Source organism: Accipiter gentilis, chromosome 2 (genome assembly GCF_929443795.1).
Source record: "Accipiter gentilis chromosome 2, bAccGen1.1, whole genome shotgun sequence".
In the NCBI taxonomy this organism is placed as follows: domain Eukaryota; kingdom Metazoa; phylum Chordata; class Aves; order Accipitriformes; family Accipitridae; genus Astur; species Astur gentilis.
Window position 1 is genome coordinate 51,068,957 of NC_064881.1, and position 70,536 is coordinate 51,139,492.

At 51.6% G+C, this 70,536-nt stretch overlaps 1 protein-coding gene across 3 annotated transcripts; it reads right to left on the reverse strand.

The window, feature by feature from the left end:
- Positions 1-2,172: 2,172 nt before the first annotated feature.
- PTP4A3 (protein tyrosine phosphatase 4A3) lies at positions 2,173-48,379 on the reverse strand. 3 transcript variants are annotated; one of them, XM_049819854.1, is made up of 6 exons: positions 48,300-48,379; positions 14,091-14,883; positions 12,288-12,380; positions 8,203-8,333; positions 7,465-7,539; positions 2,173-7,061 (listed from the first exon to the last, which is right to left on the reverse strand). In XM_049819854.1, exons 2-6 carry the CDS (start codon positions 14,193-14,195, stop codon positions 6,944-6,946), a joined length of 522 nt encoding a protein of 173 aa, XP_049675811.1. In that variant the 5' UTR covers positions 14,196-14,883; positions 48,300-48,379; the 3' UTR covers positions 2,173-6,943. The 3 variants fall into 3 exon arrangements, with proteins under 3 accessions (XP_049675811.1, XP_049675801.1, XP_049675791.1); XM_049819844.1 differs by lacking the exon at positions 48,300-48,379 and adding an exon at positions 17,568-19,646; XM_049819834.1 differs by lacking the exon at positions 48,300-48,379 and adding an exon at positions 15,226-16,657.
- Between the last annotated feature and the right edge of the window lie 22,157 nt (positions 48,380-70,536).

Consider the following 70,536-nt stretch of genomic DNA (forward strand, 5'->3'; position numbering starts at 1 on the left):
GTCAGTGCCCACCTTGCAGCAGCCTTGAAGCAGCTTCTCATGCAGTGACCCGCTGGCCCATGCCCCCCTGCCCTAACCCAGGGCTGAGCTGGTTGAATGTTTTCCCCTGGAAGAGCTTTGATATGGACAACACTCACTGGAGAGGATCAAAAGCTCCCCGGGATCTGCTGGATTTGTTGAGCAGTGGTGATTCCCAAGAGCCCACCTCCTCAGCAGCCTGGCTGGTGCATTACAGTGCCTGGTTCCTCCAGGAATCCCAGCTATGGGGCAGGGCTGGGGCATCTGGAGTTGGAACTGGATGGTGAGAATGGGTAAGTAAAACCCATCTCACGTCTTCCAAATCAGACCTTTTCTCCTAGCAGGCCCTTCCTGCAGAAAACATTGAGTCTGGGTCATTTCAGCCTTCCCCCTCTCCCAGGGAAGGGAAGATATTTTCCACAGGTGATATGTGTCAGTTCCTGCAGGAATACTGAGATACCTGCCACGTCTCTGAGTGTCCCATGTCCTGCCTAGGTCAGTTGCCTCCACAATTTTAACTTGCTCAGTTGGTTCTGAGCCTGAAGAAGAGCTAGGCTGGACCACGGCTGACCACAAAGCATTAGTGGGGTTAGGGATAAAAATCACATTACAGAGGTCATTCTCCCATCCTGACCTTGGATGGGACAAAACGTGTGTCCTGTTCTTAGAAGTCCTCCAAGGGCTTGAACACCATGTCCTCCCTCCCAAAGCCCATTTCACCAGCAGAAAGTCCACCCTAATATTCAACTCAGCTCCTCCTTGCTGGTGTGCTGACCAGTCCACCCAGTCTACCTTCCTGGGTGGACTGGGGGCAACATGTCTTGTGTTGCTCAACTGGGAGATGCTGCCCCAAGACCTCAGACACTGAGCAGCTGCTCTCCACCCAGTAGATTTAGCTGTTAAACTGGTCTATAATAGGAAAAGCAGCAAGGGAGGAAGAAGCAGCCATCAGATCTCCAGCTACAAGATCTTCCTAACCCAGGTGACCCTGGCAGGTGTGTTTATACTGGCAGACAATGCATATTTCTGAGCTGGTTCCTCCCATTGCTGCTTCATTGCAGAGCCCAGAGAGGCTGGTCACAGTCAATCCAGGTATTTGGGGTGTTTCTGGTACAAGGGCAGCCCACTGCACAAGTGACCTCAAGTGGTCAGGCTCTTGCATGCTATGATTTATTAGCCACGACCCCTTGGGGGCCCAACAGGGGCCCTCAGTTGGGTAGCTTGTCCAACAGCACCCTACAACCTTGCTATGGGGTCAGCTCTTTCCATGCGGGATAAAAGGCGTCTCTGAGCCTTACAACATCTTTTGTCCAACTACAACAGTTGAGACACGCTAGACACAGGATCGGGGGGTGGGGGGAGTGGGCTCTGCTTATGCCAATTATTTGATGATGAGGTGGGTACTTAAACACCATGACACACTTTGGTAAGTGAGCAACGCAATTAACTCGCTCAGCCAAGTCCGCTGCTGCAGACCAGCTCCGGGGTCTCCCCACTGCCAGATCCTCCTCTGGAGAAGACCTTGCTTGGACTGGAAGTCAAGGCCGTGATGGCTGGTCTCTCTCTGACAAGGTGCTGGCTCCTGACCCTGCTGTGATCATGGTGGTGATGTTGGGGTCCTGCTGGAAGTGGGGGCTGCCTGGCCTGGCAGTCGCTGCTGAAGACCTGCGTGACGTTTTGCTAAGGAAGGGCTGGAGAATGACTATGCAGTGACTATGGTGGGTGGGACAGAGAGCAGCCCATGAAGAAAAGGGCTTTACATGAACACCTGGAGCCCTGGGTGCACCCCTAAGCACCTGCCTTGGCACTGGGCAAATCACTTCTCTGTCCTGGGCTCAACTTTATCGAATCTGGCTGAAGCCCGTCATCTAATTGCAGTAGGTCCAATCCTTTCCCAGCCACTTCCATTGCGTGTCCCAGGAGCTCCCAGGAAAGGGGAATGGGATGAGAGGAGGAAAATAACCCAGGGAATGTCTGGGACACATTTGGGATGGGATGGGAGTGGGCTGAGGTCTCCAGCCAAGGACCCTGACACCCCCCCCCCCCCCAACCCCACCATGCACCACTCCACCATCCCTTGGCCAGAGTTTGGCTCTGCCTTTGCCTCCCCCATCTTAATAACTCCCCCATTAGCAGCACCGCAGCACACAGGGATGTACAAAACAGTGAACGCTTTTTATTTTGCTGCTGGAGTGTAACCACTGTAATTTCATAAAACTCAAAAAAAAAAAAAAAGAAAAAAGTGATTACTAAAAGGCATACATTTTTTTTTTTTTTTCCTTTTTACACAGGACATAAGTAAACAGACAAGTTTCTTTTTAAAAAGGTTATAAAGTGTCAAGATCCTATACCTCATCTGCATATTCAAAGTGATGCCATCTGATACAAAAAGCATTGGGTATAATAATTTAGCTATGGCTCAGACCAAAAAAAAAGTCATCTGGGCTTAATCTACATACTACTACGATTGCCCATGGAGTTAAAAAGGAAAATATGCAGTTCTTTGTTGCACAGAAAGAAACAGCAGGGAAGTCGAGAGTTCATTGGGAGATCATCGTCTAAAGGAAAGCCGAGCGTGGTGAAACACCCCCCCTCCCCGGGAATGTCTGCTAGAGCCTGCGAGCGGGACCACAGCTGGCCCGTGACCCCCCTGCTGCGTAAAGAAACCAGCCACATTTTTCTCCCACCAGACAGTATCCCATCCAAATCCACCCGCCAAACTGCACCTACCCAGCCCACTGGAAGCAAGATGTAAGACCCTGGAAACTGCATGGAAGTCATGAATCTCCCTGTGCGCTTTCCCACTGGGACTAATAAAAAACCAAACAAACCCAATGAAAAAAAACAAAAACAAACCCCGACTCATTCTACTGTAGATAGAGCAAGACTCTGCTTCCTCGGGAAATCTGTTATTCATAAACCTGCTCATCCAAAGCTCTCAGCCCAAGCGCCACAGTGTCAGCCTTATTGCAAGACTCGTAATACACATTTACAAATGCAAAGTCTTTAAATATGCATCTCCAGACCTTTCTTAAACAAAGAGCTCGCCATTTGCAGCAGCTGCATTGCCTTCCTTCCCACCCCTGCCCCCACCATGTGCTTCATCCCACTGGAAACTATGGAGAACAGAAGGGGCACATGAACTTCTTAACTGAAACGCAGGTGAGGGCACACATGTGCCACCGGTGTGAGGACACAGCTACGGATTCCTGCTCAGATTTATTCCCCCATGTGAGGTTCAGACATGACTGATGCCTGGGCAAAGCCTACAAGCTTTTGGTTTGATGGTTAGAGCATTTCTGCTTTGCCATCCCTTGGGTCTCCAAAGCTCTTGCTACCAGTTCGGAGCCCTGTCCCTGCAAACTATGGAAAGATAGAGGGTTTCCATGGAGGAGGTGAGAGTTGGATAGGGGCGAAGAGGTATAAAAAGCAGTTTGTGCCTTTGCTTCTGCATAAAAGGGCAGGATAAGGTGGTTGGTTTGTAGTCAAAGCCATGGGGGTGTCTGTTCCCTATGACATCTACCAAGACTCAGTGGAGACAACTGGAGCAATAACAGAATTGGCAAATACATCAGAATTTTAAGGTTCTCCTTTCAACATCTTGGCATCTGAGGTGAAACAAGGATTAGCGTACAAGGAGAGACCCAAAAACCAGACCAAACTATGAGCCCTTGGCCGCTTACTCCTCACTCTGCTGCTACATGTCTATTGAGCTCCAACTTTCCCTCTTCCCCAACTGTCCCAAGATATTTGTGAGGAAACTGGGCTCTTCTTTTCAGATTTCTAAGCCAAAACCCAGTTGGAAGATCCCTCAATTTCTCCAGACTGTTATGTTTCTGTAACCCTCTCTGGGCTGAAACACTGAGGAGCTGGTACCTCAGAGGTAGGAGCCCAAGTCCATATCAAAAAAATTCCAAATATTTGGCAGTCCAACTCAGAGAAACCTTGGAGCAGGTTCAAGCTCTCCATGCAAGGACAGCAGCTCCTCAGCTGCTGAGATGTCCTGTGCATGGAGCAGCACATGGGAGGTGACAGCAAGTTCCAGGACAGGGGTGGAGAAACCCATTGAAGCAAGAAAAAAGAAAAAAATTAGGACAATTAAACCAGCATGGTTCTGGTTTTTGGTTGTTGGTTTTTTTGGTTTTTTTTTTTCAGCAACTAATAAAACTGAAGAGTACCAAGATGCCGCACTGCCAGCCAGAGGTGCTCAAGATTTGGCCACATGGATTGTACCAGGTCAAGGACTGCTCTTACACTAGAAGCTCCCTATTTTTAAGGTGTTTGGGTTGATGCTACATAAAGCAAAGGAGCACTGCAAAGCTTGTCTCCCTCATGTCCCCCCCGAAGAAGCCCACCGAGCCGAGATGTGAGTGCACTCTCATCAGAGCTCAGCACCGAGCACTTCCACCGTCAAACCCTGCATGGAGGAGGTGAAGAGTTCCCATGGCCAAAAGAGGCTGAATTCAAGCCCCTCTGTCCCCATCCTGACCCCAACTCAAAAGCATCATGGCTAAAGCCCTGGACTGCTTGCCCTGGCCAATCCGCCATGTAATGCTCCCATGAGCATGGGTGAGGAAGACACTTCTCCTCCTCTTACCAGGGCAGAAAACATCTCCAAGCCTGCAAAGCAATGGTTCCCACCGCTTTATCCTAAACTCTTCACAAGTCACGGCACAGCCCATGGTGACCAGGGAGCGCATGGGACCGCGAGGTCTCTTGGCTAAGAGGGATTGGGGCTGTTCCCATCGCAAAGCTGAGCCACCTCCTACTGCCCCTGGGGATGAAGCAGCACCTATTTTAGCAGCAGGAGGACACAGCCGGGGAGGAAGGGGACGGTGACCTACCCAGTGGGACTGCTGTAATACAGGATCTGGGCCTTTTTATCAGCCCAATTTCTCACCCTTCTCAACCAGCGCGGACTCTTCGACCATTGCCACCTTCCCCACAAGACATAGGAATCAACAGCCTGGAATGGGGCAGGAACAACTCAAGGGACCAAGGGCTGTCCCATGATGTGGAGGCTTGGACAGGCCAGAGGCATGTGGTATGACAACCCCAGGGCCACACACGGAGGGTCCCCATCTCTCTCGGGACCACAGCCTGTACCACGGGATGGCCATCCCTGCCGTGCAGTGAGGCTGGCTCCCATCGGGAGGAGTGGAACTGGAAACGGCTCCAAGCTCCTCCTCTGCCCACATGTGGTGGCATGAAGCCGTCCCCTACCTTTCTGCAGGTACCGAAGGTGTCTAACCAGCCTTCCTAACCGCTTATCCCAAGAGATGAACCCTCTGAAACAGATGTCTCTGGATAGTCTACGTTTCGAAAGGCACATAAACCTTTGGAGATACCCAATGCAGGGCACTGAAGGCATCTCAAGTTGGGCAGCCTAAAACCACAAGACGCTGGATGACTAGCCCTCCTTGCCCCAACAACTGCGATCCTCTGCAGTTGAGCGGGTGAGCAGCTGCAAGCCCAAAGAATACCTGGAGTATCCCTTGGGCCACAGTTATGCCCTAGTGACTGTGGATGGGAGCCAGCCGTGACCTGGTGCTGGAGATCACTTGGGGGGGGCCACGGGTCACCTTCTGGGCTCCACTGGGCAGCGATGGGAGAAAGAAAGGCCAGAGGACGTGCGGAAGACAAACAGTTTGGTTTTTTTTTAAAGGTTTTTTTTTTTTCCTTTAATTAGCAAATTTCTTCTTATCCTCGTCAAAAGAAAAAACACCCCCATGCCCCCTACGTGCCCACCGCTCCAGCTGCTGCAAGCATTCAAAGGCAGAAGGTTGAGAGATGTTTAATGTCCCGGCTCAGGGGCAACTCTGAGTCCACCTCACCAGGGCACGTGCCGGGGGGGGGTTGTGGGTGCCAGGCGCCGTGTTACAGATGTGGGAAAGGCAGGTGCAAAATTTGGTGATGTGCTCTTGCCAGGAGCACCCAAAATCCCCCAGGAAAGCTGCAGCCCAGCCCCTCGGCCAGCAAATGCAGCGGTGGAGGACATGGACGTGCCCCGAGATGCACGTTGCATCCCCAGGGCAGCCAGAACTGGGGTTTGCGCCACGGCTTAGTGATGGGGACACGACAGGAGAGAACCCACCACCCTGTGCATTGAGTTTGGAAGCTATAAATAAGAGCACCCCACGCTTTGGGGGACCCAGTGCTGACCCTGCAACCCAGCAAAGCTGGGTGCCTCAAAGCCCCGCCGCGGTCCCCGAGCTTTCCAGCACCCCTGCCTTGGCTGCAGCGAGCCCCAGCTGCAGCATCCCAGCTGGCATGAAGGCAACGGGGACATGATGAAGTGGGAGAGGAAGCCATAAGAAAGGAAACGGTGCCGGGGAGAATTGTTCAGCCCTTCCCGTGGCCACAGGCCCCTTCACCTCTCCCTGCTGTCACCATCTCCCCCCCGTAGAGGCCATCGCGCCGTTCCCACCTCCGTCCCCGCTGCTGCAGCCCTTATTTTATAGGGAAGAGGTGGGAAAGGGTTTTTCTAGGGGTGCTCTGGCCCTCCTGCTCCCCATCCCTTCTCAGCTGGCACAGCCCTGCCTGCGTTACTCCAAACCAAGCACCCTTCACCCCATCCCTCTCAGTGCAATGGGAGGGGAAAGGGAGGAGGAGAAGGAGGAGGAGGAAGGCGATGAAGAACCGTCACGTGAGCTCATTGCCGGCTAACGCCAAGAGTCAAAGGGCAGCGCTGCCTTCCCTCCTCGGGGCTCTAGCTGGAGAGAGCAACCTTTTTCGGGGGTTCGGCGAGACGACCATGCTGTGGGTGCTGGAACACGGTGGTGGTGCTCCATGTCCCCCCCCACCCCAGCCCTGGCAGTGGGGTGGCGTGTGGGGTGTGCAGGGCTGGGCAAGGAGGTGAGGGGGTGGGATGTGTGCGAGTGCCCGGGTGTCTGTGTGCACGGATTTTGGCAAGAGGTCATTGAGGTTACATGATGCAGCATTTGTTCTTGTGGTTATGAGGGTCCTTAAATCGGAGTCTCTGCTTTGGTCGGTATTTTTCCAAGTACGTCAGCTGCTTGCTGTTGATGGCTCCTCTGCGCTTCCTGCGGGGACAGAGAAGGGTTGGCACAGTCAGCGGTGTGGCAGAAGACACCCCCGCACCCCAAACCCAGCCCTGTCAGGGTGCTGAACCCCCCCTGCCTGGAACAGAAAGGGATTTTGGCCATGTGCATCCTCCAGGGATGGAGATGAGCACCGACCCCAGCAGCTTTTCTCACTCGTCTGCCCTGGGAGTCTCAGGACATGGAGAGCTGGGGAAGAAACATGTGGGTAGCTGGCAGAAGCAGGGTGCCTGCCAAAATCCCCCTCACGGATGCTCGACCCTCTCCCAAAGGAGAGAAAAAGCAGCTCCGGCATCCTGAAAAAACTCTGGGACAGCCCAGATCTCTCCGTTCCCTTGGAGAGGGTCTGCTTTCTCCCCCAACACCAAAACGCCGCTCGACTTACTGTCGGATGAACTGGATGGCGTCCTCGTACTTCATCCCGCTCTCGATCAAGGCCAGCGCGACGAGGACGGGAGCGCTGAAAGGGAACAGCAGTGGCGGTCACTCTCCAGCCGTGTGGCCCAGAGGCTGACATCCCGTCCTGGGACGGAGGGGACACACGGCAGGGCTGTAATGTTGGTGTTATGGGCAGTCGGCAGCGCCGGCTTTTAGTTTGTAATTTCTTGCCATTTGGCTGCAAGTGCTGCCCGAAAGAATGGCTGATTTTAGAGGTAAAACCCTCAGGACAGGGCTGGCAGCTGTTTGCTGCTCTTCTAATGAGCACGAGGATTTTGGAGGCAAATCTATCGGAAAAGTGGATGTAAATACACATGCAAAACCTGACCTGCAGTTTGGGGGAGCAGCAAAACACAGCAGCTCGTGAAACGCAATGGCTCCCAGTTGTAGTGGGAAGCATATTGCAATATTTCCAAGATGAGCTCTTAGCAAAAGCAACATCACCGCAGGGCACTGGCAGGACAGCACCGAGAAACCCGGGTACCCCCCCCGGTGCCCAGGATTTGGCTGTGAGAAGTGCAAGAAGGAGCTCAGGCAGCAGCTCCCCAGTCAACATCTATTCCCGCTAAGGTCTCCACCGCATGCAAAAACCCTGCTGTAAGGTGGAAGGAGGAGAGCTGGCATGGTTTTCTCTCTTTCCCCTTCATGAGTGGGGTGGCAGCTGGGGTGCCAGGCTCTAACTTACCGCCCCAGGCCGGCCACGCAGTGCACGGCCACGCAGCAGCCGGGGTCTTCGCAGAACTTGGTCTTCAGCAAGTTGAGCCAATCTTCCACTATCTTGCTGGGAGGAGGTGCTCCATCATCGAACGGCCAATCCTGCAAGGTGGGGGCAAGGTCAGGGGAAGGCAGAAATACTGTCAGACCCTGGGGAAAAAAACTCAGGGGATTGCTTTTTACTCAGGGCGATGGCGTTTGGGATCTCGGCAGCGGGGAGGCGGATGCGTGTGCCGGGAACTGGGCTCGGAGCGCAGCTCCACGGGGATGTAGCAGGTTTTGCGGCACCGTCTGACGTGCAGGAATCCCCCGGCTGCTTTGGCTCAGGGTTTGCAGTTATACGAGTCTAGGTCTGGGGTCCTCCCATCTTCTATGGACAGGTTCAGCCTTCAGGAGCACCTACGGGACCTGCAACATGGTCCCCGTGTCCTGCCTCTGCAGAACCAGGGTGGCCATCGCCTGCCTCCTCCCCATTTGGATGACGGCACTGAGCTTCGGGGAGCTGCAAGTCCCATCCTTCCCCCTGCCAGCTCCTGTCTAAATCCAGCACTTGGAAGCACAAAGCCACTTTGTAGGAAGTTTGAGCCAAGGTTTCTTGGAGATGGCTGAAATCTCAGGGTGTGATGCGGTGCCGAAATTCAGCTTGCTGCAACGCGTGGAGGGGAAGGTGAATGCACAAGCCCCAAAAGGATGCTCTGGGCACCCCTTCCACAGCCCTAGCGAGAGCTGAAGGGCTCCATCCTTCCAGAAGGGACACCCCTCCAAATGGGGCCATTTAAATAGCATCCTTCAGGAAAGGCTCTTCGGGGGGAAAAAAAAAATGCCCATCTTCTTCTGAGCTTCATCCTTGAGCTGCACGGACTCAACACTGAGGGTCAGTGATGAAGTGGGTAAAACAGGTGCTGCATTAAGCATCCTCTGTCACTGGGCTCTGCTATGGGGGAAAAGTGTTCCCCCTGCTTGCCTGTGACTGCTCCAGCATTTTGGGGAAGGGACGGTCTCTCCCCAGCCAGTCGAGGCTGCATGTCTCTACCCAAATGTGGAATTCTCTCTCAAAATGGATTTGGCAGGAGCAACGTGGCCACTGGCCAAACAGCAGTGGGAGAAGGGGACAGGCAGGTGAGCAACGCTTGGAGGTGATGTGGCACATTGATCCCCGGTGAGTGGGAAGCATGGGGCTGTAATCCTCATGTTTGAGGAATGAGTCACTAAGCTGCTGTGCTGGAGTCATGCTTGGCGTAAGACGGCAAAAGAAGCTGCTGAGCTGAGCTGAGCTTCAGTGTATGAACAGGTAACGTGATTTCAGTTGGGCTTTGCTAGGAAAAGAGCATGTTGGGCTTCGGGATATCCTAATGCTTGAGCCAGCCCATCCTGCACAGTCTATGCCCACCCAGCAAGACCATCTCCTCCCTGCGGTGCCCAGAAAGCACCGCTTCAGCCATGAGTGCAGGTCACCAGGCTCACACCGGGGAAGACACACCGTATCAAAAAATCACCGAATCATAGAACGGTTTGGGGTGGAAGAGACCTTCAAATATCATCTAGTCCATCCCCGCTGCCATGGGCAGGGACATCTGTCACCAGATCCTGTTGCTCACAGCCCTGTCCAACCTGACCGGGAACACTTCCAATGCTGGGGCACCCACAATTTCTCTGGGCAACCTGTTTCGGTGTCTCACTACCTTCATCATAAAAAATTTCTTCCTTACATCCAATTTAAACCTACCTTCTTTCAGTTTAAAACCGTTGCCCCTTGTCCTATCGCAACAGGCCCTGGTAAAAAGTCTTTATCTTTCTTATAAGCCTCCTTTCTATACTGAAAGGCTGCAATAAGGTCTCCCTGGAACCTTCTCATCTCCGGCCTGAACAACCCCAACTCTCTCAGCCTTTCTCTACAGCAGACCTGTTCCAACCCTCTGACCATTTCTGTGGCCCTCCTCTGGACCTGCTCCAACAGGTCCGTGGCTTTCTTATGCTGGGGTCCCCACAGCTGGACCCAGTACTCCAGGTGGGATCTCATGAGAGTGGAGCAGAGGGGGAGAATCACCTCCCTTGACCCGCTGGCCACGCTTCTTTTGGTGCAGCCCAAGAGATGATTGGCTTTCTGGGCTGCAAATGAACACTGCCGGCTCATGTCCAGTCTTTCATCCACCAGTGCCCCCCAGTCCTTCTCCAGAGGGCTGCTCTCAATCCACTCATTGCCCAGCCTCTGTCTACATTTGGGATTGCCCCGACCCAGGTGCAGGACCTTGCCCATGGCCTTGTTGAACTTCATGAGGTTTGCAGGACCCCACTCCCCCAGCTTCTCGAGGTCCCTCCGGATGGCATCCCTTCCCTCGAGCGTATCAACTGCACCACTCAGCTTGGTGTGACCTGCAAACTTGCTGAGGGTGCTCTCAATCCCACTATCAACATCACCGATGAAGATATTAAACAGTATTGGTATATCCAATACCGTATATCCATCCTGCACCATTAACCTTCCTACAGTGAAACCTGCACAGCACTGGTTCTCCGGCAGGATTTCTGCTCCATCTCCAACCTGCTGGAAGAGCTGCCAAGCAGGTGTCCACGGCACAGGACACACGGCACAACTTGGGAACTGCCGTCAGCTCTAGAGATTGCTTGGGATCCCCTGGGGAACACAGAGGAGCTGAAAGCAGAGGAGGTGTCCGAAACACCTGGAGAGCATGTCCAGGACAGGACAACCGTACGTACGGGCACTGTGGCTGCAGATGCTGGCACCCAGGCACATCGCACCAGTCAGACCTCAACTAGCTTGTGCCTATTCCCCAAAGAAAGGGGTTAGGATACATAGGAATAGTCTATACATAGATATATTTGATATAGGTGTATTCAGAGATCTCTCTGTACCTGCATAGACATATCTATCCATAGATACATAGGACACAGATCTCTCTCCATATGATATACCTTACATAGTTTCTATATAGTTGTACAAACTTATATAGAGAAGCTATACAGTTTCTATACAGTGTCATATAGTTTCTGTATCTAGCATATTGATACCTCCCTACATAAAACAAATCCTAGATATAGACATCTCTCTATATAAGATAGGTAGAGAGGTATGTACATCCTAGATATATAAGCTCAGACTGGAGGGCTCCAGTCAGAAACAGCGTAAAAGGCAGAATTTGGTGTGTAAGCGAGCAGATATGATATCCTAGATACAGATTCTATATGTAGCATACAGCTATCTTCCTCTATAGGATAAGATATATCCTACAGAGACATAGCATCTCTATCTAGTGAGATCTGCATCTGGAGGATCTGTATCTAGAGACATAGGATCTATTATCTACCTATATCCCAGAGGATCTAGGATATAGCTACTCTCTCCATAGGGTATAGATTATACAGAGAGCGCTACACGGAGAGGACCTACAAACAGAGGACCACCCCAGGAGGCACGAGGCACTTCCAAACCCTTTCCTAAATAACAAGCAGAGCTTCACTTTCCAGCTGGAGCTGAACTCCCTGGCAGGGCAATCACGCCTGACATCATCTCCAACTACTTATCAGCCAAGATGCAGTCCAGGCAGCTGCCTGCTCTGCCTCCTTGCCTTTTCCTTCTTGCTGCCTGCTCCCTTTCATCCCCCAGAGCTGCACCAGCCGGCTGCTGGAAGAGCAAAAAACACCCGCACCCCCAGATTAAGATAACGCTGGGGGTAAAGGGAACCATGCGCGTCTTCCACGTGGGATCAGGCGCTCCCATCCCCTGGATGCTTTAAAGCCTGAGCGACAGGCAGGGAAGGCAGCTGCCGACTCAACCGTATGAGTCACAGTTTCGGGTGCGTGGGCAGCACTTTCTTTTTTTAAAGCACCAGCCCCATCTCAGCTCGGGGAGCGGGGAGCTCGCCCGCCTCACCCGGAGGACGAAGTTGGGCTTCAAACCCCGCTCCCAGGCAAGTGTGGATGCTGCTTCGGTCTATCAAATGCAGAGGTTTTTAGCAGACCAGAGGGCTGGGGGTATTTAAGCGTGGGGGGTGGAAGGGGGCAGCCCCCCTGGTGCCCATCCTGCTGCCCACCTACCATGACAGTGATGCCATCCTTCTCCAGGGGGGTCTTGTCATAGGTCACTTCGCACACTCGCACAACCGTGGTGGCACCGTATTTCTTCAGGTCCTGGGAAGGCAAGGAGAAGGAGGAGTCTGAAAAAGCCCTGCCCGTTGCAGCCCAGTTAACCCCAACACATCTGAGCCCTGCTGTGACCACACGGACCACTACGGACCCTAAAACAGTGCCGTGCCCCATCTCTGGACCCTCGAGCAAACCCCCTGTGGTCCATCCAGCCTGGGAAGCACAAGGAAACATGAAATCCCAGGGCACCAAGCCGTGTGGCCATGGTAGGATTTTTACCCAGCACGTTCGTGACTCCTCGGAGTCACGAGCAACGACGGGGCTGTTTATTTCTAAGCCCTGATGGCCACACCAGCAGGGACTTTACACCCCAGGCAAAAAAACCAACCCCAACATGGGCGCAAGTCCCCCAAAGGAGAAATTATTTGTGCCCAGCAAGGTCACAACTCCCGCTGCAGAAATGCATAGGCTGGGGGGGGGAAGGGTTTGTAGCACACCCCGCCAACTGCGCTTGCATTTTGAAGATTGCTCAGGGGCTCCTTCTTGACCTCCTTGCCGTATCCCATCATCATTCCAACATGCTGCAGGCTTGGGTGTGGGACTTGGGCTGTTTCCAGCGTGGCTTATCACCCGCTGCAAGGATTGCTCCCGGATTACGTGCCAGCGTACCGGCCTCACCGGGCACCGTGTGAGATCATCCCCTTCAATGATTTATCATCTCCTTCGTTCCCCATGTGCGCTTGCCAGACCGCGGCAAACCCCCGCACACTCAGCAGCTTGGCTAAAAAACCTAAGAGGCTGGAGGAAAAGGGGAATTTTTCCCCGTTCCCACTGGTACCCTCCCCATCGCCTTGTGCACAGCGTGCAGGGTACCAGGTGGCTGTCCCCAAATCACAACCACCTTCCTGCTGCGCTCCGAGCCGGTAGCCCTTGTGTGGTTTTTTTTCAGGTGTGCATTGACGGGGGGGTTTCCTCAAGCTCAGAGGATGCCTCTGGTGCCAGCACATCAGACCTCAACGCGGTTTAAGTCTAAGGCAAAAATTCTTCACCCACCTCACGTGCAGCCCCAGGTTCCCCCCCCCCACGAATGCAGGAACATCCCAGAACGACTCCTCGTAAGCAGAAGCTGCTTGTGCCAGCTCGACTGAACCTGCAGGACACGGTGTTTCCCCCCAGGCATTGATAAAAGAGCAAGTCGAAGCCTTTCGTCCTGGACCACAGACATGCATCCATTAATCCCCCCGCTAACTCCCAGCTGCTGCCAGTACCAGAGGCAGCGCTCCCAGGCAGGGCACTGTCGCTGGCTCATGTAACACCGAGCCCTCCAGCATCTTGGGCACTGCCCAAAACACTCTGGGCATTGGAGAGACGCTGGGATATTTGGGATGGAAAGTCCTTATTGAGGTGCTGGGAGATGCAGGGGAGGTTGCGTGCATCCACGGGCATCCCTGCGAAGCCCCTTGACGTGATGTGCTGGTGGAGCTGGCAGGGGATGCAACAGGAACGGGGAAACTCTGCTCCACCTCCACCGTGCTCAGACATCACGCCTGGGGTCCTCCAAAACATCCAACCCCAAAAAGCTGGCGGTGATCGGACCCTCCGCCCTGGGATGCCCCCGGGGGCTGTGGTACCAAAGGGAATGCTTTGCTGCCTCATCCTACACAGGGTTGATCCCTGTTGCATCTCAATATTGGCTTTCAGCCCCAAAACGTGCAGCTGGACCCTGGTCCCCAACTTCCAGCCTCCCCTCCTTACCTCCAAGAAGGTGCTGAGTGTGGCATTGGTAGGGTTGTGGGTGATCAGGAACCTCATGTTTTTGTAGCAGACCTCCACCGGCGCAGGGCGGTTCATCCGGGCCATGGTGGGATGGGAGGAGGGTGAGGCGGTGCTGATGGCAGTGGGGGAAAAACCCAAGAAAAGCGTGGCGTGGAGGGGAAAAAAAAAAACCCAAAAACCAACCACCCCTCTGCGCTTAAAAAATAAAAATAAAACAGGATCGAGAACTCAATATACAGACGTTGTGCAAATAATCCCAGCTCCTGGGAGCGCGCCGGCTTCCTCGACACACCGCAAGCCCCCCGGGGTAAAAAGCCAGATGGGAAAAAAATAATATTAATGATAATAATAATAATAATAATAATTAAAAAAAAAAAAAATATCCCTTTGCTGTAGTGTCGGTGTCCTCGGCGTGTGCGCGACGGCGAGCCTCCGGTGCCGCGCGCTCCCCGGCGCTCTAGAAAGGCCTCTGCATATGGGGGGGGGGTGGCGGGAGGGGGACCCCCGTCACGTTACCCCATCGGGGTATGTGGAGTACTTGGGGGGGGCACGGGGGGCCGGGAGCCTACGGGGCGGTGTCGGCGGCGTCCGGCAGCGGTCCCTCGCTGGGGCGATCCATGCACGGGAGCCTTGAATGGTTGAGTCGGAGGGTCGGGATGCCGGGCGAGATGCGGCGAGGCGGTCGGGCGCTGCTTTATGGGGTGGGTTGACGGGGTCTGCGGGGCTCAGAGCTGCTCCTCAGCACCTCCATAAATCCCAGCAGAGAGCGAGGCTGGAGGGGAAGGAAAGGGAAAGAAGGGGGTGAGGGTCTTCCTCCCCAGGCTGGCTCCCTTAAGAGCATCCCTGACCACGCTCGTCGTTCGCAGGGGACCGTAGGTGAGAAAGCCAGGTGGTATTTACAGAAATAACTGAAATATCATCTGAAAAGCTGAAATGGCACTGGAAAGCCAGGGGGGAAAACTCTCATTTCCCCACAAAAGGGAAAACCCACATGGCAGGGAAGGGGCTCGCTCTCACGCCACCCAACATCAGCACCCGGCTGGTGTATTCGAGCACCCGCGCCATGCAAACTGCCCCCCCCCCCAGCACCCACCCTGTCCCCCCAAGACCTCACCTTTGAGTCCCCGAAACGCCCAGCGAATATTTCTGCCCCAAATACGGCGTTCTGCCCGAAACCGGCCACCGCCGCCCCTAATCAGCCACATGCTCCTGGTGCTGCTCGAGCGGCTAATGTCCACCAAATGCACCTCTAATGCTCTTAGGCAAACTAAGCCGCCCGCAAATGAGCTTTCTCGGGGAGGGGGGGGAGGAGCAGAGGAGGGGGTCGCAGCTGCGCCGTTTCGTGACGGATGCGTCTCCCCGCTCGCACATCTGCATCCCCATCGCTGCCAGCACGTCGCTCCCTAGAAAGTACGCCAGCCTCGCGACCTGCGGCACCTTTGCCTTCAAGGATGGCGATGGGGAAAAAAAAAAAAAATTAAAAAAAAAAAAGAAAATCAATTCCCGCCGTGGAAATGCCAAAACCCAAGAGAGGATCGGCCCGGCGGGGAAGCGAGGGTGCTGCCAACCCGGCTCGGAGCAAAGGGAAACCTGGCGCTTCCCCGGGTTGTCACCCACCAGACTCTTGTTTTGAAGCTGGTCCCTTCCCTGGGTCAGCGGCTGCTTAGTGCCACGTGGCTGGAGCCTCAAAATAGACCATAAGCACATAAGTAACCCGAGCCAGGCCAGTATGCACCCACTCGCCTCTTCTCCTAATGCCCCAGCGCCAAGAAACTTTCCCCTCCGGGTCGTTTTATCCTGATGCGACAAGACGAAGCGGGAGCAGGGAGGTGCACTGAGCACCGACCAGCTCATCACACCAGCTGGGTGCTGTCGCTGGGATCCTCCGTGCCTCAGCATCATTTACAACCCACTGGCTGCCTCCTGCTTCACCGGTAGTCCCCAGGACTGAAAAAAAATCAAATAGCAAAAGGAAAAGGTGGCAGGGGGAAGCACGTTGCTCTCCTAAATGTGCCCAGCTTGGCTGCTAAAATAGTGGACTTTGCTGCTGGCAGGGCACTGATTTATTATTGGCAGCACGTGCGAGCCCTGGCACTGTCCCGGTGCACGGCGCATCTCCGTGCCCATGGGTTTGTAGCTGGGATTTTGGAAAGGAGCTTAGAGGGGGCTAGGAGCTGGGAAAGGGCCAAAACTCAAAGGGATATCAGCACTGAGCCATCCCCAGCTCCTCTGCAGACCCTCGTACGTCCCCATCCTCCTTAATTGCCCCAAACCCCCTTGTCAATCACGTCCCATCACTCCTGACTCTTTTTTTTTTGCCCATAAAAAGATCGGGGAAGATGGGACAAAACCAGCTGTGTGGTTTGCGACGGTGACTCGTGGCTCAGCAGCGTCGAGCCGTGGGCTCCTTTAGTTGGGGTGTGTTATTTTGGGGTTTTTTTTGAAGGATGCTGAAGAACAGTAATAATCCGCCCTGCAAGAATGCTCTGCAAAGTTCAAACCCTGCCTGGGCTGCAGGGGATGAGTAGGGCATCCTGGGGGGGGATTTTCCAGTCTCCATTGAGAAAATCAGATTTTAGCAGCTGATGGAGGCTGGAAGCTCAGCTGAAGGATGGGAACAAGGTGAGAGCTGCCTCCCGGGAGCATTTTGGGTCTGATTCAGAGCAGCTCAGGCCCCAGGTCATGTTGCCCCCCCCCAAGGGCAGCTCACCCTCCCCAGCTGGACCACAGCAGCCGGGATCTTTGCTCAAAGCTTGCAATGCTCCTGCAAGATGAGATGGGAAACCTCCTCTCCCCCTGGGCTCGATATGCTTTTCCCATCCATTTCTTTGCTTGAGGGGTCTCCTACCCCCACCCCCCAAGATGAGCTTACCACGGCCAGGTAAGAAATGGTATTTCTGGAGGGTAATTTTGGGCTGGTTTTAGCTATGTGGCTCCTAGAGGTCCAGCTGCTGAGCTGCAGGCCAGCACGGCCACGAAAAGAGCCAGCAACCCAGCGAGTGAATGTTTTCCAAGAAAAACATGCTGGCAACCCCCTCAGCAAGCTTCTTCCTTCCTTCTCCATTTGCTTCAAGGAGAAAGAAGAGGTTAAAAGCCTCCAAAGGGATGGGAGGCAGAAGGGGTGGGTAGCCACAGATGCTTGCTCAAAGGGAAGAGCTGCTGGAACGCAGGTATTGCCCCAAATCATCCCCCTGCAACCCAATTTCTCTGAAGCAAAGGACCCAGGGATCTTCTGCTTTTAACACCTTCGGCTCTTGGCTTTTTTAGGTTCCAACACATTTAACGACATCTTGCCTTCTGCCCCTTGGGGCTCGATGCACCAGCACGAGAGATGCTTGCAGTGCACAAGGAAAAGCAGCAAACCCCAACTTTTTCCCTACCCCAAACAACCTTATGTCCCGTTTTAACTGGCTGCAGGGTCATGTTAATACAAACCATGTCCCAGATTAAACTCACCCGCTGAGCAACGCTGCAGGACTGGGAGCTGCTGTGAGCCCCACCGCCAGCATCGCACGCCAGGAGCGGTAGCTTGTTCCCCATCGTCATCCAACACGTGGTTCGTGCTCCATCGGCACTCTGGATCCCATATAATTTTTTATTGGCTTGGGTGTGCTTGCTGCCAGTAACGGAGGTTCACTGGGAACCGCTTGCGTACGAGAACAGCGAGTGCTCCTTTCCCACAAGGTCTCCTCTCCAGTGGAAGCGTTTCAAGTATTTTGGCAATTGCATGTCCCGGCAATTCAGCCCCAAAGTCTCTAAATCCCTAATGGATATTCAGTTACAAATCATCCCCAGTGCTACAGGCTGCGATGCTGATCACCATATTAAGCGTGGCAGAATAATGTGGAAAAGGGTTTTTCAGCTAACATTAATAACCTGCCAAGTGAATAAATATCCTTCTGACTTGAGCACTACGGGGGATCTAGATGAAGCACATGAGGACACAGTAAGCAAGACCTGGGTGAGGATGCTCATCAATGCAGCGCTGGCCTTTCAGGCTCAAACCCATCAGGGTGAAGCTCAATGAAGGAAATCCAGCACGGATAATCGGAGGAGCCGGGTACCCAGCTGCCACCATCCCTCTGCTGTGCCCAAGGCCAGGAAGGGACGGGGACCACCTCCCCAAAAAGTGCCCATCACTGCCACCCCAACATCTGCAAGCTCATCTCAAAGCTTCGCCGGCAACACTCGCCTTTGCATTTCCACAAGTATTAATGCGACATGGCGGGCTTCTTCCTTGCAAAGCCCCCCAAAAGACACACGTACTGTGCGAGCCGCAATGACATTTTGTGCCATGACGGTGGAAGTTTCTGGTTCTTCCACACGAAGTTTTGCACCCAAGAGCCCAGCGAGGATCCAGGGCGAATGCACCCCACTGTGGCAAGAGAGCAATGGGGGATGCTGCTCTGGAGGATGGGGACCACCGAGCCATCACATCCCTGCCTACACCCCAAAGCGGAGGGGATCACGGGGCTCTCCTAATTATTCCTTTGCAGCGTGGCAGCTCCATTCCTCTTATCTTGGCCTCGTCCCAGCCATCCAGGCGCAGAGCCTGCAACAGCAGGGATGAGGCTGCTCTTCCTCCTGGCACCTTGATGCGAAATAAAGGCCAGGTCTTCTTTGCTGCAGTTAATGAAAGAGCTTGGCTGGAGCCGTGACCCGACGGCTTTGCTGCTGGTACTCGGGCTAGCGGGATGCAGCTGGGGAAGTCAGGTTCTCCTGAACACAGCAACTCCCCAGGCAAAGGAAAAGGAAACTTTGCAGAGCCAAACAGTCGCTCCACGTGGGCTTTAGCAGCGGGACTTGGAACAAAGGCTCTTTCTCACCCAAAGAATCTGTATCTTACCCGTGTATAAATATAGCTATCTCCCCAGTGAGCACATCTCACGTTCAAAGTTCACCTTCAGAAAAATCTGATAAAACACCCATCTGTGTTACATTTGCTTGACCTCTCTCCTGCTTTCAACCCACGTAGCAAGACACCGACCAGCCCTTTCCCCTTATGGCTGATCAATTCCTACTCTCCCCCCCTTCCAATCCTAGCTCCGCAACAACCATTTCCATCACCCTGAAAACTGAATGCAAGTTTTTGCGCAGTCCCAGTTACGAGCACGTAGCAGTTCTGCACACATCCACCACTGCCACGTGTGACCACAGTAAGCAGGTCTGCGAGGCTTGGCTGCACACGTGAGGAGACCCACCAGCACCACCACCACTGCCACCAGCACCAGCAGCTCCACCGCTGTCACCGCCGCCACCACCAGTAGCACCACCACTGTCACCACTGCCACCGCTACGACCAGCACCACCAGCACCACCACTGTCACCACTGCCACCGCTACGACCAGCACCACCACTGTCACCACCACCACCAGTAGCACCACCACTGTCACCACTGCCACCACTATGACCAGCACCAGCAGCACCACCACTGCCACCACTGCCACCACCAGCAACTCCACCACTGTCACCACAACCAGTAGCACCACTGTCACCACTGCCACCAGCACCAGCACCAGCAGCACCACCACTGCCACCACTACCACCGGCACCACCACTGTCACCACTGCCACCACTATCACCACCACCACTGCCACCACTACCACCGGCACCACCACTGCCACCACTGCCACCAGCACCACCACCAGCACCACCGCCAGGAAGGATAGATCCCAGGACACAGAGAGCCACAGTGCTGTCCCCAGCCTACAACGGCAGCTGGGATCCAGCCAGAGGAAAGCCAATGTGCTGAGATTTCCTCTGGCCGCATCCGCGCGGAAGGAAACAGGGAAGATCCGGGAGGAGAGCAACGGAAACAAAACACCCCGCAGGAGCCGGCATCGGAGGGCAGAGGTGTAAGTGGCCGCTGGCACGTTCTGTTTCTGCTGCTGGGAGCGGAGCAGCGCCTGGCACCATCTGCCTGGGAAGCATCATGGGGTTTTTCCTCCGAGGAGTTATTTTTTTGTTTGTTTCTTTCGCCACAGGGGATGTTTCCTCAGCAAAAACAGCAAGGAGGATTAAAATTGCACGGGTGCAGAGGGAGAGGGACGGGGAGCTCTCGGCAGCCCACCAAAACACACCTGCAAGATAAACTAGGTCATGCATCTTCCTCCACATCCTTTTTGGCATGCGGTAAACGTGGACTAACATGTAAATTTGCAGAAAAGAGCCGTATGGCCTCTGATTTTATAGCTCCTGTCAGATTTAAAGGAGTTTGGTGGTATTTAGGCAGTGGGGAAAAATGCCGGCATGATGTCGGTATGGAGACTCGCAAGCAGGAGGCACTTAGGAGACTGGGAAAGAGGGAGGAATGGGGAAGATGAGACAGTGAGCCAGACAGACGGATAAAAAGAAGAGCCGAGTCTTCCCAGCACTGTGCAAGCTGGGAATGCACCGGAGGCCCTGGTAACATAATCGACCCCTTTTTATCTTTTATTTGCACCTTTTGTCTTTGAAGAGAGGCTGAGGCAGTGTGGAAAGTGCCTAAATCAGCCTTTTGGAAGTTGTTTTTCCCTCTCGCCTGCTTTGGTGCTGGTCCACAACCCTGATGGGACGTGGACCCTGTGCTGATCTAAGGATGCCTGTGATGGCCACTGGTGCTGGACTTCCCTCTCCTGTCCAGTACTCGTGGGGCAATGCCCCGGAGGAAACACAAGATGCTCCAGGCACCCCTTGAACAGCCCTTTAGCTGCAATTCCATGTTTTCGCCCCACACGCAACCCCCAAGCAGCTCGAATTTGAGGTGTATGAACGGATGGCATTTTTCAACCTAACTCCTTCTTGCACAGTAAGAGATTCAGCCACCAGAAGCAGCTCGGAAAAACCACAAAAAGGTACCAAATGTTCAGCACTGGTGGGGGGAAAGGACCCTTCCCAAGCCAAAAGCAGTCCCCTGCCCATCCCTCCCATCCCGTCCCCTGTGGATGACTCTCAGGCAGCCCGCGGCGGCCCTGCTCACAGCAAAATCCTGGTTTTATGATCCGGGATATCCCCTCCGCCGCCTTCCCCCAGCAGCCACGAGGAGCTCGCAGCCGCGGTGCCGACGTCAGAGGCTTTTCCTGGCTTGGATTTGAAGGGAAAGGAGGGAAAAAAAAAATAAAAAAGGGGGCGGAAGAGAGGCCAACTCCATGGGGAGAAGTAATAGCAGGCTTTGGGCTGGCTGCCTCCCAAATCTGTAGAGGGTGCGCCCCAGAGGGGTTTTTTTGTGGGGTGAAAGGCTCGGCTGGTCCCCACGCTCCAGTGCCTGATGCACAGGGAAGTCAGGCACCCCAAATCCTGCGGGACAGCTCCCCCCCCATCCTTCAGGAATTTCTTTTGGCCAGAGGAGTCAGGAAAATAAAGCAATTCTGCATCTGATGGGGCATTTCCAGGCTTCCTGCCTTGCCCAAGAGCATCCTTGGAAACAAAAAAATCCCCAAGCAGCATCCTCGCCCAAAACACAAATAGGGGGGCAAGCCGACCCCAGTGGTTCCCCCTCCCCGACAACTGCCACCGCCACGTGCCTCTCCCACCCCGAATCTCTGGCGCAGCTGAACATCTGCTCATCTTCTCTTGTGGTTTCTCGCAGCATTTTGTGCAAATTATTACTCGCGGCAGGTGTCTGAACGGCAAAATGCGGGTTGGGAGCGATGCCTCTTATGGGGGAAGCACCAGGAGCATGGGCAACGGCAGCTCCCTGGGAAGGGTACGGGGGGGGGGGTCTGTTGTAACGTCTCTTTCGAAGTACAGCTTAAGCCTGTGCCAGGGAGGCTATTTTTGGGAGAGGTGCAGCCTGCGTTTAGTTTTTCCACTGCTTTCCCCAGCGCTGATGTTTTGGCCTCTGTTCTTCAACTGCCTCGTTTTCCACCGGACCTGAACTTTGCTGTTTTGCATGTCCCCACTCGGTGGTGGCATCCCGACATGAAGATGTCCCTATGCCGCCCAGTCCTACCTCCTCGTCAAGCCAACAGCAGCCCTGACCAAAGGGCACCGGCAGCCTCCTCTGCGTCATCGGTGTGTCTTGCATAACTCCCAACGCCAACCAGCCGCGGTGGCTTTGATGGACGTTTGTTGACGAAGAAGGGGGCTCCAGGGGACTCAATCTACCCAACGGGTGGATTTTGACCTGCAGATAGTGTTGAAAGTACACCCTGCTCCATGACATGCTGGGGATGGAAGCACAGGAGAGAAGGAAACGTGCAACTGCCTGTGATGAGCTCCATGGAAAAGTCTTCTCTGGTGGCATCAAGCTATAGCCAGCACTGAGCACAGAAGCCACGCTCTGGAAAAAGGAAGCTCTTCAAGTCAATGGCATCAGGTTGAGATGGGGTTTGTGGGTCCTTGAGCTTCCTCCACCATCCGTACCCTGTGCTCTCAGGGGCTGTCCTCCCAAACCATCTCACCCTTGCTCCCCAGTATTGGGTCTACACATTTCACCCCACGGGGACAGAGCCACACATATTGTGACAGGCTGCTGGCGGGCGGCAACACCACCAGCCCTCTCCCTTGTAGTGGGCACCGAAGCACTTTTGAAGGCAGCCAGCAGCCCATGAGGACAGTGCTGCATGGAAAACTCTGGGATGGTTCCTCCTTGTCCTCACCAGTCCTGACCACTGTCATCCCCCAGCAGAAACCACACCTTGCAACAGCTCTTCCAGGGCTTCTCCTGGAAAAATCCCTTCCCCTTTCCAGCAGGATGGCACAGAGATGCTGCATGCAGGTTATAAGTGCTCCCCCAGGGCTACTAATAATATGGAGAGACACTGGGGGAAACATGATGAGTGTCAGCCAGGATAATTAAAAGCCACGGAGCAAGCGAAGGGAGATGGGAAGATGAACTGCTCCTGTGTGGGATGCTGCAAGGTCCGACGGCGCCCAGGCATGCTGCAGACCCCCATCATGCCAGGCTCCTGGCTCACCCCACCAAGCCCACATCCCTCAGAGAAGGTTTTCCCTGCAATCCCCTTCCAGAAACCTCCTTAGCTCCAGGAAAAAGTCATGGCAGAGCCCCCCGGTCACTGCAGGACCATTGCTCTCCAAAGGCAACACGTCGGCAAAGCTCCGGGGATAAAAGCGGGTACCTCCGAGCTGCCAGTTTTGGATGCACGGCTATGGGCATGGCCTGATCCTGTACCCTCTCCTACCCCCTGCACCTGGCCACCACCAGGAACAGGGACAAAACCCTTTGGTCTGAGCCGCTGCCGCTCTTGCGCAAAAAAACCCAGCATCAAGGGACACTGTGGTGGCAGGTGCCAAGAGGTGTCCCCTGCCTGCAAGAGCTTGCAGAGCAAATAAAGGTGGTTTTCTTTCAAAGAAATGATCAAAGGGGATGAAATGCCAAAAGTTGCAGCTGTTCTTGCTGGCGGGACATCGGTGTCTCTGCTTGCTGTGCAGAGCCTGCCCGTCGCTGAGCCCAGGTGTGTAAAGCTTTGCCCCTCGTCCTCAGCCCAATTTACACCCCGTCAACATGGGAGATGGAGGAACAAACTGGAAGGAGGAGGAGATGGGAGGACTGAGCATCACTTTGGAGGAAGAAGGTTGAGCCAGTGCAGAGACTTTTTACCACGGCCTGTAGTAACAGGACAAGGGGCAATGGTTTTAAACTAAGGACGCAAATTTAGATTGGACATAAGGAAGAAATTCTTTACGATGAAGGTGCTGAAACACTGGAAGAGGTTGCCCAAGGAAGTTGTGGATGCCCCATCCCTGGAAGCGTTCAAGGTCAGGTTGGATGGGGCTTTGGGCAACCTGATCTAGTGGAAGGTGTCCCTGCCCATGGTCCCTTCCATCCCAAACCATTCTCTGACTCTATGACAGCCTGGTGGCCAAGTGACCTGAGGCTCTCCATACGAGCATCCTCCCAGCTCACCTCTTCAAGTGGGTCCCAAACTGGATTCAAGATTTTCCAAGGGATTAAAAATCCTTGCTGGAACAGGACTCCTTGAGCTTTAGGAAAATGTGCTGAAAACCCTTTCTGCAAGGGGACCAGAGTCCTACAACGCTGCAGCTCAGGACATGGTCTTGGGCTGTAAAAATGGGCTCCCCCATTATAATCAAGTTGGTCTCCCTCCAGGCTGTGAACCAGCAGGGGAAAGCAGGCTACCGGCACTCCAGACGAGCACATTTTAAATCACATCCTCACTTGCAATGCAGTGGTGCTCTGGCATGCCAAGGCTGCTCCCGGCTGCTGTTTGAGGCAAAACAGGCTAGAAAAGGAATTGATGGCAAACTATAGAGATCCTGGTGCTTCTTGTCACTTAAATAACTGTCCTTCAATACGTAAGATGAACAGAGTCATCTAATCATATTCCTGTCATTCACAGGAAGGATTTCCAGCAGTGGCTTTATAAAAGCCAGCAAACACCCTGGCATCTCAGAAAGAGAAATTGCAGTGATTTGCATGACCAAAATGCTTGCTCCAAACAGATGTCAGAGCCACCCTGGGATGCTGCTACTCACTCCTTTCCCCATCCCAGCAGGGAAAGCAAGGAGAAGGTCGTGCAGCCCAGCCCAGCTGGCTGCGATGGAGTGTGCCCAGGTGATTTTGGAAAGCATTGAAGGAGAAGGACCATGTCCTCAGGGGAATGGCAGGAAGAGAAGGAAACCCATCCTGCCTACAGCGCTGCTGTGGAACATCACATGAACACCGCAACAAGCGGGGATGCCACGTCCCATGGAACGGTGCACCCAGTAAAAGCAAATCCAACCGTGGGACGTTGCAACCCCGAAGCACCTTTCCACCGTTGCTGCTCTTGGGAAAACATGGAGGTGAAGCGGTCATCGCACAGCGCTTTTCAGGCTGGAGGAACCCGCAGACGGTAACGCCACACTGCTTCTCCCTGAAACACTGAAAGGTTTGCGAGAGAGTGTTTGACTGCTGAAGAAATGCCCAGGAATGCTTACTCATGAGCACGCCTTGGCTTTGACTTTCTTTCATTGGGCTATTTGCATAAAACTGGTGCTGCCTTTAGGGAAATGCAAATTCTCTGCAGAAAGGGAAGCGTTTGAACGTGCTGGCTGCTCAGACGCGCCGGGCAGGGAAGCAACACTTTTATCACCTGAAAATTAAATAAAGGCTGAGATGTGAAGCCTCCCCACCCTGCTCAGCAGGAAAACTTCCTCAGCTCCTGTGGCCGGATCCAGCAGGGACAGGACAGGCAGGACGTGGTGTTTCATCTGTGTTCTGCACATCCTCCCTGGCTCCAGGGGTAAGCTTTAATAGCCTGGAGACACGCAAGCTGCTCCGGCTCTGCTAGGCTCCTGGATGGTTTCAGAGGCATTTTGACACCCCGGTGTGGGTGGCATTTCCCGGCCACCCTTGCTGCGCTGGAGCAGGCTCTAATCAAGCTGAAAGCAAACGAGCTTCCCTGGGTAAATTAAGCTGCAACTCCAAATCCATTATTATGATGAAGCCAAGGAGCCTCGTTCCAACCCAGCGATGCTCCAACCATCTCAACAGAGGCTTCCAGAGACCGAGCTGCTGCGCTGGGCTCCGAAAAGCTTCACCACGGGGCATCGCAGACGCTGGCGAGAGTACGGGGCAGCAAGCCTTCAACTTTGTCAGCTGCACGGGCCACGAGCAAAATAGGACGGCGCCTAAAACCCAGGCTGCCCCACCACCAGCCCTTCTCCCCCCTGTCCCCGCTGCACTCACCGGGCATCGCCGATCCCTGCCCTGGGCTCCACGCTCAGCAGCACCAGTATGTGCTCTGTTGGGGAGTCATGGGACCTGCCGTGGGTGTTCCCGGTCTTCCAGAAACAGAAGTCATCAGGAGCAGCTCGGCCACCCAGGTTAAAGACTTACTTTGAGATCCGGCCACAGTGGTCCCTGCCCCTCTGCTCCCGGGGGCACACAAGATGGTTTCAGCCCGAGGAGGGAGGCAGACAGCCATACTGCCTGTCAACCGCTGCACCCCGGGGAGGGTTTTTCTCCATCTCTTTTTCCTGCTGCTTCCTAAAGAGCCAGGCTGCAGCAAACAGAAAACGCCAACATTGAGGAAAATCTACAGAGACCTTGCAGAAGTGCAGAAACACCTAGCGCTGACTTAGGGATCGATCAATTCCCCCATTATAAGCTCCTGTGGTATGGAGAAGCAGCCAAATGAGGGCATTCCTATTAATATACCTGGCTCCACGCTGAAATCCATACTATTTTAATTATCTTAGCAGATAAACAATACTACAGCGTCCTATAGGCGCTGTACTCTATATAGCATAGAGTACTCACAGCAGCCAGCACAAAGGATGCTTCGCTGTTTCACAAATCATTTAAATTTGGCATCGCGCGTGACAACCAACAGCAAAACCAACCCAAGGCCAGGCTGTCCCACTGCGGTCCGGCCCATGGGAGCAGAGAGATGAGGGCCACCGAAGATGTCCCCTCCAGCCACGGGGCACGGGGGACATCTGCTCCAGCCACCACCCAGCTTGGCTCAGCCCTGCTGGCACGAGGGCATTGAGATATCGACAGCCGCCTTGGTGAAGGCACCCAGGAACTGATCTTGCCTTGGGAGAATTATATTTAAAAAAAAAAGCGTTTATTTTCAGTTTGATCCGTTCCCAGCCCATCTCCCTGCAAAGAGGCAGCTGTAGTGGCATGGCACTGTGGCCAGCACGGGGACTGGGACAGGTAGCCAAGGGCTGCTAAATGAGCGCTGTTATTAAACACCGTGTATTATTATTATTAATTATTATTATTATAACACGGTGTAAAACTCTGCTGCACGTTCCCAGGTGGGAATTTCCCTGGTATTTTCTTTTATCAGCTGGACAATAAAACACTCCCCACCCCGTTTCCAGATCTATACTGTAAGTGTCGTTCATCAAACAGATGAAGCACATCTCCTCCGCTGTCATTAGCACACCCTGGACAGGTATTTACTAGAAACACAGCAGAAGGACTTCCCTCGAGCGCTACTCCTGCTGCATTTGTTCCACCCGATGGTGGCACCTGAAGGACTTTGGGGACCTCGCCAAGAGGCTTCCCTGCAGGGTCTGGAAACACTGACCGATCTCTCCCATGAAGCTGGACCCACAGCTTCCCTGGCTGAGCCTCCACGACCCTGCAGGACCGCAGTGACCTGCATTTGGATGGATGTACCCATGAAGCCTTCACCTAACTCAACCGCAGAGGGGCACCTGCCCCAAATCTGCTCCCAGGAGACCGGCGCAGCGCACGAGTCTTGCACAGGGGTAGCGATAGGAGATTTTGGTTAATGCCAAGGATTAACTCTGAGCAAACCCACTTCGCTGGCACAACCGCAGGCAGGAGCTGGGCAGGAGCATTGTCACGGGCATTGCTGCCTCCAAACCTGGTGACAGCGTCACCAAGTCCTCACCAGCAGCATGCCCCGGCCATCCTCCCCATTTGCACCCACAGCCCCAAGGATGAAGACGATTCCCAGCAGCTGGGACCACGGGTGCATCCCTTTGATGCCAGGGCACCGATAAAACCCCAGTCCTTGACCCGTCCACTTCAATAAAAAAAAACAAGAGCTCAGTGAAATCTCTGCTAACTTTAGCAGATGCCAATTTTAGCAGCTCGCAGGAGGAACTGCTTCCCAGCTGCGTGCATGACGCCTCTTCTGCGTTTTTATCCCTAGCAGAGCTTCAGGCATGTATTCTGATTTTCTTAATGCCTGAAGATGGTTTTGGGGAATAAACAGCCATTTTTGAAGTAACAGAGAAAAGAAATCAGTATTTTAAAGGGAAACAGAGGAAAAAAAGCCTTATGCTGGAACAGCATCTGCAAAAAACCCCCGCAGTACTAAGATTTGCTGACAAAAACTGCACCCACATGTGGGACATCCCTGTTGTAACCCCCACCCCAAAGCTGTGCCACGAAATAGCAAAGCCAGGCCATGGGCTACCCCATTGCCCTCACTTGTCCATAGCTCACTGCCAGCCTGGGCTTGTTATCTCAGGGGGAAAGGAGTAAGTTTACGTGGCTGTCCCGTGCAAAAGCTTTTTGCACATTTGCCATCATTCAGATGGACTTAAAATGTGGAATTTTTTTCAATTTTCATTTTTGGAAGTGAGTTATCATGCCCCTACACCTTAGCAAAGAGTAGTAAAGGGATGGAGGATGCTCAAGAGCAGCTCTGGGATCCACAGCAAGATTATCTTCCTGCCAAATTAAACCAGCTTTTTAAAATACAGGATTTTGAGTCAAACTTTTAGTTTCCAAATCACTCCTTTTTTCAATGAGTTCATTTTCAGGAAGCTGTCCCATACACTCGCCTCGAATGATGTTTGTCTCTGGCTTGTGTCCATTAAACCAGATAATTGGGAGTTTATAAGTTCATAACTTGAACTGAAGTCAGAAAGTTTCGTCTTTCATTTTCCAGAGCTGATTCACAGCCAGCCTGGCCCAAAATGTGGGCTTGCTTCAAGTTCACTGTCATTTCAGAGTTCATTTGCAGTTTAAAGCGATGCTCTGCTCCTGCCTGACATCTTCTGTGCTCTCGTCCCAGCTCAGTGCTGGTGCGTACTGGCACGGCTTGTATCTGCACTCCCCAATGCCTGTGTGGACGCACCTTGTTGACCTTGATCAAGAGAAATGCCCCTGGATTTGCTTCTTTGCTAGAAATTCAGAGGGGTGTCAAGCAAAGATTTTGGTCCTGGGGCGAGATATTGTGGGCTGCCCCATGCCCGAGCGATCATCCTTGATGCTGAGTTCAGGCAGAGGAGGCAGCAGAGCCAATGCACGCCACCTTGGACTTTCATTTTTATCTCTAAAGCAGACATTTGAGCTTTTCCAAATTGAGCTTTTTCCTTCTATGCTACACCAATACAAGAATTCGAGCTTCCTTATTTCACTGAACCCGGCTGTATTTCTGGTCTGCAAAGTCAACAAGAAGAGCAGCCAGCTTTTTGGCTCCCTTGGAAACTTTGCAGTCCAAGAAAATCAGACGATACATTTGAATACGCTCAAGCTTGTTCGTCAACAGTCTGATTTCTTAGGGACCTGACCCTGCGTTCAGGCTGACCGATGCTGCACCGACAGCAATATTTTTGGGTCCTGTGTGAAATACTCCTGCAACGTCCCTGCTGCCAAGTCTTGCAAAAGTTCCCAGGCTGAGGGGCTGCCACTGGATGTGAGGAAGGAGCATCCATCACAGGGTTCATGTGAGTTGCTGAAACATCTCAGGTCACCAGGGAAGGGTCAGAAGCGGGGAGAGACAAGCACCACATTAAATACAACTCAATAAAAGCACCAAAATATGTACAGGCAAGCGCCTGACATTTCACATCAACTGTCACAGAAGGGCTGAGGTTGGAAGGAACCACCTCCAACCTCCCCAACCAGTGAAGCATCTCCATGGGCATCTCACCATTGATGCCTTGGCACCTTCATGGACAACCTGCAGATGAGACGGTCACCGCACTCACCCGTCCCCAACATGCCTTAATGGACAAACAAGATTTCTGGTCCTGGCCACTTGGATTGTGCTCCTCTCAGGAAATTTAGCAACTGAAGTACATGTCTAGCATTAAAGGATATAATTTCCTCTCTCTTTGCCCTGTCTAAGGTCACTGAAGGACACGGAATCACACATTGGGCATCCCATCCCATTCTGGAGACACAGATCTCCCTTCCCAGATGCCCCCTCTCAGCTCCAAGCAGCCCCAAACTCTTCCCTTGGGGTCTTTCATGCAACAGAAAAAGCACTCTTCAGCCCCAAACCATCATCATCACCCCAAATCTTGCAAGGAGGTTTGTCCGCAAAGCCTGTCTGTGGCACGGCACCCAGTTGTGGCCCGGGGACGAGGCATCTGACCGAGCCCACAAGGTGGAAAGTTCAAGTGGCTGCTGTTTATTTGGCTTTGCAGAGAGCAGTCGCCCAGCCTGAACGTAGGCCAAGCACCTTCCCATCGCGGGAAGTGCCGCGGGAGTCTTTAAATAACCACCAGTGGTCAGGGCTTTGGTTTACAACTTTGCTGGATGGAAAACCATCCCTCACACCCTGTCTGCTTCAGCTCTTTCCTGGGTATAAATGGCATCTGCCCACCCTCCTACCTCCTAGGTCTTCGTACCCACCAGGCCCACGTGGTTCATGGAAGCTTGTTAGAAGAAGAAAAACATCCTCGAGCATAGGCATAAAAACACATACGGCTTTTTGTCCCTTGTGCAAGATGAATTGTATGTCCTACAGTCAAAGCTTCACTTTGCTTTCGTGTAAATTAGCGGCTCCTTGGGGCTCTCCTCACGCTCCCCATCCTGCCGTTAAGGTCCACACGTAACATCTCATCATACTTCAACATCAACCCGCAGCCTTTCAGTACCACCATAAGGTGCTCCTCACCTTCCTGCCGCTGGGCTGGTGCATTGCCAGTTCGTATGGTTAAAACCAAGAATAAAGAATAAAATCCTTCCCCCAGGGGAAGCAGAAAATGCCAAGATCCCCCCCTCAGAAGGCTTTCTCATGGATTTCCATGGGGGACTTGAAGCTAGAAACCTTGTCAAGAACCTGGACTGAATGGGTCACCCAGCAAATCCTGCTTTACCGATGGAAAGTTCCCAAACACTGTTCGCTGGGAAGCCTGGCTAGTTTGGGATTTTGGCAATGCAGCCTTGCCAGGACTCTGGGGGATAGAAATGAGGTTTTTTTACCTATAGCTGTCATTAACAGATTAACCTAAAATGACGGCTGGCAAGAGGAAGCTCCATAAACAAGCAAAATAGCTTTTTACAGCTGGAAAACAAGACCTTGCCCTGACCTCCTCTTGGGCAGATTCACTGGCGCACAGCAAACCAGTATTTTATTTTAAACTGCACTTGTAAAAAGTGAAAAAAAAGCTGCTTCCTTGACACTTAAGTCAGGTAAGGACACAGCAGGCTATTCTGCCTTATAAATAAGCCTGCTCTTGTATACACATGTGTTTTAAAATAAGCTTATGAAATGTAAACACACAGGCTTTTACAAAAAATAATTCAGCCTCACGGAAACCATTTAATCAGGGCTGAGCCAGGTTTCCTTCGCTGCTTCAGAGATCTGCGCAGGGGATGCTAACTTAGACCCCCAAAATGCCTTAGAGACAGATATAAGACCCTCACAAACAAGCAGTTCCATTTTCAATATTTGCAGCCCTTCTGCCCCTTGAAGGGGCATCTAAAGAAATGCAGAAAGGAGCAAAATCCACTATTTTTCCTAAGGACCATCCCTGGACTTGCATTTCTGCCTTGGTTTCAAAGCATGAGGTTATAGGAAGGAGAGGTTAGGGTGGGAAGGATTTCTTCCAACCCATGTGTAGTGTGAGCAATTTCCATGCTGCCTACCTTCTCTGCACTGTTGAGAAGGATAATTTTTCTATTTGTCCCTGTGCTCTATGCCCCGGAGAGTAGACAACCACCAGGAAATCTGGGCTGTAAAAATAAAACACGGTCTTGGCTTCAGAGGAGCAGGTGCAAGGGGAGGAACTATTTTTAACCTTTATTCTGCAAGAGGGGAATGCCGGGACCCCTCTGAATGGGGCTTGCCTGAGTTTAGGAGATTTATCTGGAGGCAGTGGAAGGGTCTGACTGGTGTTTAATCCTGGTGCTGGGCACTCGGGGCCAGGGGAACGGACATCAAAGCATTCCTGCATCTGCTGGGGAAATGGGAGAGGCGGCAGACAGTGGCTTTTTCTCCTCCCTGCGCAGCTGCTGGGGCGACAGGCGGCACGGACCTGATGCTTGTGGCTCTCCGTGACCCAAGAAAGCTGTTGAGATGTCTGAGCAAATTCCTGGGGCTGGATTTTCCTGCTTGGTTTGTTGGGTTTCCATCCTGCTGCAAGCACAAGCCAGGTAAACCATGAGAGGAGCTGGGGATGCTCGATGGGAAATAATATGACCTCAGTGGAGACCCACTGCTGCCACCAGCCAGAGAAGGTGTGGGTGACTTTCTTCCACGCCAGCTAGACCCAGACAAGCACCCTTCAGGCTTTGCACTTTGTTCCCTTTCTAATTAACGGAGAGATAAAAGGCAGTTGCCATGTCTATGGAGCAAACCAACTTCTGGAGGTATCTCCCCATCCCTTACTCTAACTATGGTGGGAGCACCGGGCAGTCACCTCCCTAATTTAAGAGGTATGGTAGGATAACTCCCAGCCTTGGTGTGCATACGTTAATTGCACTGGAAATAAGTTATTGTAACCTGCTACTGCTGAGACCGTTCTTACGCCCTAGGACCCTTCCAATCACCCCTTGGTACCATGGTGTTAACCAAAGTCCTAGCCATGAGGATGGAGGACAGCAACCTTGAAGAACCAGGGTTTGGTAGGATCCGACTGGCTGAAGGAGACAGGCACAAGGAGCACACCCCAATAATGGAGATAGTGGAGCACTGCATGGGTAGTTTCACTTCAAGTGTGACTGCATATTGATTTGGGGGGATACTGCAAGGCGAATACTCTGATTTGAAGAAAAGCTAGAAAATCAGTTTGCACTGAGGGCGGCTTAAAGTCTTCTGCCATTTGTTGGGGACTCTTTGTTTCCCTGTGGCAGGAACACACTGGTAAATGCAAAGGTCTGGCCATCAGAGAACAACCACCCAGGAGTCAAACAGCGGCTCTATCAGTCCCAGGGAAGATTCAGAAAGGACCAGCTTCCTTGACGGAGGAGGCAAAAAGCAAATTTTAAGCATTTGCCCACCGTGAGCAGAATACCAAGTGCTGATGAGTCAGGGAAGCTGCAAGATGAGCTCCCAGCAAGCTCACAAGACCAGTGGCTGGTGTCCCTGTGTCCATCCCGGGATCCATGGTAGAAGCTTTTCCTACTGCAGACAGAAGATGGTTCAAAACTCTCGTGAGCGGGTTCTGTAGCAATCCAAGAGTTAACATCCGGCCTCTGAGACGAAGAGCATGTGAAGGATTTAGCAGGATCTGACATCTGATAAAGGGTGGCTAAGGTAACTTTGTCAAAGGCTGGCATTCAAGACTTCCCCATCCAAGGAGCCAAATGGCCCCAGGCAGGCTGCCCCAGGGGACTTCTGGGTATACCGCATAATCTCCAACCTCATTAAAGCACAGAAGACCACAGAATCCAGCTCCTGACCTTCTCTGGAGCAGAAAATGACAAAACGTTTCCTGTTATTTATAGCAGCTGGAGAGTCTGATGGGAAAACCCCACTTGTGAAACATGGGCCGCTTGCCACGGTTGCTCTGCAAAGAATGGTCAAGCCGCTCCGATCTCCTGCCCGATGGACTGCTCTACCCCTGCAGCCACATCACCCTGGGCGAGACTGTGCCGAAAGGCTGTGCAAGAGGAAGAGGCGTACGAATCCTGCTCCCGTTGGCTCTCCCAGGTCATGTTCGCACGGCACAACTTGAATTGGGCAAGGCTGAGCATCCCAGGAGAGGGTGCTTCACCTGTGGAGCTACGGGGACCTGGCAGCCCTTGAGGAGCACCTTTCACCCGTATGAGGCTCCACCTAAATGTGGCTGACCTTACTTTGGAGGTGATTGTCAGTTTTTTAGGGAAACTGAGGAGAGGGCATAGCCCTTTTGCCCGCCTCCACTAGATGCTACCCACCTCCTCAAAGCATGGCCGGACATGCACTGGCACGTTTCTTTGCTGGCAGCCAAATTTCCACCACCCTGGCATGCACCAAAGGTGCTTTCCAGCGTGCTTAGTCACGCAGGTGAAAGAAACCTCGCAGCCCAAGGCAAGCTCTTCCTGCAATGGGATGGGCTTTGCCGCAGGCTCATTGCGTGAGAGCCTCCCAGCACCGGCCCCGCTCAAGATGAACGTTTGCTGTCACGCTGTCAAGGATTCCTATAGCTTCTGGCTTGGGCCGGTGCCAGCACGGGTTTTCTGCTCACTTCTAGGCCGAGGGAAGCAAGCTGTTCCTCATGTGCTGGCGTGAGATGTTGCGAATGAACTTGCCAGTCGTGATAGCAGCAGCCGGCTCTGGAGCTTGCTGGGCTCCGCTGCCACGATGGTGGCTCTTCTCTGGTTGAAATGCCGTGATGGCACCCCGGGCCATGTACCAACCACTGCCCTGCCACAGTCTAAAATAAGTCGCTGGGCTGGGGGAATGGCAGGGTGACGGTGAGCATCTCCCATGCCAACGCAGCGGTCAGCAGCTGCTGGGACTTAGGACCATGCTGGGAGCAGCACAGGTCACACTCCTGAACTTCACCTTCACCATGAAGCTGTTGCTTCTGCCCAGGCAATGATATGGTAGGATTCAGCTTGAGAGCAGAAACCTGAATTTAGGGACCCAGGAGGCTCATTATAGTCATCATAGAATCACAGAAATGGTTTGGGTTGGAAGGGACCTTTAAAGGTCATCTAGTCCAACCTCCTGCAATGAGCATGGACATCTTCAACTAGGTCAACAGAGACCATTTCAGCTTGCTCTAAAGGAGTCACCTGGTGCCTGGCTTCTTGGGGGGCTCCTCCCATCCTTCTCTGCTGCAGCTCCATTGTTGGTGAATCCCCACGCTCCCATGGTCACTGTGGGAGACTGAGACCCCTACACACGTCAGCAGCAGCAGCAAAATCCCAAAACAGAGCCGTGGTCAAGACCCTAGATGCATCTCTGAAGAGCACAGTCAGATCTTCTCCCAAGGAGATCTCGGCCCTTGTGATGGACAAGCTCCTTCTAAATATCTCCAGGAGGTTTGCCTGCAACTCCAATTAATAACACCGTATTTTGTCAACAAAGTCGGGTCAGCAGCAATTCATAGATTTCACGATGGTTAACCTTTTTCCACCAAACAAGCCCAGGGGTATTTTGACTCCCTGCCCTTGAGAAGTTTATTTGTGTAGGACCTGTCCACTTACCAAGCTTCTGGCAATAAAAAGACATGCAAGGAGCATAACCGCTTTCTAATAGCTGGGGAAAGACTTTATGGTTGTGGCTGGGGCTCCCTGGCACTGAGCTAGGAAAGCAGAGTACCTGCCAAAGCCACCTGAGAGAGTCCAAGAGGCTTGTAATTAGCCTTGGAGAGAAACGAGGGTGAGTGCAACAGCCCAGTCATCACCCCCAGAGGCAACGAGACCTTCTGTGGAGAACTTGTAGGTGTTCTTGCTGGAGGCAAAATGTGCGGACCAGGGTTGTGGAACTCCAAAAGAAGACCCAACAGAGACGGCACATCAGAGAAAGCAATCCCCACTTTCAGCCTTTTCCATGTCCCATCACCCAGGAGGAGATGACCCAACACCAAACCGGTTCAAGCTTCCCCAGTGCCCTCCACTGCCCAGGACACATCTCACCATCTGATGCTCCCAGCATTTTGAAACAACAGCAGATGCAAAGAGCGGGACCAAGAAAACGGACTACCTTAGCCTTTGCCTGGCAAGGATTTCACACCTTTCAGAAGCAGAAGGACCAAGGAGAAAGATTTCTCCACCTTCCTCCCAAGACGTGTGGGATGCATCTTTCACCCCAGGACCACGCGCTGCCGCAGAAACTCATGGAGTGGCCCAGAAACCTCCACTGTGATTTCAAAGGGTTGGCCAAAAAGGATTCGACCAAGACTCCCGCGCTGCCTGGGCTCTCCTGGCGAATGATTTACAGATGCTGCAACTGGCTGGCGTGCTCTTCACCCAGACAGAACGAGCATCTGGCAGGCCCATTATTTAAGAGGCATGACTGCTTTGCATGGAGGGTGTGTCCTGGAGAGCCTGGAGATTTATGGTCCAGATATAAAGTGACTGAGCTCTGTACCAGGAGTACCGCGAGGGAAAAGCAAAGAGTTTCTTCGTAAAAGAGCCTACTTATCACAATTGCAATTATTTGCACATGAACGGGAGGCCAGGAGGGCAAAGGCACCCCAGGGTGACACGGGGCCGGCTCCAGCGGGTGCTGCCAGCTAGAGGAGGGTGTCTGGTGCGGTGGAGGAATGGCTGTCCCAGTCAGGGACAAAGAAAGCTGTGCCTTTTAACAGCAGTTGGGATATTTTCTCCAGTACATTCCTCTCCCTCCAGTAATCTTGTGGGAGCCTGGAAAGATGGGTTGTGAAACCCAAGTCCTCCCTGCCGGCAGCTCTGTGGGGGTGCCAGCAGCCAGAGCAGCCTTGCATAGGGGCAGGACCAGCGTCCATCACATTGCAAACGCCAAGACACCGATAATTAAACTGGGTGGTGAGGAGAAAGCCTTTCCCACCATACAACTCCTCCCTGGCCTGGCTTGTCCCTGCAGCAGGGCGGACTCAGGCAGAGCTTCTCAGACTGGGGCAAAGGATTCAGCACGCTCAGCATGATGCAATATTTACCTCTCCTTGAGATTTGGGTGAGGGCTTGCATTTGCATCACTTGAGGCTGTGTTTGCTCAGGGATAGAAAGTTAAATCCTCTGGGTTTCTGAGTAAATCCCAGTTCAGAGCAGTAGCTGGAAGAAAAGCCCGGTGGGATGCACTGGCTCCCGGGTGGCTCCTCCAAGCCAAGCAGGACCTTGCACGGTGCCTGACATCTCCATCCATCCCACCGATGGGCAGGACATCAGGTTGCATCTGGCAGCGGTTCGTAAGGACGCCGATTACAGCCACGTGCCGGGCTGAGCCGTGCACGCCTGCCGGCGGTGCGCGGCCGCATGATGTGCCTTCGCCCGCTTCTGGTTTCAATTAAAGCTGCTGATAATTTTAGCAAGAAAACCCTGCACCAAGCGCATCCCACAGCAGGCTTGCTAACGCTGGCCAGATGTGCTGCTCTGGGCAGGTGCCGTGGTGGCCACAAAGCAGGTGGCTTTGCAGGGGGAAACTAAGAAAAGAAAAAGTTATGGGTCACTGCCATCAAACCAAGTCTTCCAGGCTCGGGAAAACTGAACCGAACCAGTCCTGGATGCTTTGCGGACTGGGCTTGGGTGAGGCCCCGGGGCTGTAATGGTTTTATTTAGGGTGTGCAGTAACCTTTGGCTCCTATTGTATTTGTGTTTGCCAGAAAGACAGTTGGTCTGGCTGGATTAAAGCCGGCGGTAATTACATGCCAATGCCTCCTCTGTAGCGAGGAGAGGCAAAACGGAAAAAGAAAACCGCATGCATGTCCCCTTGCTCGCCACTTCGTTTGGAGATGGCCCCTTGCCCTCCTGCGAGCAGAAATCCGGCTCGTGCCCAGCATTAGCGCTTTGGAAAGTTATTGACAACACAGTGTGAAAAGGAGGAGAGATGTGGAAATCACTCCTGGTGTCAAAATGCATTTCGTAAGCAACCAGCCATATCCTCCGAAGGACATCCTCTGCCTTGCCCGGCCATCAACCCGGTGAGTAGCCTTCCCCGCTTCCCCAAACGAACGCGCGAAATTCAAAACAGATGCTCCAAAACGCCTGGTCGAAGACGGTCCCTTTCATCTGGTAACTGCTGCTTCCGAGGAAGAAGGTCTTAAGTGGTCCTCAAACCCTCTTGAATGATCCAGACACCTATTTTTGTCCTTTTTGGGCTTCAGAGCATCTTTGGCTTTGGGATCTGAGCCACCCTGCCGCTCCTCATCCCCTCTCCCCAGCAGTTAATGGTTGTTCTCAGACTCCTTGCCAGCATTTGCACCCCTGGGGCTGGTTTACAGCCACCCACTTGCCACCAGCCGCATGCAATCCCACTGCAAGGGTGCCACGACACCACTGAGATGGGCACTGCTGCTGCCCCAGCACTAGCCAGGCATGGGGCAGGAAAGCCAGCCTGGGGGGTGCAAAAATGAAGTGCAAAAGGCAAAACTAAGATGTTATTTGCAGTAATGGCAGTGGTAACACCTCCATCTAAAACTGCAGGAGGAGGAAATCCCGCCCCCGCCAGCTGCTACGGCTGTGGCCCCCCCTTTTGACTTACGCAAGCCTGAATTTAATTGAGGTACATTTGCACCGAGGATTTCCTCTTGTCCTCTTCAGTCACTGCCTTTCTAGCTTTGACAAATAAACAGCCAGTCCTCAAACCTCGGGCTCTTTATTGCTTGCGGTTCCTTCCCCCTCGTTTCTAAGAAATGAATAACAGGAGCAAAAAGGTTGCAAAACACACAGTGACCACCCCTGGCTTTAAATACAGCAAGAAATCAAATAAACGGGGAGAGAGGAACAAGGGAGATCGTCTGCAGGGAGAAAATGCCCAGCTGCACCCACCATAAGTGCTGGTAGCTGTGGATGCTGATTTAGGTGGCGAGAAAACACCATGCAGAAAGCAAAACCAGCGATACCACCGATGAGCACAGGATGCAACGCACTCCCGCGCCGCAGCTGCGGCTTTGAAGGAGCCCACGGGCTGCTCAGAAAAGATTCAGGGTGGAGAGTTAATGCCCGACGTGATTTACTAAATGACCATGGCCCGGAGAAGAGAAGCTCAGGGTCAAAAATCACTTAAGATGGAAAGATGCGATGGGGTCTGCTGGTTTCCTCCCAGGAATCTGACGCCAATCCTCAGCGCTGGATTAGCATCGCTCTCCCGATGAGCATTAGGGAGAATTGTGTTATACCAGCCGAGCAGCTTTGCTGGAAACTGTGGGAGATGAGAATAATCCTGCTAATAAACCGCAGGGCCCAGCTCCTCCTCAATGATGCCAATTTACACGTCGTTTAATGAGGGCGCGGCACGATGGAAGGACACTGTAGGGGAATATAAAATCCTGACTCAAATGGACACACAGTGATGCAGTTTAGATTAGGCAGGACGAAAAAAAAATAAACAGAAATAGGTTCTTAACTAAAGGAAAACTTGGACAAAGTAAGGAGCTGGTGAATGATGGCACCTGGAGCATCTTTCTTTCCATCAAAGGTACCAGCTGAGCTCTGCCTGCCAAGGAGAAGGCAGGGGTCCAAATTGGGACGGGCAAACCAGCGTCTCAGCATCACCAGGAATAAGCACAGAGCTTCCAAAGAAAGCGCAAAAAGGCAACAACGTGCAAGGAAAACCCATGGCAAAGATGTGGCAGGGAAAAGTACCGGTCGGGGAAATGAGATGCCAAGGTGAGAAGTTACCACTCCTGCGGGGAAAGCAAACACCTCGCAACTCTTCCTAGATCTGAGCAGGCTCCCAGCCATCACCCTGAGCGCAGAGTTTTGCAAGGTCTCGTGCACAAAGCCTCAAGCCCCCTTGGTAGGGTTTTAATCAAAATGTATTGCATCCTGGATGGTCCAACACACCCAAAGGGGGGACCGGCGGTAAGGAGCCGCGTGCGAATTTTGCTCTGATGAACTGCAGTGTTGTAAATCCGCTTCAGCCTGTGAGCAAAGTGCCTGGCACAGCCGTGCACAGGAAACTTCTGCTTCAGAAGAGCAGGGCTGAGATTAGCACGAGATTAGCACAACCGGGAGCACGAGCGGTCGTGCCGCTACCTAAGGTCGCCAACTGAAAGGAGAGGGAAGGGTATGACTGAAGGCTGAGTTAGGAAAAAAAAAAAAAAATCTCATCCTCCACCGAAATGGCTTTTGCATTGCAAAAGACGAGCATGCTAATGATATCAGATGAGGGCTTTGAATCAGAGAGCCTTCGTCAGCAGGGAGGACGGTCGGGGTGTCCTTCTGCAGGCTGGGACCATCCGTGGTGAGGATGTCGAGAGGCATTTCTTCCGTCAGTGGGATGATGAGCTGCACACGCGAGTCGCTGGGGCTGTCTCCACCGCAGAGATGGGGAAACCTCGATGCCTGTATTCCTCCTCCATCCCTTCTCAACCAGGAGCACTGGACTTATTTAGGTTGGCAGACCCACGGCGCTTGGGACAGCTCACCAGAGGATAAATACCAGAGCAGGGAAATGAGCCATTGGAGCTAAAAGCCAGTGTGGGTACAAGAACAAGGCCAAATGGGTACGAGTCATCCACAAATAAATTTAAGCTGGAAACGAGAGCAGTTTGTATCCGTGCGAGCAGCAAGGCTCCGGCAGCGGCTTTCCCGGAGGACTTGCCAGGGTCAAACGGCTCATTAGTTTTAAGAAGGAAGCCGGCAGGGGGTTTGCATCGCGGCCGCCTGTAACGGCGGGGGGGGACACACCGGCCTCCAGACCAGCCAAAAATCAGTGGTGGCGCTGAGGCTGGCTTTGATGGGATGTGGGTCTTCCATCTCAGCCCGCATCCTGCCCGGCAGCTGTACCTGCGCTGGTAGGGTACGGAGGGATGGAAACCGCATCCATTTGCTCTTGGAGAGAGGGAAGCTGCACGGGGAGAAAAATAAAAAAGGCACAGCTCTGTTTTTCCAGCTGACAGGAGTTTAAATGCCGGCTGGGATTTGGGCTCAGGGCCCTCCGTGAAACTCGGCTTGGCTTGTCTTAAGACAGTGGTTCTACTCCCTAAGCACCCTACGAGTATTTCAGTACTAGCAGGGGGAATCAGACCTACTTGTCAAGCGTGTTGCTATTTGTGCAAATGCTGTGTACCGGAGGGAAGCTTGAAGAACAAGTCCCCTTTTTATAGCGCGTTGTATGCTGGCAGCGAGCCTGCAAATTAGAAGGAATTCAGAGAAGAGCAACAACAACAACAAAAAAGCCTAAGGGGCTGGAGGGATTAGTTTTGGAGGAAAAAAAAAAAAAAAAAAAAAAAGAGGGAGAACTAAGTGTGTGGTCCAGTGGATGCGACTTTGGGCTGAGTCTGCACCCACTGCTGTCCCATCCACGGCAAACCTCCCTGTGCAATTTGCACGTTTCCCTACCTGTCCTTAAGAAGCCAGATAGGTGTTCTCCCACCTCAGGAGACGGCTCCGCCGTGTGCACGCAGAAAAAAAAAATTATAAAAAAATCACATACGTGATAGAAAGTTCATTAAGAAGCTGCCAGAGCAAAGGACAGCCCGCAAACAAAATTGCTTTGAGCAGGGAGTGGCTGAGCCACGGCAATGAAGGGTGCACGGGGAGGAAATCCCCGCTGCAATGGGGTTTTTAGGGTGGTTTTACCCCCAAACCGGCTCAGTTCAGCCCCAACGCCTTTGAACGTGCACGCAGAAGCGCAAGATCCCTGCCTGGATGCGGCCCTGCTATCAGCATCCCTATTGTTCAGGATACGGAGAGGGGCAGGAGGTGACCTGGATCATCGGTTTAATCACCAGCCTTCAGCCTGGCTGGGCTTGCACTGGTGGCAGGGCCCCAGAGAGGGGACTTTGGCAGGAGCCCAGCACCGTCCCTGCAGGGAAAAGCCTGGCTGTCCCCACCTTGGGGTACCCAACCTCATGGGGACATCCCCGTGAGCAGCAGGTTGGACCCCCGGGGATGCATCACCCCATCACCCCGGGGAGCACCAGGACAGGGACACCCAGAGCCTTTCAGGGTGTGGAAGTAGGAACGAGATGAATTTTCCTGTTTGTTGACCAAACCCCCTGGTTTTCTGCCTGCCACACAAGCAAGCACAAAGCTGTAATTTGCCACTGATGGGGTGAAGGAGAGGAGGGGATGCAGGAACTGGGGCAAGCCTTCTCTGCAATGTCCCCTAATGCCACCTTAAAAAATAATGAACCAGGGGCAGCGGAGGTTACTGGTTTGGTATGAGAATTTTCATGAGCATGAGAAAAAAAAAAAAAAGAAGGAAAAAAAAAAAAAAGACCACATTGCTCCAAAGTATTTTGGTTTTTTGTGTTTTTTTTGTTTTTTTTTTTTTAAAAGCAAGCTTCAGGGGCTCTGGGAGAGCAAAGCTCGCTGCAAAGTTTGTTTTCTGTTGTGCCCACGTTACCAAGCAAAGCCAGCCGAGGAATGTGCGGCGAGGGGCACCCGGTCGGGCTGCACCCCTGGGTAAGCGCTGGCGGCCAGGTACGATGGGACGGCACGGTGACGGTTGCCAAGCCCGGGCATTGCCTACAGCCCAGGACCCCGCTCAGCAACCCGTCTTCCCAGTTTAACGCAAGCTTTGCTTTGAGCGGTGCTCCGTTTCTGACCATCGTGTTGCAAACGCAGCTAGTAAATAAGCATAATATATACATTAAAAAAGTGTTTTCTAGAAGCTGGGACAACCAAGGCAATTCCCCCAGCGTGCCAGGGTGCAATGCGGTAGCCGGCAGCTCCCAAACCCTTCCCCGGAAAAGTTCAAACCCTCAAATACTTGGAATTGCTCTTTGAGGGAATTTATTTTAAAGCTGCTTTAACGGCAGCTGGGAATTACCAGGGAGGCCCTTTGCTCTGCAATTTCCCAGCTGCTGACCCCGTTCGCATGAAGGGGGCCCCGGGCGGTTGCCCAACTTGGGAACATGTGCCGAGCCGCCACCACCCAGGGTTGCACCCGAATTTCCCCTCACCCCGGGGTTGCAGGAGCAGCACGGAGAGGGTTGTTGTGCACGGCAGAAGCAAGAAAAATTAACTCCCACACCCAGCAACGAGGGTGTGAGCTTGCTTAGCTCGGATGCGGCGGGGTTATTTAAGACCCTTGTTCCCATGAGGGCTGAAAATTGCACCCAACCGCGTCGCTTCTTTCCTGATGCAAGAGCAGAGCAGAGAAGCTGCGATCCTCCAAAAAAACCAAGCCAACGTCCCACCGTGCTGGTGGCACGTTTCGTTCTTAAGAAAAAAAAAAGGGGGGTGGTGGTTATTGAGCAAAATCACCGATGGAAGGCTGCAGCTGAGCGCCGGCAGGACTGCGAGCGACAGGTCCTGCTTGAAGATTGGAAGATGCCACCACTGGAACTATGGTTGTTCCTCTTGGAAAACCTCCGTACCCCCCCTGCCCACCCTGTTGCCCTGAGAAAGTTATGGAGCCCTTCTCCACTCCACACCTACATGGGGACACCTTGGTCACCCCGGCTGGGATTTCTGACCGAGATGAGGTGGGAGCCCTGGAAGATGCGGGCAGGTGGGATGGATCTGGTGGCAGGTCGAGGCAGCCCCGTGCCCAACTGCTGCTGGATGCGAACCCACCCGAGCCCGTGCGGCAGTCACCGAGTCACCCGGGGAGCAAAGGAGGCCCCCCAAAACCACAGGCAGGGGTTGGGTTGATAGGCATCAGCCCCCCGCGTTGCCCGTGGCCCCGCGCCAGCTTTCTTCTCCCTGCTGTCATGCTCGACAGACACTTGTGGAAAAACACAGCAAAAAAGAAGAGGGTTTGAGTGGCAGGTTGGAGAAGGAGGCGGGGAAGAAAACAACTTGGCAAGGAGGGAAGGGCTGAAGGACACAGGCATTTCCATTTCGGTGCAAAACTCCCAAGGGTGCCGCTCGGAGCGTTTATTGACCAACTCGCCCGCTCTTGACAAGCTGGCCTTGCAAACTGTGGCAGGGAGGGACACTATTTCTGGTCAAGGCGCGTACGACGGCAATGCTTTATTAACTCTATAATCAACCGGTGACATGCACGGGACTCAAAACACACTGTCAACAACCTTCCTGGCGAGGGCTTTGGCTCCGCAGGCACCGCACCTGCGTTGTCACCCCAACCTTACCACAAAAAAGCCATCAAGTGGTCTTGTGCAATGCTTCAGGGGATGAAAAAAAAAAAGGGGGGGGGGGGGGGGGAAAGGGAAAAAAAAAAAAAAAGTCAAAGTCCAGCGAGGCAGGTACAATCTGCTTAAAAAAAATCAAGGGGCGCACCCTTGACTCCAGCAATGCAGCAGATATAGAGGATTGAGTTGCTTCTCTCAGTATCAAAAGGGAAAATAGTCATTGTCATCATAAAATTAAAAAATTAGATGCAGCCAGGCCAGGTTCATTAAGGGTGAAAGGCAACGGTTTGACTCCAAACCCAGCTGTTCTCCCCAGCCTGAAATCTTGCATCGATACGATCTTCCCCAGCACAAGTCTATGCGGGAACTTGTCATCCCCCCCCCCCCCCTTCCTTGCAACACGATAACACGCCACATCGCCCCCAGGTCTCAAGTTAAACATCTTATTAACTGCAGTGACGTAAAAGAGGAAATCTCCGAGAACTATCGCAGAGATGAGAGGGAACACATTTACCATCGATCAGCTACGATACCGCTGCAGAGATCTGCACGTAAAAAAAGCATTCAGCCCCTCCTTTCCCCCTCTCCTCTAATCGCTCATTGTCATGGGAAACTAAACCTGACATCCAAACAGCCTAGATACGAGAGACTCACAGTAAAAATATTTTTAAGATTAAAAAAAAAAAAAACCCAACAAAAAAAAAACTTGCCTTCCAGGAAACCATTTGGATACAGACCCTGCGCAGCTGCAGCCACCCTCCGTGTCGTATTCATCCCTCCTGCTTTGGCTTGGAAATCAGGCAGGGTGGAGAAGAAAAAAGGGAAAGGGGAGGAAAAAAAAAAGGGGGAAAAAAAGAAGCGATATTGCAGCTGATGAGCCGCGAGAGGCTGTTGGCAAAGTGGTCCAGCAATCATCTGAAATTCAGACGGTCACGTGAGGAGCCTGTCTGCAGCTCCCGCGCAGCCCAGGCTCAGCACTTCGCCGAATTGCACACGCAGCAGTTCGCTGCCTCGACATCTCCCGCCCCGCTCTCGCCCCTTTTCCAGCCGAAACCCCCCAGCCCAAACCCCCCAGCAGTATTTTTTGCGCTGCGAGGTGACCCAGGGCTTCCCACCGAAGCCTCTCCGACCTCAAAAGCGGATTTTTGCCGTGCACCAGCACGCTGAAAAGCATCGCTAAGCTGCAAACCCACCCTCCTTTTTAGGTTTTTCCACCTAAATCCCAGCCCTGCAGGCAGCGGTGTCTTCTCCCCCTGGGATGCGCGCAGCGGCCGGTACCCCACTGCATCGCGGGGGTCCCATCAGCATGGAGGAGCGCCCAGAAGAACGTTCCGTACCTGCTCCTCGGGGCCAGCCTGTCCCTGGGCAACCCTGGGCATGCCCAAAACCCAAAACCAACCCCCAAATTCCCCGGGCAGTCGAGGTTGCATCAGAGAGCAGCCCGGTAAGCCCAGACACCTCCGGGGCGAGGTGGCAGCTGGCTTTTTTCTTTATTTATTTGATTTTTTTTTTTTTTTTTTTTTTTGCTTTAATTTTCACTCGGGACGTTCCTTCGCACCCAAGGGATGCTGCAGGTTCCGTCTTCTCCCGTCCTGCATCGCCACGTGGTGCAGCAGCTCCCGGGGACCCGTCGGGACCAAGTGATCCACGAAGGTCCCTCTGCAAAAGCTGCGTGGCTGCGCAGAGCCAGCCTCACCGTCCCACCCCCCCTAAAAATCTTCAGGACAACAAAAATGCATTTTTTTTTCTTTTTTTTCCCTGCTCACACCCATTCTTCCCATAAATTAGCAAGAGGAATTAAGAGAATTAACGCTCTGCGCTGCCTCGCCTTCACCGCCCGGACGGAGATGCGCTGCGTTGCACTGAAGTCAGGCAGATACAGTGGGACTAAAAAAAGAGCGTGTGTTGGGTTGTTGTTTTTTTTTTTAAAGCCGGATTGCCTTTCACGGCGACTATATTTATAGGTAGAGCTGTTGAAATTTTAAGGGCTCCTTGCCACAGGAATCTGGTGGCGTCTCGTGTTCACAAAGTGGCGTAACATGGCAAAAATGAACATTTAACGGGCTGATGGGTGCTGCTTCCCTCCCTTAATTTTGGATAAAATCAGAGGGAAAAAAGAAAAGATGTGAAATTTGCGGGCGAGCTGTGTACACCCCTGCCAGGTGCCGCAATCCATATTTTCCAGGTTCAGGGCGCAGCAAACACGGGACCGGCACTTTCCTTTTCTGTCAATGACCAAAAAAAACCCACTTTCGTGGGTGTTTATTTTTGCTTTCAGTTTGGTTATCAGTGGCACACACAAAGCCTCCTCTGCACTTTGTTTTATGGTTGAAAAACCCCAGCGGGGTTCAGCTCCGGAGTGGTAAAACTCGCTCTCCCCGTCCGAAGCCGCCCGGGAACGCCATCCGCCATCCGCCAACACGCCGCGGCACACGATGCCCAGAAACCACGCAGTCTCAGCCCAAAAGTTTGCAATTTTCTTACACAACAGCACGCTATGCTGCTAAAACCCTATTTTATTTTAATTTATGCTATAAAAGCACGTTACGTCACGTCCAAAGACGCTACCACCCCGCTGAGCACGTCTGGATGCTAAACTTTTATTTCCCTATGGCAACGTGCGCTTATTTAAGACAAAACCCAAACCATAATTAAAGTTATTGATAGGAGCCAATGTTTACTGTTTGCTATTTTAATATCAAGTGCTGTTGGCTTTCAAGCCACTGATTTCCATCGCTTGCAGGGGATGATTAAGCTGGAGACGTGCCTAAATGCCGGGGGTTTTTTGACGTTTCTACGGGCACTTCTGCTGTCAAATCAAAGAAATGCACTTAAGAGGCCGATCCCAGTGGCTGCTTCTCATCGGGGACCGCCTTGACTGGAAGCCGGCGAGTGATTTTTGAGCTATCAAGACACACATAAAAATAAAACTAAAATAGCTGTAACGAAAGCTTTTTGCTTCTGCAAGCAGCCCTCTCCGTAAGCAGAGCCAACGGGGTGAAGGCTCATGGGGCTCCGGTAACGCGACTATTTTCAGCCTCGTGAAAGTTAACAGAAGTATCGCTTTCCCAAAGGAATGAATTTCAGGTTGGAGCACTTACCAAAGGTTAAAAGTCTCTTCCTTCACTTGCCCACGTGTCAAATTTGGCGGCCGCTACTAGCATCTGACGTCCCCAAAAAGCGGCTGTGTTGGGGACTGTGCTGCAACATCCCCTGCTAGCCGGCACCTGGATGGTTAACTCTGAAGCCTAGTGACAACACACTACTAAGTTCCTGGATGTATACAAGTAGTGGTGCAGAATATTGGCGGGTGTACAAAACCCCCAGCTTTAAATCCACCTGCAGCTTTTTCAACATACGCCATTAGCATCGATATGACCGAAAAATTAGCCATCATTGTAACAGTGGCATTACATCCAGTTCACAACAGGAGAGGGAAGTTCAGGATATTTGGTATACGAACAAGTCACCAGCTCCGCTTATCCACACTACTCTTTTGCAGCTGCCATCAATAAATACACGACTTCACTAAGGCCCTGTTTTCTTCCCGATTCTCCTTCAGCGAGAAGGATCCATGTAAAACCAACCCAGCGGTTCCAGGCGCTCAGTCACCCCATTTACGTTTCAGCTCCTTTGAGCAGAAAGACGAAGCCGTAACCGAATTAACTGCAAATTGGCAGCAGCGCAAACTTGCCAGATTCCAGCTAATTGCTTGGATTAGTAACTCCGGTCGCCCGCAAAATCCACCTTACCTACGGCGGAGAAAGGCGTCGCATGGGGTGTCCTCCTGCTACCCGACCCACCTGCTCGTGCAACGGGGCCCACCAGCCTCCCAAACCCTCCAAGCCACGGCCAGGCCAGCGAAAGGCTCGTTAGCCTAATGAAAACACCGCTCCAATACGGCCCGGGAGAGGCCGTGGCTGCCGCAACCGCCGCGGCGGTGCGTATTCGACGCCCGGTTTCCTTGCCGAGAGGTGGGAAACGTCCACTGGGATGGCAAGACCGGACAGCACGGAGTATCCGCTTCCCCCCCCCCGTGGGCCCCTCGGAATACCGAACCCTCGCCGCTCGGTCTCCGGAGGGTGGCTGAGGCCCCCTCGGGAAGCCCTGAAAGCCTTCGTGACCATCCATTCGTGTCCCGCATCCCACCCAGGGCGAGGCGTGCGCCCCGGTGGGTCACCAGTGGGAGCTGCCCCCGGTCACGGCGTGCAGCTCCGTGCATGATCCCCCCCCCCCCCCCCCCGATGTGTATGTGCGTGGGTGTGGGGGGGGTGGGGAGGGGGGTGTGCGTGGGCTGACCGCAGCGTGTGACACCGCACACGGCCTCCCCACGGGGGTTATTGCATGCTGCAACATCCTGCGTGACCCCCCCCCCCCCCCCCCCACGCTGCTACCAGGGTGGCTGGGGGGGCAATGCCGTTACCGGGATTACAGCACCCTGCGAGGCTCTGCGTGGATATACCCCCCCCCAACCTTACTGCTACCGGCATTATTGCACCACGCTCACGGGTGGGGTGTGTATCCCCCCCACCCGCGTGTCCCCCCCCTCCTCGCAGCTCATCGCACCGTGTAGCCCCACGCACGGCCCCCTCCTCCCCCCACCCCCCCTCCCGCTCTTCCGGGAACGTCGCATCGCGCGGCGCCCACCCCCGCCGCGATCGCGATTCTTCCCCCCACCCACCCACCGCGATCGCCCCGCGTGGGGCCTCCCCTGCACGCCGCCATCTCCCTCCCCCCTCGCCGGGGGGCGGGTGTCGGGGTTCGGCGGGGGGGGGGGTGTGTGTGTGTGGATCGCGATCTCCTCACGCCCGCCTTCCCCCACGCGAGACGGCAGCACACGCTCGTGTCCCGTCCCCCCCCCCCCCTCGCCGCCCCGGCCGCATTGTTACGCGGGCAGCCACACGTGCCGCCGCCTCCCTGCCCCCCCCGTCCCCGTCCCCGTCCCCGTCCCACGCAACCGACCTGCTCGCCGGCTCCGGCCGTGCCGCCCCGCTCCGTTCCGCTGCCGCTCGGCTCCGCTCCACGCCGCCCGCCCAGCCCCGTTGGCCGCCCCGCGTCCGCACATGCAGCCGCCGCCGCCGGCCCCGCGTTCCCCCCCCCCCCGCCCGCCCGCCCGCCCCGGTCCCGGCCCCGGCCCCGCCCCCGCCAGGCTCCGCCCCCGCGCTCCGGCGGCGTCACGTGGCGCCCCGGGGGGAAGCCAATGGGGAGGAAGCTGCCCAGCGGGGAAGGGAGGGGAGAGAGGGGAAGGGATGGCGAAAGGGGGCGGGGGCTAGGGGAAGGGGCGTGGTTAAAGAGAGGGGGGGAGAGGGGAGGGGTTTGTGGGGGGGGTGGGCGGGGCCAGGGGAGGGGGGAGGGGTGGGGCGCGGGGCGTGAGGTGAGCGGGCAGGGGATGGGGAGAGTGTGACAGGAGGAGGAGGAGGCGGGGAAGAAAGAAGAAGAAGAGGAGGAAAAAGGTGAAGAAGACGAGGAGGAGGAAGATGAGGAAGACAAAGAGGAACGCCAGGAGGCAGGGGCAGGCAGCACAGCGGGGTCCCCCCTTCCTCACAGGCAGCACAGGCCAGGTGGAGCCCCGTCAGGGCCAGACTGGGCGCGGGGAGGAGGCCGCCGGTTCCTGAAGCGCCTCAAAGATTGTATTTAACATCTCGCCGTTCGTGGCGGTGGGTACGTGTGAGGCGCGTCGTCGTCGTCGTCGTCCCGGGGACTGGCGCGATTCAAGGAGCTAACGTCGCTCAGGCTTTGCGGCCAAGGGCCTCGCCTGAGGTTGTCGACCTTCCCGGCTATAAACCCCTGCCTAGATCTGTGGTGTAAAGAACACCCGTAAATTCAAAGGAATGGGAAGAGGGCACCTGACGTCAGCGCGTGTTGTCTTGTTTCATTTATTTCTGATTTATTGAGGACTCTAAGCGGAAGTCACCGCAGAGTCGGTCAGGGGCTTCGCAGTCGTTAAAGGAGTAGTAGGATAGGGCTTGTTGTGGTGACAAACAGGCATGGAGGGATGAGGTGATTCCTCGGGAGCCATACACAAATACGTGGAGATGAAGGGACAGCAGCTGAATATTGGGAGATCCTCAGATGTGTTTTCATTTCAGGGATGTTTTTTCCTCTTCCCAGAAAGGCACTAAACCGGTACCCTCTAAACCAGAACTGCCTGACAGTGCTTTATGTTTCTGAGAACATGCTTTGTTAAAAGGACCAGGAGGCCTCCTCTTGGTTAAGGGCAGACCTGTCAAGATCTGCAAGAAGTCCTCCAGCAGAACTTGAGAAAGGCTGGTTTGGCATACTGAGTGTTTCCAACAGAAAAAAAGAATAAAGAAAGAGGAAAGAAAAGATTCGGGTTTTCTTAATGCATCATACAAAGAGAATCAGTAAAGGAAATAAGTCAGTTACCGAGGTCTCTTAATGCAGTGAATCTTATGCAGCTGCAGTGTATATCTTTAAATATATAAAATGGATCCTTTGCTAAAACTTTTGCATCTGTTGATCAATTTCAAAGGATTTTAGAGACATTCAATTTCTGCAAGTTTGGAAACAGGCAGCTGGATAAAAGGGATATCCATCTGCAGGCCTAGCTCTCCCCTTCCCTTCCCCCCTCTTGAGGGAGAGGCATAGCATAAACTTAACCTTGGTTAGACATCAGCAAATTCACACCTTGCAATAGACGTCTGCTGAAAACAGAAAGAAAACTGTTACTTCCCTTGCTATTGACATTTAGATTTTGCTGTTTGACTCCCTGCTACTTTTTCTAAGTGAGAAAATTATCTGTTATTCACATCAACATTTTTAATGAAATACTCAGAGCGTGACTTTCGGTGGTGCTAGAATCAGTCTGGCAAAGCTTAGCAAAAGCTCTGGAGGGCAGAAGTCCTCCTGCTATTGCTGGTGATGGTAGGACTGACTGAGAAACCCGCCCGCGAATGCTTTCTTTAAAAGCAAAAAATTGAAAACTGAAACAAACAAAAAGTCCAGCACAAAGAAAAACAACTTTGCAGCTGCTCTAGTTCGTTGGGTATTTTTGGTCAAATCCTTTCTTGTTAAAACAGCATGACCTCTTTTCCTTCCATGGGGATTCCCAGGCATGATGGGGAGCTGCATTTGGCTCTGAGGGAATACGTTTGTTTTTCTGTATCCTTTACTGTTTGTGAATATGATAGACCCGCCTTTCTTTCAGATGCAGCAAATGCCAGTAATCTGTTTTTATTTAGTTGAGAACCTGAGAGTGGTGGTTGGCAAGCTGTTCTTTGCTTACCATTTGAAATGTCACATGGCAAATTCTAGCGCTCAAGCACAATCTCAGCTTGACAGCTCTGGCAAAAGAAAAAGGGGCAACAGCATGAGCCTCCACCACATGGCCTCAGAAGTGCCGTCAAACCCAGCTTGATCCCTCTTGCATGGGTGATGCTGAAGGCTTGCTGCACCTCAGAGCATAGCTTCTCGGTTGAGGGTGTAAATTCATACCAGTTTTGCTGCTTCTCTTTGGTAGGGGAGCTTTTGTCCATTGTAAGCTGGAGGGAGAATGGGGGCATTAAAAATTGATATGCAATGCAACTGAGGAACACCTTCAGGTCTCCTGGCAAGTCTGAATCCATCTTCAGTCAAGCGCTGCCTCACTTCTCTGTATTTTAGATAAACAGGCAGAGAGAAATGTTTCCACAATCGGGTCACTGCCTTAAGAGGATCAAATAAGCTTCATGTTAGCTGTAATTTCCTGAATTTGAATGGATTTTCAGCACAAATATCAACACTCTCCTGTGCATGTTAGTATCCTTGAGCGTGTTTTTCAGCGTAATGCAGTGAAAAGCAATGTGGAAGGATTGTAACCTCTGTGCAGATATTAATCCCAGAGGGCTGTATTTGCCTTAGTGTTAGTGGAAAGCCTGGCCATATTTTAATGTGTGCTTGTCAAAGTGCTTGTATTACAGCTAGGACACTTTCCTGGATCAAGCCCATGCAGCCTCCATGTTTGCAGAAAAGGATGGAAATGCAATCCGTACACCTGCTTTGTCTGAGTTTCTGTAATCTTTTTTTCCGTGGTCCTTCCCTACCCCTTCTGTCATTTCCATTTCAGCCGAATGCAGCTTTCTTCAAGCCAGGACACCATTAACACTGAACTGATGGAAAAAATTACTCTTCTTTTCGCCACCTGCAGACAACACTTCTCACAGCTGCTGTGTTAGAGAGGGAAGCAGCAGAAAAGTGATAATTCTGGGTTGGAAAGGTTGCAGGAGGAACTACTCCTCCTCCAGGGTAGGAAGTGAAACATGGATTCTTGATATGTCGGTGTTAATGTTTCAGCACTGATGCCTCCTTCACATACACTGTTTAAACTCAACAAGCCCTCCACTGAGTTTCTCAGCCACTGGAGCTTGTGTTTTGACTCCCTACACCTCTTCTTTTGGTGAAGCAGTTATCACATCGTGTTCCTCTGGGACTTCCAACATCTGGATGAGGTTTCCAGTCACAAGTCCTGACACAGACATCATGTTCACCTGCACTACAAGCAACCTGGGTTTCTCCAGCTTGCAGAGGTCCCAGAAGCTGCTGTGCATTGGCTAGTGAATACTTTTTCTTTCTGGGAGAGATAAGAAAGTAAAAATAAATAAAAAAAAAAAAAGAGAGAAAACCTATGCAATAATTCTGGTTCAGATTTTATTTTATTTTATTTCTTAAGTTAGCTTTTCCTCCAGGAGAGGCTCAAAATGGAGCACTTACCTCTTCAAGAAGAGTCATTTAGTAGCTGGACCAGCACTTGGAAATCACTTGAAGGCACTGACTAATTCAGCACATGAGCGAAACTGAAATTCACTCATACATGGTAACGCCTTTCTTTTTCCCACACTCATCAAAACCTTGTTTGCCTACTTCACAGATTCCCCAGGTATTAATAGCCAGCAAAGACTTCAGAACAGAAGGAGCTGGGCCCAGAGACTAAGAGGTTGCATTTACATGTAAGAGAGTTGCGGGAAGCTATAAAGGGATCGCTACTGGGCTGCAGATAGCCTGGCTTCTTGCAGCTGCCCCCCTACACAGCTGAAGCTCAGTCTTGCTTTCTCAGGCACATGGCATGGTCCAGGGCTTTTGACTGGGCTGAGAACGTGGTTAAATCCTTGCAGGCACCACAACATGGAATGGCATTTTAACCACATCAGGGAAGGCAGGATGGGTCTCCTAGGGCAGGGCTTCTTCACATGCGGTCCCTGCACTACTGGTGGTCCCTAGCATGCCTGAAGGTGGTCTGCAAAATGATTGCAATTAAAAAAACAAAACCATACACATTGCATTCCCATGCCTGCAAGCCAGCAATCAGAAAGGAGTTGAAGTAACAGTAGCAGATAAACATTTTGAGGTTTAGGTCCCAGTGATGGTTCTTTCCAGAAGTGTTGTCCTTTTTTATGAAAGATGGTGAGTTGTTCATTGGGTTTAAGGAAGTTGGTGAGGGGCAGCTGGTTGCCACACTTCATCTGGCACTGGAAACGTGGGCTGGTACATGCTGCAAGAACCTTGCTCTCTGCCAGAAGTTACCTGGAGCCAACCCCACATACCTATTCAAAGAGCCTTCGTTTTCCTCATTAAAGGACATACTTGCATAATCTTACTTGTATGATAAGGAGCAGTGCCTACTTTCTATCTCACACCCAGGCCTCCAGACTTAGCCAGGCCTAAGGAAAGGTTTATTCCGTGTAACCAGCTCTACCTGGGAGTGTAGACACATCCTAAGGACATGATACTATCAGTGGGGGGGGGGGGGGACAGGGTGTGCCCCAGGCGTGCAGCAAAGACAAGCACTGCGTCTGAGAGACCGGCGATTGGAAAGGGGTGAGAAACACGGAACTCGGATATGTCTCTGTGCCTCAGAGGAGTTTCCTCCTTGGTCCCGTGAGAAAAAAACCAAACCAGTACTTCATTCCTTTTGGTTGGGGTGACTTTGCTGTTTACTCCGGGAAGGATTTTCAAAAGGTGCTGCTGAAAACCAACAGAGAGAAGGGAGCTTGCCCACCTTCATCTTAACCTTGATAATGAAGTGTCTAGATTACCAGCTGAACCTCAAATAGCTTGACCCAGCACCATTCAAAGCTAGCAGAGTCCTGAAGCTGTACATGGGGTAGATCTCTGGCCCCAGCCCTGACCTGTTCTCCAAGATCCATAGGATTTCACTTGGCTAGGTATGCGTTCATCCCTGTGTGGATGCTCTTAGTACAGACGAAATCATCTTGCTGGGGTTTGGCTTAGACCACTTTGGTGGAACCTAGAACTTTGGTAAAAAACCAAATACCCGGAGCAGGATCTGGCCTTTCCAAGGAGGTTTGATTGCATTCAGTGATGGATGCGAAGGAAACTTGTGGTTCCTGGGATGGCGGAGGGAGGGGGTGAATGAATCAGTTTGCCATTTGGAGTGTGGGAGGTAACAGGGCTGTTTTTCCCTTGCAGAAGTGCTTCTGGCAATCTAACACAGGTCTGCACTGTTCCAGGAGACAATAGCAACTGGTCTTTAAGCTTAAACTGGAGAGGTTCCTACTTTCAGTCCTCATGGGCCCTGGTTTAATACTGGTGGTGGCAGCAAGGTAAGCAAGCCTCCTGCTAGTTTCCTTTCCATTTCACAGAAAATGGAGGCAGGCAAAAGCTAAGTGGCTTTCCCAAGGTCATGTAGGAAATTGGCAGGGCAGGAGGTTGGTCATTAGGACATCCTTTCTCCAGAATATAACAAGAGATGGACCAGAGGTGCAGAGAAAGTACGGGACTTGCCCAAGGTTGCGGGATCTTCCCACCTCCTGAGGCACTTGCCCTGGCAGCAAGACTGTCACATATTTCCTGTGTCTCCATTGCGAGAGATGAATGGGAAGGGGTGTGTGTGGGGGGAAACAAGCCGGTTGCTATTAATTCAGTTGAGCTTGACTGGACATGCACAAGCAATCTGGAGAAGGAAATAGTTCTAGTTCTGTCTGGTTCAGCAGAAACTCCACCCACTGAAGCTTTCCGGCAGGAAATCAAGTTACAAACATTACATGATCTGAGCAAATTCTCATACACTGATCCCACCCTGGGGACCAGACACTTTTGCGAGCTGCTTATTGAGGCTGTAGTTTTAGATACCTTAACCCTTTCTGGAGTGTCACTCTGAGGGCATCACAGCTGCTTGTGCTGGTCAGGCTGCAGAGATCACAAGCGAGAAGAAAATGGTTTTACAACTGTTGGGGTCATTCTTCATCAATAAAGAAGTCCTGAAAGCTGTCTTTATGTGGAGGAGAGAAGGGGAGGGCTGGGGAGTCTTTCTTCTACTGGCTTTTCCTACTGAAAAATTGAGATCTGTCGACAATATGTTTCCTGGAACACCCTAAAGATGACCAAAAAACGTGTGGTTTCTGGCACCAGCCTGACTGTGCAAGTGAAACCTCTCAATGGAGAAAGGAACCAAATTATACTTGGACTGTTTCAGACCCATTGTTTTTTATTAGCAGAAATGCCTGAAAAACAATAGGAGAAAAGCTGCCATCATAAAAATTCAGACACCTACTGCTTCAGCTAAGGGTTAAGATAAATTGTAATCTGCGTGTTTAAATGATATAATGAAACTTAAGGAAATAAACCTTGATGCTTGCTAATAGCCCCGAGATTTAAAATGAAAAGTCATAGGGAGGAAAGGAGCTTTTCTTTTCGCAGAATAGAAAGCAAAAAGGACCACAGCTCATATTTTTCTCTTTATCCAATTACCAGTAATGTAGACGAATGTCTGACACAGAAAAGAGGAAAGGTGGAAGCTGCCTGCAGTGACAGCAAGGCTGTTTTTCACATGACAGCTGTTTCTGGGGACTTGCAGCCCCTCAGCCCACTGCTCGAGAGTGGGAAGGTGGGGATGGCCCCTGCTAGCAGTGCTTCCCTCCAGAGCATGCGGTGTGCCATGTCTCAAGTTTCCTTTTTGTTCATCTAAAGAAGCAGAGCATCTCCTGATGAAGGTCACAGCTTTGATCCTCACAGCTTGCTCTTGTGTTTGTGGATGGCCATTATTAGTAACAGGCTAGTGCATGCACTACTCCGTGCCTGCCCTTGTCTGACTGCAAGGGACCAGGGGCAGGATAACAAAAGAAAGTATAAATAGAGTCTTTTTAAAAGCCTGTTAAATAGAAATAGACTTCTAGGGAGGAGAGAGAAAGAATGAGGCATGTTACCATAGTAACTGCCAATGGTTTATTTAAGAAGGGCAAAGAAACAAACACCACAAAAAGGCGAAGTCAAGAGGAGTTGAAGATTGCTGAAGGAATCTGTCAGGATACGGACACAGAGGGGCCAGGTAAGAGCAGTAAGCTTCTACTAAAGCTGTGCTGAAAAAATTCATCCCGCTTTACCTCTTGCAAAGTGGTCTGGAAAATGTTACTATGAAATTTGCACTTCCAGTTAGGGAAACTATGTTTCCAGCTTTTTAGGGGGTGGAGGGTAGGGAAATGCATGGGAACAAATGTCAGATTGGTGAAATCATCAGGAGCAAAGGGCCATGTTACCTCTGCCCAGCCTGAACCCACTTAGTGCAAAGCCCAACTCATGCTTTTGGTCATCTTGATGTTAGAGGAGTAGTGGAGGACATTCCCTCGTGTTGACATTGGAGGAATATTTTTTTATTATTATTTCTGTAGGTCCAGAACCAAGTTCAGCCTTGACATAGGTACATCTGGAAGTAGGCACTACTGTGATTTTGATCCTGCTCCTCCAACTGGACCAAATATTTTGAAGACTTTGCTTCTCTAAGTATCTCTTGCATTTCTGTCTTCAAAGCCAGGTCGTTGCAGCAGGCAGAAGCATTCAGGCTTCCTTACTCCTTCCTCCAAGCTCCCACTCCTTAAAGGAAGATCAAAGTAAGCTTTAATTGTAGGATCAGGGACATTTTGGGCTGAAAGAGATCATCTGCAGCAGAAATAAGTGGCAAAGCCATGCAGTTTGCAAGGCAATTTTGCAGAGTTCCTGGAAATGACTAAGAGATCAATTGGTCAAACAGATCAGGGCTCGTGTCCTCTTTGTGTGTGTTGTAAGCGTGGGGCGAGGAGCAGGGCTGCAAACTCCAGCTCAGAGCAACCTGACCTTGCAGAGGGCCAAGAGCAGAGACGTCTGAGGGCTGGCCGGAGTAGGTCTGACTGGCTTTAGTGGTCGGATGCGGTTGCTGCCCAAGAATGGCTGCACTGCTCTGGCCCCTGGGAGTACGAGCTGCTCCCAGTCTGGGCAGAGCTCGCCCGTGTCTGAGTCAGCCACACAGCTGGGAAGCGCCGGCTCCGTTTCTGACCTTTCTATAACAAAGTGCTGTGGAACCTCGGGTCACTTCACTCCACTGGATCTGCTTTTCCCACCTGTAGAGGCAAGGACCATGTTTCTGGTTTTGTGCCCTGCCTCAGAGGCGTGTAGCCTGTAAACTGTCTGGGAGTGGGAATATCTTCCTGTTTGCTGGTAGAGTGCTAATCAAAGTGGGAATCTGGTCAAGAGGGGGCTTTCGGGGGCTCCCACAATGTCAGCTATTAAAAATGGGACCCAAATGTCCTTTTCTGTGTGCATCAGCAACATGGGAATCATCTTTATTGTTCCTTTTCCCCCGACATGAAAGCTCTCACGGGGTCAGGAGCAAATACCAAAGACTGAAAATGCTGGCAGCTGTGGTGGACAACGGTGCTGCCTGCCTTCCCTTACCCCATCTGCTATCTTGCTTTCTCCTCAAATGTTTTTTTCTCAGGTTATGTATTTTGTAGGCAAAATGGCTGATTGTAAAGATTTGCATTCATTCTCCCTGTGCCCAGGAGGCTGCATTCTGCCTGAAGACCGCCTTGTGCTAAATGCTACACGTTCACAGGACAGAAAGATGCTTTCTGCCCCAAAGAGCTCTTAACACAAGAAAAGAAACAGCAGATAGAAAAGCAGGTGTGATGGTATCTGGAAACAGTGCAATGGGACTGTTCCACTCTCGACCTTAAAAGCTCAAAGACCAGAAGCAACTCGAAAGTCCCTGCGGTTGGGGTGTCTTTTTCTGTTTTGCTTTTAATCTTTAGTTTCTAAATCAGCGTAAGGATTTCCCAGTTCCTGACTCATAATTTTGAAAACCTCAGGGCTGGTGCTACTGGAAGAGTTCAAAAGGCAGAGAAGCCACAAAGAGAGCACAAGCTTCCCTGTGAGGAAAGCTAAGAATTGCAAAAAATGTTAGTTTCTTCTAAAAACTGTACCTGTAACTTTATCAGGGAAAGGGAAACATTTGCAAAAGTCTCCTGCCTCTCAGCAGTGGAGGGCAGACACCGTGGCCTTTCCCATCCTATTTGGCTTCGTGATACAATGTAAAGCAATACTGTGTATTCACACAACAGAGCAGGAGAATTTCTACTGGGTTTCTATTAAGAGGCTCCTTCCTCTCACTGAGAGGGAGGCAGATCTTTGTAAAACTCTGGAGTATGAGCTGAAAGCCCTATTTCTCCTTAGAGTAATCCAAAAGATTGTCCTTGATTTCCTTTTCCAATACCTCTTTGCTCAATGGCTGCATTGCAGGGGCAGTACCACAGCTCCTCCACATTACTGATCCCGCCCTGGATGAAATTTGATGCACAGCTTGAAACGCTGATGCCTCTGTGAGCCCATTAACACAGACATGTTTGCTGGGGATGGAAATGATTTCTTCCAAAAAGGGCCCTAGGTTACCTAACTCAGGCCAATTTTTGTGCAAAACCAAACCTATGGGTGGCATATTTATTTTTAGGTTTTGAGCTAAATTCTCTTCATTTTCTCCCCCAGAGCAAGAGACGAATCAGAACCCGACTGCTCGACTTTCTACGTTTCCCTGACCCTATGGAGAGTTATCCCATATGCCCACCCATGCATGAGAAATTCAGGGTGAGCATTTTCGGAAGGTTTCACACAGCCTTTGATGTCTCCTAGCCTGGGAAATTGGTCCTCCTCCTGCTTCCCAGCTTGGAAGGTCTCACTGTGGTATCTGCAAGAGATAACGCTCCCTTTTGCTGTCTGCACTCCGGGCCAGTCTGACTGTTTGCCTCTTTGCTGCTGGACTGCAGAATGGATATTTCCCTCCAGATATTGCAGAAGGGCCCTTTTGGAGATGCTGGCCCGCCTGCAGAGCTGGGCAGTCCGTGCAGCTCCTCTCCTCTCTTCTCACAGAGATTGAGTTATGCCAGGCTTTGACCTAAGTGAAACTGCTGACGGTCACAGGGATTTGACTAATCTCCTTAGGTCGCTGTGAAATTTGTGATTCCTTTTACGGGATAGAATTTTTTTATGATTTTTTTTTTTTTCCCTTCAGGCTAACTTGCAACGTAAAAATAAACTGAAGCCCACGGTGGGAGATTAATTTCCTCCCGAACTCAGGAAGGGCAGTCAGTCAACACAAGAGCCTCCTGGCCCATCCCAGGAGGACGCTGCTCCTGGATTCATTCCTGGAGACAGCTGCTGTCCGACCTTGCCATAAGACTTCCTTCCCCAGTGCTCTCCTCCTGGCCCTGCTATAGCCCCATGGGGTCTGAGTGCAGCCCATGGGCACAGTCCAAGATATTTCCTTCCCTCCTGGCTCTGCTCTGCCTCAGAGCCCTTTGCTAGCAATACTTCTGAAATGATAAAGTGCTAATTTCTAGTCATATTTGACCTGTCTCCTAATGAAGGGGGAAACCCCATCTCCCCAGGTATCCAACCTTCAGAGTAATTTTGCCTCCGTTCTCAAGGCTCAGAGAGCCCCTTTGCAGCCTGGCCCTGTAGCCTCCTCCCAGGGTAATTGTGTCCTTTCTGTGTAGAAAACCCCACTCTTGTGGTTCTCCCCATCGCTCCTGCTGCCAGCATGCTCCTGCCCTTTCCAGAACACGGGAGGGTTTGCACCATGCCCGTGATACATCTCCTAGTTGACAAGCATTATCCCACCTTTCCTGGCTCTCTGATCCTTCCTGACCCAAATGATGTTTAAGGGCAGATTCATTATACCTTATAAACTCTTCAAACACCCTGAAAAGAATTGCAGTTTGGCATTGTGCTCTCACACCTGAAACACTGCAGAAGCGCCAGACCCACCTTTTATGTGGAGGTTTGTACGTGGGTCTTTGTGGCAAAGAAACCTCTGCAGACCTCTTGGTGCATATGGTTGCTGCACAATGCTAGTATTAGTCAAATAATTAAGAACCAGTTACTTGCAGAAATGCCAGAGCCCGGCTCATTTTTGCTGTGCTCCAGGGGTTCCTGTTTCTAGACATTCCCATGAATTAAGCTGAGCAAGCTGGCAGGGGAGAAATGGCCTCTGAATGTTGGCATGAAAAACCCCACCACAAATTCAGCTGTCATTGTCCTTCTGCTTTGAAAGTTTTAAGCCCTTCAATTAGGGAGAAATGACAATACCCAGAGTGGGATTCCTTTACTCTTATTTTGGCATGTAAAATTGAGATGTCTGACTTCAGATGAACTAGTCACTGTCGGCTCCCTTTATTGCCGATGCAGAGAAATAGGAAGAACCAGAGTGTGACTCAATCCACAATAGTATCCGAGAGAGGTCAAATGAATCATAGACTGTAAAAGAAGCTGAAGCTGTACGGCCAGACATCAGATTCTACATTTTAGATATCTAAATTTAAGTGAGATGAATTCCACTCCTGTGACTCAGGTGGTCAATCGCTCAATGCAATGACAAGCTGACCATGCTGAGTAATGTGGCTCTGATTTCATGACTTACATTTGCCACTGCCTCTTTTTCCTGCCTGTGTAAAGGTGCAGAACTGCCCTGTTGTTTCATTTCTTAGCCCTCAGTGGCAGGACTAGCCACTGGTAGCATCTAGCTGGCCACTGAGCACGTGCTTGTCTTCTAGAGGAGCAATCATGTGGCCTTACCTTATGATTCCAGGTTGCTGTATTTTCTCTGCTCCAAGACAAGAGATCTTTGAATTAATAAAAGTGCTAATGGGTAAAGTTGCAGGCGAAGTGTAAAGAGCTCAAGACTGCAATGCTGAGAGGTCAAGAACAGGCTGAGGGCTCTTGCTGGCTGGGGAAGCTGGGAAGAGAGCCTGGGATAAAGGCAAGGAGGGGAATGCAGTGGAGACGAACATGTGAACATGAGTCATTTCAAAGATGAAAAGCAACTAGCACAAGATAACATGAGAAAACCCTGGAGTCATGGAAAATGGGGCTGAAAGGTGGACTTGGAGGCACCATTCAATCTACCCCAACACAGGAGGTCATATCTAAGTTTCTAATGCCAATCAATGAAAGAGAGAAGTGGTTTTGCTAGAAGGGCGTAGAGACTCCTGCTTGTTTCCTGATACCTTGGATCTGTGTCCAGTGGTTCACATGGTTTATTGTGCAATGAGCAACGTTGCCTCCCTATGAGTTGCAATGCTGGGGATTTTATTCACACAGTGCATTACTAGAAGTTCTTTTTAAAATTTTCCCTAGAATTCCCTGGCTAGATTATCCCTAGAAATCACCAGCTGGGAAGCAGGATTAACAAGCAGTCAGGTCCTCCTTCTCTGAACCTCAAGGGCATGTCGTTGATGCCATGCTGCTCTAGAACCCTGCTTCCCCAGTGGGAATCTGTTTCTCATTCCCTCTGATATGTGGCAATCCTCTGCATTTGAGATCTGAAATAGATGTGCCAGTCTGTGACAGAGAAAAGTGCCTTGGGCAGGGCAGATTGGAGAGAGCTGGCAGGCACCGGAGTCCCAGGATGGCTCTTGGGTGCGTCTCTACCTCTCTTGCTCCTTTTGACAGGGAGAGGAGGACACGGCTCAGGGCTGTGCTTCTCTCTCTGAGCTAAGGACATGGAGAAGCTGCGCACATGCCTCTTGGGATGCAGTTCCAGCTATACAGTTAACATCAGTGTACAGAGCAGGCACACGATGGTGCTTGCTGTGGAGGAAAGGACAACAGAACCTGGCTAGATGATGGTAGTAGTAGGTAGCACTGTCCAGGAAGGGAAGATGGCTTTGCCACCAGTACTAACCCTGACTGACAGGCTCAAATTCAGATGTAACCTGCTCGGTGAGTAGCCTCTGGTGGGATGGAGATCCCTTGGTGCTAAGCAGATGTAGCCAGGTTTTCAGATGCAATTGGAAGTGGCCTCTCTAGTCACTGAGTCCTCTCATGGCTAGTGCCGGCAGTGTCTGCGGGTCTTTGCCCATGGTCTGGTCTTGCCTAGAAGTCATATAACCAAATAAGTGCAGTTGTTTGCCTTAAGTCCTCAGTGCTGAGACACAGCCTGTTGGGCTAGGAGGCTGCTAAACCCATCTGCTATTTTGAGGTCCTTAAAACCACAAAAGTCTTGCTTCTTTCACAAAGCCTAAGAGACCTTGAATACTTTAAATCATACTAGCTATTAGTACAGCAATAATTAAATAATGATGAATGCTCCAGAGGGATGCGCTCAGTAGCTCTGCAACCTTGCTGCCAGAAATTGTCCCCTCCTTTCTGCTCATAAGCCTGGTGTTGCTCCAATTAACCTTTGAACTACTGAATAGATACTCATAATCCCAAAGAGATTTCCATGCCAATGTGGTGGAGACTTATGGGAAAGAGCACTGCCTTAAACTGCAAGCTGGTTGGGATGGGAAAAACTCCTTTCCATTTCCGCATTCTTTGTAGCTTTGAGATACTGAATGTTTCATTTAAACATATGTTAGGTGGTGCCTGTGGTGATGCCTGAACTTTATCCTGAAATACTGTGATATGTGGCAATCACAGAGAGGAGGGGTGAGAGGAGCATTATTCATCCCTACGTGCCATACCTACTCATGTGGGCACACCTTGTTTTGTCAGTAGGTGCTGAAGGCACGTAGCAGTGAAGAAATTTGGATCCTGGAGGAATGGGTCAACCTTGCCTGAAGTGCTGATGGTTTGTGGTACTCCACACCATCAGTTTAACTTCATTTACCTGACATGCCCTCTGTTCTCAGGGTGCTGAGATGCTAAGTGCATGGAGAAGACAAGCCCTTTTACCACGTCTTGTGGTTGGCAGCAAAAGGAGCGAGGCTCTCTGGAGGTTTGGGCTCTGTGTCCAAGTGCTCTTCTGCGGGCAAGATGATGCGTCTTTAAAAGGCATGGAGATCCTGGTCCAAATGTTCTTGTCTCACACCAGCAAAATTTGAGTGGCTATTGCTGGGATTGCTTTGCTGTCTAAAGGAAAACAGGATCTGGCCCACAGGGAAGGCTGAGATAACCATCTCCACCTGAAGTGTCAGCCCAGGCAGAGGAGTTAAGCTGGCAGGAGAATCGCCTTGAACGGAGGCAGTGAGTTGCACGTAGAGATTTGGAGCAGTTCAGACCATGCTCTTGTGTGTTTGTGTCTCCCCTCAGTTCCCACGCCTCTGCACTTCCTTGTTTAGCCCAGGCCCGGAAGCAAAACTGCTGAAATGCAAGGAGGAAAGTTATTCTCATGGTGTTTCCAGCCCAAACAGAACCAGGAGGGAAAAAGGAAATCTCACGAGAAAGCTTGACAGATTTCCAGCCCGGCCCCACTCAGGGCCATGGAGCTTCTGGTGTTTCATCTGAGCCTCTGGGTCTGGGGCTCTCACCACATTTCCATGCGCCTGGAAGTCCTGCAGCACCAGAGCAACAGCAAGACTGTTGTTCAGGACCTTTCTGCAGTCCCATGGATCTTGGCTTTACGCTGCTCCAGTCCAGATTCAGAGAGGAGCAATGTATTTGCTGCTTGTTCCCACCATGGATGAGGATGGTGAGGCTGTGGGTGACTTCTGCAAGCCAGAGATGTTTCTGGTGGAGATGAAGCTCCTCCTTTCTTCGCAGTCAGGCAGTGTATTCAGGAGATAACCAGAGACTTTGAGCTGGAAAGCAAGCTCAAAGTCCAGTGCTCTGCGCTGGAACAGGCAATGGCACCAGACTTCAAGGTATCTTCTCAGATAGCTCCACATTTCCCTATGTGAGACATTTGGTCCATCAGGGAAAGAGGTTGGATGGGGGGACTGTCCTGGAGTAGCTCTTTTGAGTGCAGAGTCCTCGAAGTTGGCACCACCGCAGTCTCTCCTGTCTTGCTGATGCTCCATCAACTGTGCATCGCAGATGAGGCCTCCCGACTGTGTGGGAGCAGAGGGTGTCGGGATAAGATGGATGCTGCGCCCAGGCACTGTCAAACATCATGCTAGGATGTGGTAAGAGCAAGAAGCACCTGCTGGTCCTTGGATAGTGCCTGATGATGCCAGGACAGTCAGCTCTGGGTATTGCTATCTCATCGAGTGCAACCCAAATCTCCGTTCTTGCTCAGGCCTTCTAGATGCCTGGTCCTGTTTGTCTTGATTCCCTTCTCAGCAGCAGTCTGTGCTGGTTAATTGCAGACTATGTTAAAACAAAAAGTGTTTCCTCATGTATTTGGCTTTAAATTTGTCACCCCTTACTGCCACTGAATGATGGTAATTAGGAGTTTGCTGCGTCCCCAGCTTTTATTCTGCAGTGCAGCCAATGCAGCAGCAATTAATCCCCCAGCAAACACAGAGGAGGTGAATACAGCAGCGCTTGGGGACAGAGATAATCTTGGGATAATTTATAATTGCAAAGCCATGCTCAGAGCGGGAGAGACCTCTGGGAGTCGCTTTGCTTTTTGTTTCAGAGGGATGGCTGACTGACAGAGGGCTGGCGTTGGCTGGCTTATTTGTCCTGTTGTTTGCATTGGACCACTTCCATTTTCTGGCACAAAGGGACTGGATTTGGGATGAATTTTATCTCACTTTAGGAGAGCTGAGCAGCCTGAAGCAGCTCTCAGCTGAGCAGTGGGAGAAATGCAAGCTCTGATTCCTCCCTGCTGTAACTGTGAGCAACTTGCCCCAAAGCAGTAGAGAAAAAAACCCACAAACCCGCAACAGGGAGGATGGGATTCATGCTTGCTATCTTACAGATCCCTAAAGAAGCTCCAAGAGTGATGCTCTGCCTTTTCTTTGGTTGTATAAGGACCCTAGGGATCTGGCTTTTAATGTAGGTGCTTCAGTCAAGTGTGTTTGAAATTCCCCCGAGGCTACCTTAGCACAGGTCTCAGTCACATCAGCAGGTACAAAGGAGCTTGCACACATAAATCCTGCGGGTTGCTGCTGGAGGGAGAGAGGAGCATCCTCAGCTCATTCTTCATTGCAGTTGCATTTTGTCCCCGCTCCTCAGCCCAGCCTTTGTGGGAATGGTGGCCCTCCCAGGAGGACAGGGGTATAGGCTTGGTCAAGAAGCGCTGGAGAAATCCTGGGTTCCCATTTCTCCAACGAGATGTACAGAAGTTGTTTCAAATGTGGTTAGAGCACTATAACCTATTCCCACTGCTTTTTCCCTCCTGGGGGCTGACTTTGCAAGGAATGATGGAAGTTTCTTTGGGTTAGAAAGGAGACTTCTGGCAGTCCTCATCCAACTTTCATTAACCACCTCAAGAACTGCTTTTTGTGTATCACACCTCTGGGTTAGTCAGGTGCTAACCACTGGGACTGGGTGATCCTGCGAGAGCAGACAGCCTCCATTGTAATCCACTCAGGTTCAGCCTTGTTCTTTACTCTTCTTTAATTTTTAAATTGTTGGGCAGGAGGTGTTTCAAGAGAATCTTAGCGAGGAACAAACCAGGAGGATGCTTTGCTGTCAATCCATCACTGCTGAGAGCCCCAAGCCTGCCCAGGCAGCGGCACCCACAGTCGCTGTGGGCTGACAGATGGTCCTGAGCATGAGAGCAGGATTTGGCTCACATGTTTTCACTTTGAAACTTGGAAGGACCTCAGTCATATGTAACTCCATTTCACAGGTGCTCCCTGTAATAGATAAGCATCACTGGCTATTTTTTAGCCCATGGATGGAGACGTTTAGGCTCGACAATGTTATAAGCTGGAGCCAAAGCTATTTAGACCTGTAGTGAAGCTGGTGACGTGTTACTTGTGTGCTTAAAGTCAAGCGTTATCTTAAGGTCTGATGGATTAGGGTTAGGAATGACACCCCAATGCTCACTGAAGGCAGTAGGAATATTGAGCAGGTATGTTTTGGAGAGGTTTTTTTTTCCCTAGTGACCAGTAACAGGGGTGTTTCATGCTGAGGATCAGGTATGATGAGGCAGAGTCCCATTAAGATGGGGTTTATGGTGTCTGTACAGTAAAATGGGATTAACAGAGCCAACAGGGAAAATGCGGTAAGAAACATCTAGTCTCACAAAGAACAAGCAAAGGACAGGCAATCAAATGACCATTTTACAAACAGGATAGGTACCAAGGAGATGAGTAGCAGTCATTAGGGACTGGTCAAGAAGAAACTTTCAGATCAATCAAATTCTCTTTGCAAAAGTCTTTCTTGAAAGGGGAGATGCAGTAGCTGCCATGTGCCTTGGCTCCAGCAAGGCTTTCATCACTGATCTTCTCCTAAAACAGCTGAAGCACATGACTCTGATGCTTATTAATGTGACTTCCAAGATGGGAAGGCGATGGTGAGCATGGGTTGGAAGGGTGGATGAATGAATGCAGAGGAGGGTTATTCAATCTGCAGGACATGCAGTGTCAGGAAGGACTGAGAATGGCACTGGAGGATGAAATTGGGATGAAGGGTGGCCTCAACTTGGTGGAGGAACAGCCTTTCAAAAGTAGGATGAGATTCAGTTGGGAGACGCGTGGGGTGGAATAAGGCAGGAACATCCAGCTGCACAAATACAGAAGGGGAACAACCGGTTTGGGCAATGGGTTACCAGGGAATGTGAGTCAGGAAATCCACCCGCTTCTGGAGACAGCAAAGAGCATACTGGAGGCATAAACAAGCATATAGCCTAGCCTGAAACTCAAAGTTTAGTACTCAGAAGTGGGACAATGTATTTCTGGATCTAAGTCTAAAATAGTGTGATAGAAAGACCTGGGAAATCTGACCAAGGAGGAAAAGTTTAAAGAACTGGGGTTTTTAGCTTAAAGAGGAGAAGTGCAATCTCCCTGGGTCATCACAATGTTTTTCGTGATGTAAAAGGCTGCTGTAAACCAAAAAGAAATATCAATACTGTCTGTTGAATTTCTATTAAAAATGTATGTTGAATTCTCCTGAGTTTAAATATAGCTCAGTTAATAGAAGAGAACATTCTTCTGGGAACTGGAATCATATACACTTAATTAATGATAATGAACACTGCAGGATATGAGAGCCTGTGCAAAGATTTTGACTACAAGGTGTTCCAGCAATGCTTAACTCAGTATGGACATCTGCGATCTGCTAAAGCAATTGCCAAACGGGTGGAGAGAAGTACTAATTATATAGACTACAATAACTTCTATTCCTGCCTGTGTTCAATATGATAGTCATTGTCAGCTGAAACCTCTTGGGAACTTTGCTCTTTTCTTTTACTGAACCTAGCTGTTTAATGGCTATTAAAACAGAGCTATATTATTCATTCTGAAATAGCATGTCCAGTAAATGAACTTATATTTTTCTTTAGGTCTTAAATTCAGTCTGTTATGCATTAATTTGCAGTTCTGAATGGCTTGAGCAATATGAGGCAATGTTTCAATAGGTGGGTTGTTTTTCTGCCTGTCTGTGCCCCTACAGATGTGAATAGATAAATCAGGGTGTGGTGTGCCTGTTCTCATTGAACAAGTCAAATGGTGAGGACATGGAAGAGCTGTACTGAGTACTTCTCTGCTGAATGGTGAGTAGCGCTTCTCTTTAGATACTTAACAAGTGCATGGTCTTCACCAAGGATGCAAGCAAGGCCAACCACGACAGCAAGTGCAAGGCCTTGCACTCTGAGATAAAGAAATATTCTTGGCTGCTGTAAGGCTGTTGTGCCTAATGAAATGAAGAGGAATATGAAATTCTTACTGTGCTGTGGACCTGCTGCCCAAATCCTGCTCAGGTGGTGTCAGCAGAGGAGACCCCCACGGTGCCCAGTCTCAAAGAGTTCTTTGCCATTCTAGGATATGTCATAGGGGTGTCCAACACCTTCTGATCGATGAGGAGCATCTTCAAGCTGTTGCCCAAGTCTTTGACAGCCTCACTGGGCAAGTGGCATCTTGGGACTGGGAGTGGTGGCAATAGCAGCAGATTCCTCAGGTGCTTGGGCTGCTCTGCTGCCAGTCCTCCCGACACGCAGGAAAACTGCACAAGATGACAGCCCTCGGATGCATAAATAGGAATGCAGCTGATGAATGGTGTTTAGAAATCAGTGCAGATCAATTTTAAGTCAGCTAAGTATCAGCTTTCTGCACTGTGAGCTGTTGGGTCATATAAGAGTCTGTCCTCAGTTTCCAGAGCCAGAAGGTCTGGTGTCCACTGTGGTGTGCTTTAACGCTAGACGTATGCAGAAGAGCAACTTCTTTCCCAGGTGCTTTCCTCCCACTTTGCTGGTGGACTTCACCCACTGAGCTATTCTGAGATCAAGCAGCAAGGGGAGATGGCTGCAGCCCCTCCTGCATCTCCAATGCCCCTACAAAACAGCGGTGCTGTGCTCTGGCTTTTGTTTGCCGGTGGCGGTGGAGACGAGTTGACAGAGCCTTGGCCTCATCTGTCTCCTCCTCCTCCCGTTCTTCATCCCCAGGAGCTGGGACTTCCTGTGGTTTGGCAGGAGCTCTGTAAACACGTTCCCCAAACTGCCTCACCCCGCCTGCCACTGCTGCACGCCCTTGCAAGAGAGGAAACACCGCAGCCGGGAATGTGGAAGGGGATTTCCACGGGCTTTAATGAGGTCGGCCTCCCTCACCCATCCGCCGGGCCGGAGGATGCCGGGATTCCTCCTGCTGGCGTCGGTCAGCATTGGGAGAGATCCTGTCCCACTTGGTGTAGAGCTGGGACAGAACTCAAGCAATACCAGGGGTGGTTCCCAGCGTGGGGCCGCTCAACTGGCTCCATCCCAGCTTTGCAGCCTGGTGGCCACTCTCCAAGGACTTTGCTTCCCCTCCTTTTGCAAGGGAGCGGGAGGGCAAGAGCAGCCCGTGGAGGAAAGGTCGTGTGAAGGAAGCCTTCAGCCAGGGAAGCATGTTGGGGCGGTGGTGCAGAGCACTCTGGTCACCTTACAAAATGGGGGTGGTCCAGGTACCTCTGTGTCATCTCTGGCTGCGGTCCCTTCTGAGGACCTGTTCCCTGGTCATGTATATGGGGCACAGGATGTCTAAAATCCATACATCTGTACACTCTTCTTGCTGAATTAGGGATGCATCCCAGTGGGGATCCGTCTCCAAACCCTTCCACCCTCCCAAAGGGTGCCCAGGCACGAGCAGTACTAGTTGGCACAGGTCATGGACTGTGCGCAGAATTAAACAGCTGCATCTTGGACCACATCATGAGTCCTGGCTCTGCTGGGTTATAGTCAAAGACCTACCCTTGTCCCGCAAGGCCATGGGTGCGTGGATACCGTTCTCCTATTCCACCTCTTCCAGGCTGAGGTATTAGATCCTGGGCTGCAGGCATTTCTCCTGGCACTGAGAGCATGTCCAGGTGGCTGGACGATGTGACCTCCTGAGATCCCCCAACTTGAAACACAAGTCCTCAGGTGTGGGGGGGAACGGGCTGTACATGACTTCCCCACGTGGGGACCAGGAGAGGGGGACAGGCAGTAAATGCAGTGCTTGGGTGACATCTAATGTCATATTGGGGTAACACAGGCTGGTTTTTCCAAGCTTAATCCTACTAATTGTACAGGCTTCGGAGTGAGCAGGAGAATCAGGCCCATCTGGCTCTAAAGGGGCACCTTCTTCCTGGGGAAAAGAAGGATCTTTTTCTTCTAGGAAGCAAGAGACGGTTCACAGCATTTCACTCTCAGCTTCATGTCACGGAGCTGCGACCCCATCATCCTGCTCAGCTTCACGTCACGGAGCATGGATCTCTCCCATCATCCTGCTCTGGACACAGCCGGTCTGTTCTGCACTGCTACCGTTCCTGTGGGACCTGCCCCAAATTCTCCTGCCGGGGGACTGTCACCCTTCCTCAGTGGTATTTGAACCCCTCGGTTATGCCGAGGCTGCCTCCTCCTTCCCACCTCTTCCACATCTTCATGCTTGCCAGCCCTTGCCCCACATCTGTAGCTGTAATTAGCTCATCAGGGCTAATTTTTCACTGGCAGAAGAGAGGAGACCTTACCAACTTGTTTATTAGGGAGGGTGAGTTTGAACGTCTCTTCCATCTCCAAAACATTCTGGGGAGGTGAGGAGTGACTTCAAAGGCTTTACTTAAAATTTTGATCTATATATGACTTTGCACTTGGAAAGCTCAGGTTGTATTTCAAAAGAAAGTGTTTGTGAAGTATTGTAAGGAAAATGACGAGATTGAAGACATTTTGCTTGATTAGATCCACTTTTCAAACATTACTATTTGACTTTTTGCCTTCCTTTGTGAGAGGGTATGTGCATGAATGCATGTATATATACATATATAAGTATTTAATTTAAAAAACTCTTGCAAGACAGGAAAGAGCTGTGAAAGAGGATCCTTCACACTGTCTCTTCCCAGGACTGCGGGAACAGCTCCTTGTCTTTACTGCTACCACCTTGGAAGATGTCCAAGCCAAGGACTATTCCCGTCTCCCTGCTTTGTTGGGTCTTCACAAATAGGCACTAGTCAGCAAGACTGTTTCTCTCCAGTTGTGTAATTGGGGAATGCAATTAGATTTGAGCTGTGGTTCCCAGCCTGCGCTGAGCCTGAACTTGGCTGTTTCTCTTTCAAACCTGAAGAAAGCCTTTTATCGATCTGCAGGCTACGGTGATGAAGAATGCTGTCTCTGCCTGCCTCTGGCACATCCTCCAGGAAAGGCCCTGCAGAGGATGAACCTCTGCAGATTGCAAACATCAGCATGTTCCTGGACCCCACTGTAATTTCTGGTTGAACTGGCACAGATCTATTGACCTGGCAGCCTCTCCTGATGTAAAAACTGAGAATGACAGAGAAGCTGTTGTTCTCTCAGGTAGATAAATGTTTACTTGGGCACATTGTAGTTTGGATCTTCTATTTTGAAACACCTCTCTGCTTGTGAAAGGCCTGTCTGACACCAGAATCCCCTTCTCCATGGCTGAATTTAGTAATGTTTGTGTCTCCGATCCTTCCCTAATCATTCCTGGTTTTTAGCCAGGGCCTGATTTTTGGCCAGAAGGTACATGGCGCACCTTGGCTCTTGTTCCTTAGGTTAAGTCCTTCCTTCTCCTTCCCTCCATCCCAAACCAGGTGGTTCCCCCCATCCTGCCTGCACCAGCCTGGACCAGTGATGAAGCCATCCCCAGTTCCCTTCTCCCAGGGCATGGCTCCAGGTGCTGCACTAGAGCCACCATGGTGGCCC

What these genes read in the sequence shown, in the direction of transcription:
- PTP4A3 (XM_049819854.1), bottom strand. Translation starts at nt 14,195, where the DNA reads ATGGCCCGGATGAACCGCCCTGCGCCGGTGGAGGTCTGCTACAAAAAC. An exon ending in AGGATGGCATCACTGTCATG is followed by an intron (nt 8,334 to 12,287) that starts GTAGGTGGGCAG and finishes CCCACCTTGCAG; the next exon opens with GATTGGCCGTTCGATGATGG. An exon ending in TGCGTGGCCGGCCTGGGGCG is followed by an intron (nt 7,540 to 8,202) that starts GTAAGTTAGAGC and finishes GTTCCCTTTCAG; the next exon opens with CGCTCCCGTCCTCGTCGCGC.